The sequence below is a fragment of the Schistocerca gregaria genome, chromosome 1 (assembly GCF_023897955.1).
Source record: "Schistocerca gregaria isolate iqSchGreg1 chromosome 1, iqSchGreg1.2, whole genome shotgun sequence".
Taxonomy (NCBI): Eukaryota; Metazoa; Arthropoda; class Insecta; order Orthoptera; family Acrididae; genus Schistocerca; species Schistocerca gregaria.
This window is the reverse complement of record NC_064920.1, coordinates 221,043,858-221,104,805: the sequence shown is the minus strand read 5'-3', so window position 1 is coordinate 221,104,805 and position 60,948 is coordinate 221,043,858. Positions and strand designations below refer to the sequence as shown.

Here is a 60,948-nt window from a genome sequence, read left to right as displayed (position 1 = left end):
AGTCAGTAAGCTGTTCTTGGCAGTGTTCGGCTGTTAGTTGCGCGCCGTACGCTACACGCCAGACACTTTCGGGATGTACAGCCGCAAGGCGAACAACAACACCGGGGTCACAGATTGCAGGTACTGTAGTGATCCACTGCTTTCCGCTGCAGTGCGGGTAGAGGGCAACGAGCAGCCAGACGCGGGGCAGATTTCGCTGCGCTGCCCGTCAAATGCTCCCTCGGCGTCAAAGCCGTGACGATGCGCTGGGGCTGCCGCTCGTGAAGGAACGGACGAGTGCAGCTCAGGACTCCGGGAGTGCTCGCTGCTGCAGCAACAGGTGTCTCAAACTGTGCGCCTCTTCCCGCAGCGTCACCAACTGCGCACGCAGCACCGCGTTCTCGTGTTCCAGCATCGCCGCCCTCAGAGCTATCTGCAACGAAACACAATATCCACTACAATCAGCTATAGCACTACATATACAGGATGTTACAATTTCTTTGCACCAAACGTCTACGATGGTAGATCACATCATAGGAACAACTTCTCTTAGCGACAAAACATTTGCTGACGCTTACCAATATATAGACGGTCTATACAAGGGCGATGTAGTTGAGGACAATATTATGGAAATGGAAGAGGATGTAGATGAAGATGAAGTGGGAGATATGATACTGCGTGAAGAGTTTGACAAAGCACTGAAAGATCTGAGTCTATACAAGGCCCCGGGAGTAGACAACATTCCGTTAGAACTACTGACGGCCTTGGGAGAGCCAGTCCTGACAAAACTCTACCATCTGGTGAGCAAGATGTATGAGACAGGCGATATTCCCTCAGACTTCAAGAAGAATATAATAATTCCAGTCCCAAAGAAATCAAGTCTTGACAGATGTGAAAATTACCGAACAATCAATTTAATAAGCCACAGCTGCAAAATACTAACGCGGATTCTTTACAGACGAATGGAAAAACTAGTAGAAGCCGACCTCGGGGAAGGTCAGTTTGGATTCCGTAGAAATATTGTAACACGTGAGGCAATACTGACCCTACGACTTATCTTAGAAGCAAGATTAAGGAAAGGCAAACCTACGTTTCTAGCATTTGTAGACTTAGAGAAAGCGTTTGACAATGTTGACTGGAAAAATCTCTTTCAAATTCTGAAGGTGGCAGGGGTAAAATACAGGGAGCGCAAGGTAATTCTGACAGCAAAGGATTTAGAAGAACAGTTAAATGGAATGGACAGTGTCTTGAAAGGAGGGTATAAGATGAACACCAACAAAAGCAAAACGAGGATAATGGAATGTAGTCGAATTAAGTCGGGTGATGCTGAGGGAATTAGATTAGGAAATGAGACACTTAAAGTAGTAAAGGAGTTTTGCCATTAGGGGAGCAAAATAACTGATGATGGTCGAAGTAGAAAGGATATAAAATGTAGACTGGCAATGGCAAGGAAAGCGTTTCTGAAGAAGAGAAATTTGTTAACATTGTGTATAGATTTAAGTGTCAGGAAGTCGTTTCTGAAAGTATTTGTATGGAGTGTAGCCATGTATGGAAGTGAAACATAGACGATAAATAGTTCGGACAAGAAGAGAATAGAAGCTTTCGAAATGTGATGCTACAGAAGAATGCTGAAGATTAGATGGGTAGATCACATAACTAATGCGGAGATTTTGATTAGGACTGGGGAGAAGAGAAGTTTGTGGCCCAACTTGACTAGAAGAAGGGATCGTTTGGTAGGACATGTTCTGAGGCATCAAGGGATCACCAATTTAGTACTGGAGGGCAGCGTGGAGGGTAAAAGTCGTAGAGGGAGACCAAGAGATGAATACACTAAGCAGATTCAGAAGGATGTAGGTTGTTGTAGGTACTGGGTGATGAAGACTCTTGCACAGAATAGAGTAGAATGGAGAGCTGTATCAAACCAGTCTTAGGACTGAAGACCACAACAACAACCAATGACACTACTTTCTTGGGTTTCTTCTTTTGCTACTGCCTATATGCCGCATTGTACGCACGGTCAGCAGTGTAAAGTACGGGTTTGGCATGGTTAAGTTTAAGGGGTGGCCGGACGCCGTTGCTGCTGCCTATATGCCGTATTGTGCACAGGGTCAGCAGTGTAAAGTACGGGTTTGGCATGGTTAAGTTTAAGGGGCAGAGCAGTGTAAAGTACGGGTTTAGCATGGTTAAGTTTAAGGGGCAGAGCAGTGTAAAGTATGGGTTTGGCATGGTTAAGTTTAAGGGGTGGTCGGACGCCGTTCCTGCTGCCTATATGCCACATTGTGCCCAGGGTCAGCAGTGTAAATTATGGGCTTGGCATGGTTAAGTTTAAGGGGTGGACCAGTGTAAAGTACGGGTTTGGCATGGTTAAGTTTAAGGGGTGGTCGGACGCCGTTCCTGCTGCCTATATGCCACATTGTGCACAGGGTCAGCAGTGTAAAGTACGGGTTTGGCATGGTTAAGTTTAAGGGGTCGAGCAGTGTTAAGTATGGGTTTGTCATGGTTAAGTTAAAGGGGTGGCCGGACGCCGTTCCTGCTGCCTATATGCCACATTGTACACAGGGTCAGCAGTGTAAATTACGGGTTTGGCATGGTTAAGTTTAAGGCGTGGAGCAGTGTAAAGTACGGGTTTGGCATGGTTAAGTTAAAGGGGTGGCCGGATGCCGTTCCTGTTGCCTATATGCCGCATTGTGTACAGGGTCCGCAGTGTAAATTACAGGTTTGGCATGGTTAAGTTTAAGGGATGGAGCAGTGTAAAGTACGGGTTTGGCATGGTCAAGTTTAAGGGGTGGCCAGACGCCGTTCCTGCAGCCTATATGCCGCATTGTGCACAGGGTCAGCAGTGTAAAGTACGGGTTTGGCATGGTTAAGTTTAAGGGGCAGAGCAGTGTAAAGTACGGGTTTGGCATGGTTAAGTTTAAGGGGCAGAGCAGTGTAAAGTACGGGTTTGGCATGGTTAAGTTTAAGGGGTGGTCGGACGCCGTTCCTGCTGCCTATATGCCGCATTGTGCACAGGGTCAGCAGTGTAAATTACGGGCTTGGCATGGTTAAGTTTAAGGGGTGGACCAGTGTAAAGTACGGGTTTGGCAGGGTTAAGTTTAAGGGGTGGCCGGACGCCGTTCCTGCTGCCTATATGCCACATTGTGCACAGGGTCAGCAGTGTAAAGTACGGGTTTGGCATGGTTAAGTTTAAGGGGTCGAGCAGTGTTAAGTATGGGTTTGGCATGGTTAAGTTAAAGGGGTGGCCGGACGCCGTTCCTGCTGCCTATATGCCGCACTATACACAGGGTCAGCAGTGTAAATTACGGGTTTGGCATGGTTAAGTTTAAGGGGTGGAGCAGTGTAAAGTACGGGTTTGGCATGGTTAAGTTTCAGGGGTGGCCGGACGCCGTTCCTGCTGCCTATATGCCGCATTGTGTACAGGGTCCGCAGTGTAAATTACGGGTTTGGCATGGTTAAGTTTAAGGGATGGAGCAGTGTAATGTACGGGTTTGGCATGGTTAAGTTTAAGGGGTGGCCGGACGCCGTTCCTGCTGCCTATATGCCGCATTGTGCACAGGGTCAGCAGTGTAAAGTACGGGTTTGGCATGGTTAAGTTTAAGGGGCAGAGCAGTGTAAAGTACGGGTTTGGCATGGTTAAGTTTAAGGGGTGGCCGGACGCCGTTCCTGCTGCCTATATGCCGTATTGTGCACAGGGTCAGCAGTGTAAAGTACGGGTTTGGCATGGTTATGTTTAAGGGGTGGAGCAGTGTAAAGTACGGGTTTGGCATGGTTAAGTTTAAGGGGTGACCGGACGCCGTTCCTGCTGCCTATATGCCGCATTGTGCACAGGGTCAGCAATGTAAAGTACGGGTTTGGCATGGTGAAGTTTAAGGGGTCGAGCTGTGTAAAGTACGGGTTTGGCATGGTTAAGTTTAAGGGGTGGCCGGACGCCGTTCCTGCTGCCTATATGCCGCATTGTGCACAGGGTCAGCAGTGTAAAGTACGGGTTTGGCATGGTTAAGTTTAAGGGGTGGAGCAGTGTAAAGTACGGGTTTGGCATGGTTAAGTTTAACGGGTAGCCGGACGCCGTTCCTGCTGCCTATATGCCGCATTGTGCACAGGGTCAGCAGTGTAAAGTACGGGTTTGGCATGGTTAAGTTTAAGGGATGGAGCAGTGTAAAGTATGGGTTTGGCATGGTTAAATTTAAGGGGTGGCCGGACGCCGTTCTTGCTGCCTATATGCCGCATTGTGTACAGGGTCCGCAGTGTAAATTACGGGTTTGGCATGGTTAAGTTTAAGGGATGGAGCAGTGTAAAGTACGGGTTTGGCATGGTTAAGTTTAAGGGGTGGCCGGACGCCGTTCCTGCTGCCTATATGCCGCATTGTGCACAGGGCCAGCAGTGTAAAGTACGGGTTTGGCATGGATAAGTTTAAGGGGCAGAGCATTGTAAAGTACGGGTTTGGCATGGTTAAGTTTAACGGGTTGTCGGACGCCGTTCCTGATGCCTATATGCCGCATTGTGCACAGGGTCAGCAGTGTAAATTACGGGCTTGGCATGGTTTAGTTTAAGGGGTGGCCGGACGCCGTTCCTGCTGCCTATATGCCGCATTGTGTACAGGGTCCGCAGTGTAAATTACGGGTTTGGCATGGTTAAGTTTAAGGGGTGGAGCAGTGTAAAGTACGGGTTTGGCATGGTTAAGTTTAAGGGGTGGCCGGACTCCGTTCCTGCTGCCTATATGCCGCATTGTGTACAGGGTCCGCAGTGTAAATTACGGGTTTGGCATGGTTAAGTTTAAGGGATGGAGCAGTGTAAAGTACGGGTTTGGCATGGTCAAGTTTAAGGGGTGGCCGGACGCCGTTCCTGCAGCCTATATGCCGCATTGTGCACAGGGTCAGCAGTGTAAAGTACGGGTTTAGCATGGTTAAGTTTAAGGGGCAGAGCAGTGTAAAGTACGGGTTTGGCATGGTTAAGTTTAGGGGCAGAGCAGTGTAAAGTACGGGTTTGGCATGGTTAAGTTTAAGGGGTGGTCGGACGCCGTTCCTGCTGCCTATATGCCGCATTGTGCACAGGGTCAGCAGTGTAAATTACGGGCTTGGCATGGTTAAGTTTAAGGGGTGGACCAGTGTAAAGTACGGGTTTGGCAGGGTTAAGTTTAAGGGGTGGCCGGACGCCGTTCCTGCTGCCTATATGCCACATTGTGCACAGGGTCAGCAGTGTAAAGTACGGGTTTGGCATGGTTAAGTTTAAGGGGTCGAGCAGTGTTAAGTATGGGTTTGGCATGGTTAAGTTAAAGGGGTGGCTGGACGCCGTTCCTGCTGCCAATATGCTGCATTATACACAGGGTCAGCAGTGTAAATTATGGGTTTGGCATGGTTAAGTTTAAGGGGTGGAGCAGTGTAAAGTACGGGTTTGGCATGGTTAAGTTTCAGGGGTGGCCGGACGCCGTTCCTGCTGCCTATATGCCGCATTGTGTACAGGGTCCGCAGTGTAAATTACGGGTTTGGCATGGTTAAGTTTAAGGGATGGAGCAGTGTAATGTACGGGTTTGGCATGGTTAAGTTTAAGGCGTGGCCGGACGCCGTTCCTCCTGCCTATATGCCGCATTGTGCACAGGGTCAGCAGTGTAAAGTACGGGTTTGGCATGGTTAAGTTTAAGGGGCAGAGCAGTGTAAAGTACGGGTTTGGCATGGTTAAGTTTAAGGGGTGGCCGGACGCCGTTCCTGCTGCCTATATGCCGTATTGTGCACAGGGTCAGCAATGTAAAGTACGGGTTTGGCATGGTGAAGTTTAAGGGGTCGAGCAGTGTAAAGTACGGGTTTGGCATGGTTAAGTTTAACGGGTAGCCGGACGCCGTTCCTGCTGCCTATATGCCGCATTGTGCACAGGGTCAGCAGTGTAAAGTACGGGTTTGGCATGGTTAAGTTTAAGGGATGGAGCAGTGTAAAGTATGGGTTTGGCATGGTTAAGTTTAAGGGGTCGCCGGACGCCGTTCCTGCTGCCTATATGCCGCATTGTGTACAGGGTCCGCAGTGTAAATTACGGGTTTGGCATGGTTAAGTTTAAGGGATGGAGCAGTGTAAAGTACGCGTTTGGCATGGTTAAGTTTAAGGGGTGGCCGGACGCCGTTCCTGCTGCCTATATGCCGCATTGTGCATAGGGCCAGCAGTGTAAAGTACGGGTTTGGCATGGTTAAGTTTAAGGGGCAGAGCAGTGTAAAGTACGGGTTTGGCATGGTTAAGTTTAAGGGGTTGTCGGACGCCGTTCCTGCTGCCTATATAAAGCATTGTGCACAGGATCAGCAGTGTAAATTACGGGCTTGGCATGGTTTAGTTTAAGGGGCAGAGCAGTGTAAAGTACGGGTTTGGCATGGTTAAGTTTAAGGGGTGGCCGGACGCCGTTCCTGCTGCCTATAGGCCGCATTGTGCACAGGGTCAGCAGTGTAAAGTACGGGTTTGGCATGGTTAAGTTTAAGGGGCAGAGCAGTGTAAAGTACGGGTTTGGCATGGTTAAGTTTAAGGGGCAGAGCAGTGTAAATTCGGGTGTGGCATGGTTAAGTTTAAGGGGTGGTCGGACGCCGTTCCTGCTGCCTATATGCCGTATTGTGCACAGGGTCAGCAGTGTAAATTACGGGCTTGGCATGGTTAAGTTTAAGGGGTGGACCAGTGTAAAGTACGGGTTTGGCAGGGTTAAGTTTAAGGGGTGGCCGGACGCCGTTCCTGCTGCCTATATGCCACATTGTGCACAGGGTCAGCAGTGTAAAGTACGGGTTTGGCATGGTTAAGTTTAAGGGGTCGAGCAGTGTTAAGTATGGGTTTGGCATGGTTAAGTTAAAGGGGTGGCCGGACGCCGTTCCTGCTGCCTATACGCCGCATTGTACACAGTGTCGGCAGTGTAAATTACGGGTTTGGCATGGTTAAGTTTAAGGGGTGGAGCAGTGTAAAGTACGGGTTTGGCATGGTTAAGTTTAAGGGGTGGCCGGACGCCGTTCCTGCTGCCTATATGCCGCATTGTGTACAGGGTCCGCAGTGTAAATTACGGGTTTGGCATCGTTAAGTTTAAGGGATGGAGCAGTGTAAAGTACGGGTTTGGCATGGTTAAGTTTAAGGGGTGGCCGGACGCCGTTCCTGCTGCCTATATGCCGCATTGCGCACAGGGTCAGCAGTGTAAAGTACGGGTTTGGCATGGTTAAGTTTAAGGGGCAGAGCAGTGTAAAGTACGGGTTTGGCATGGTTAAGTTTAAGGGGTGGCCGGACGCCGTTCCTGCTGCCTATATGCCGTATTGTGCACAGGGTCAGCAGTGTAAAGTACGGGTTTGGCATGGTTATGTTTAAGGGGTGGAGCAGTGTAAAGTACGGGTTTGGCATGGTTAAGTTTAAGGGGTGGCCGGACGCCGTTCCTGCTGCCTATATGCCGCATTGTGCACAGGGTCAGCAATGTAAAGTACGGGTTTGGCATGGTGAAGTTTAAGGGGTCGAGCAGTGTAAAGTACGGGTTTGGCATGGTTAAGTTCAAGGGGTGGCCGGACGCCGTTCCTGCTGCCTATATGCCGCATTGTGCACAGGGTCAGCAGTGTAAAGTACGGGTTTGGCATGGTTAAGTTTAAGGGGTTGTGCAGTGTTAATTATGGGTTTGGCATGGTTAAGTTTAAGGGGTGGCCGGACGCCGTTCCTGCTGCCTATATGCCGCATTGTGCACAGGGTCAGCAGTGTAAAATACGGGTTTGGCATGGTTAAGTTTAAGGAGTCGAGCAGTGTAAAGTACGCGTTTGGCATGATTAAGTTTAAGGGGTGGCCGGACGCCGTTCCTGCTGCCTATATGCCGCATTGTGCATAGGGCCAGCAGTGTAAAGTACGGGTTTGGCATGGTTAAGTTTAAGGGGCAGAGCAGTGTAAAGTACGGGTTTGGCATGGTTAAGTTTAAGGGGTTGTCGGACGCCGTTCCTGCTGCCTATATAAAGCATTGTGCACAGGATCAGCAGTGTAAATTACGGGCTTGGCATGGTTTAGTTTAAGGGGCAGAGCAGTGTAAAGTACGGGTTTGGCATGGTTAAGTTTAAGGGGTGGCCGGACGCCGTTCCTGCTGCCTATAGGCCGCATTGTGCACAGGGTCAGCAGTGTAAAGTACGGGTTTGGCATGGTTAAGTTTAAGGGGCAGAGCAGTGTAAAGTACGGGTTTGGCATGGTTAAGTTTAAGGGGCAGAGCAGTGTAAATTCGGGTTTGGCATGGTTAAGTTTAAGGGGTGGTCGGACGCCGTTCCTGCTGCCTATATGCCGTATTGTGCACAGGGTCAGCAGTGTAAATTACGGGCTTGGCATGGTTAAGTTTAAGGGGTGGACCAGTGTAAAGTACGGGTTTGGCAGGGTTAAGTTTAAGGGGTGGCCGGACGCCGTTCCTGCTGCCTATATGCCACATTGTGCACAGGGTCAGCAGTGTAAAGTACGGGTTTGGCATGGTTAAGTTTAAGGGGTCGAGCAGTGTTAAGTATGGGTTTGGCATGGTTAAGTTAAAGGGGTGGCCGGACGCCGTTCCTGCTGCCTATACGCCGCATTGTACACAGTGTCGGCAGTGTAAATTACGGGTTTGGCATGGTTAAGTTTAAGGGGTGGAGCAGTGTAAAGTACGGGTTTGGCATGGTTAAGTTTAAGGGGTGGCCGGACGCCGTTCCTGCTGCCTATATGCCGCATTGTGTACAGGGTCCGCAGTGTAAGTTACGGGTTTGGCATGGTTAAGTTTAAGGGATGGAGCAGTGTAATGTACGGGTTTGGCATGGTCAAGTTTAAGGGGTGGCCGGACGCCGTTCCTGCAGCCTATATGCCGCATTGTGCACAGGGTCAGCAGTGTAAAGTACGGGTTTGGCATGGTTAAGTTTAAGGGGCAGAGCAGTGTAAAGTACGGGTTTGGCATGGTTAAGTTTAGGGGCAGAGCAGTGTAAAGTACGGGTTTGGCATGGTTAAGTTTAAGGGGTGGTCGGACGCCGTTCCTGCTGCCTATATGCCGCATTGTGCACAGGGTCAGCAGTGTAAATTACGGGCTTGGCATGGTTAAGTTTAAGGGGTGGACCAGTGTAAAGTACGGGTTTGGCAGGGTTAAGTTTAAGGGGTGGCCGGACGCCGTTCCTGCTGCCTATATGCCACATTGTGCACAGGGTCAGCAGTGTAAAGTACGGGTTTGGCATGGTTAATTTTAAGGGGTCGAGCAGTGTTAAGTATGGGTTTGGCATGGTTAAGTTAAAGGGGTGGCTGGACGCCGTTCCTGCTGCCAATATGCCGCATTATACACAGGGTCAGCAGTGTAAATTATGGGTTTGGCATGGTTAAGTTTAAGGGGTGGAGCAGTGTAAAGTACGGGTTTGGCATGGTTAAGTTTCAGGGGTGGCCGGACGCCGTTCCTGCTGCCTATATGCCGCATTGTGTACAGGGTCCGCAGTGTAAATTACGGGTTTGGCATGGTTAAGTTTAAGGGATGGAGCAGTGTAATGTACGGGTTTGGCATGGTTAAGTTTAAGGGGTGGCCGAACGCCGTTCCTGCTGCCTATATGCCGCATTGTGCACAGGGTCACCAGTGTAAAGTACGGGTTTGGCATGGTTAAGTTTAAGGGGCAGAGCAGTGTAAAGTACGGGTTTGGCATGGTTAAGTTTAAGGGGTGGCCGGACGCCGTTCCTGCTGCCTATATGCCGTATTGTGCACAGGGTCAGCAATGTAAAGTACGGGTTTGGCATGGTGAAGTTTAAGGGGTCGAGCAGTGTAAAGTACGGGTTTGGCATGGTTAAGTTTAAGGGGTGGCCGGACGCCATTCCTTCTGCCTATATGCCGCATTGTGCACAGGGTCAGCAGTGTAAAGTACGGGTTTGGCATGGTTAAGTTTAAGGGGTGGAGCAGTGTAAAGTACGGGTTTGGCATGGTTAAGTTTAACGGGTAGCCGGACGCCGTTCCTGCTGCCTATATGCCGCATTGTGCACAGGGTCAGCAGTGTAAAGTACGGGTTTGGCATGGTTAAGTTTAAGGGATGGAGCAGTGTAAAGTATGGGTTTGGCATGGTTAAGTTTAAGGGGTCGCCGGACGCCGTTCCTGCTGCCTATATGCCGCATTGTGTACAGGGTCCGCAGTGTAAATTACGGGTTTGGCATGGTTAAGTTTAAGGGATGGAGCAGTGTAAAGTACGCGTTTGGCATGGTTAAGTTTAAGGGGTGGCCGGACGCCGTTCCTGCTGCCTATATGCCGCATTGTGCATAGGGCCAGCAGTGTAAAGTACGGGTTTGGCATGGTTAAGTTTAAGGGGCAGAGCAGTGTAAAGTACGGGTTTGGCATGGTTAAGTTTAAGGGGTTGTCGGACGCCGTTCCTGCTGCCTATATAAAGCATTGTGCACAGGATCAGCAGTGTAAATTACGGGCTTGGCATGGTTTAGTTTAAGGGGCAGAGCAGTGTAAAGTACGGGTTTGGCATGGTTAAGTTTAAGGGGTGGCCGGACGCCGTTCCTGCTGCCTATAGGCCGCATTGTGCACAGGGTCAGCAGTGTAAAGTACGGGTTTGGCATGGTTAAGTTTAAGGGGTGGACCAGTGTAAAGTACGGGTTTGGCAGGGTTAAGTTTAAGGGGTGGCCGGACGCCGTTCCTGCTGCCTATATGCCGTATTGTGCACAGGGTCAGCAGTGTAAATTACGGGCTTGGCATGGTTAAGTTTAAGGGGTGGACCAGTGTAAAGTACGGGTTTGGCAGGGTTAAGTTTAAGGGGTGGCCGGACGCCGTTCCTGCTGCCTATATGCCACATTGTGCACAGGGTCAGCAGTGTAAAGTACGGGTTTGGCATGGTTAAGTTTAAGGGGTCGAGCAGTGTTAAGTATGGGTTTGGCATGGTTAAGTTAAAGGGGTGGCCGGACGCCGTTCCTGCTGCCTATACGCCGCATTGTACACAGTGTCGGCAGTGTAAATTACGGGTTTGGCATGGTTAAGTTTAAGGGGTGGAGCAGTGTAAAGTACGGGTTTGGCATGGTTAAGTTTAAGGGGTGGCCGGACGCCGTTCCTGCTGCCTATATGCCGCATTGTGTACAGGGTCCGCAGTGTAAATTACGGGTTTGGCATCGTTAAGTTTAAGGGATGGAGCAGTGTAAAGTACGGGTTTGGCATGGTTAAGTTTAAGGGGTGGCCGGACGCCGTTCCTGCTGCCTATAGGCCGCATTGTGCACAGGGTCAGCAGTGTAAAGTACGGGTTTGGCATGGTTAAGTTTAAGGGGCAGAGCAGTGTAAAGTACGGGTTTGGCATGGTTAAGTTTAAGGGGTGGCCGGACGCCGTTCCTGCTGCCTATATGCCGTATTGTGCACAGGGTCAGCAGTGTAAAGTACGGGTTTGGCATGGTTATGTTTAAGGGGTGGAGCAGTGTAAAGTACGGGTTTGGCATGGTTAAGTTTAAGGGGTGGCCGGACGCCGTTCCTGCTGCCTATATGCCGCATTGTGCACAGGGTCAGCAATGTAAAGTACGGGTTTGGCATGGTGAAGTTTAAGGGGTCGAGCAGTGTAAAGTACGGGTTTGGCATGGTTAAGTTCAAGGGGTGGCCGGACGCGGTTCCTGCTGCCTATATGCCGCATTGTGCACAATGTCAGCAGTGTAAAGTACGGGTTTGGCATGGTTAAGTTTAAGGGGTCGTGCAGTGTTAATTATGGGTTTGGCATGGTTAAGTTTAGGGGGTGGCCGGACGCCGTTCCTGCTGCCTATATGCCGCATTGTGCACAGGGTCAGCAGTGTAAAATACGGGTTTGGCATGGTTAAGTTTAAGGGGTCGAGCAGTGTAAAGTACGGGTTTGGCATGGTTAAGTTTAAGGGGTGGCCGGACGCCGTTCCTGCTGCCTATATGCTGCATTGTGCACAGGGTCAGCAGTGTAAAATACGGGTTTGGCATGGTTAAGTTTAAGGGGTCGAGCAGTGTAAAGTACGGGTTTGGCATGGTTAAGTTTAAGGGGTGGCTGGACGCCGTTCCTGCTGCCACCCCCCCCCCCCCTTTCCGGGACGGAGTGAGTGGATCCCAGCTGTCTGCATCTAGTGTAAATCGTGAAATAGTGTGAATGTGTTTCAAATGCCTGCGAGTCGTGTAACTGAGGCGGGGCGTGGAGACCAGCCCGGTATTCACCTAGTAGGATGTGGATAACCGCCTAAAAACCACATACAGGCTGTCCGGCACACCGGCCGTCGTCGTTAATCTGCCGGGCGGATTCGATCCGGGGCCAGCGCGCCTCCCGAGTCCAGGAAGCAGCCCTTTAGCGCTATCGCCTAAGTTACACACAATAACCGGTGTGCCAATAAAGACGATACGTCACCTTAAAAGTTGGCGTTTGGACGCGTGGCAAGGTGAGTGGGATGTGAGTGGTAAGGGACGTAGGCTGCACGACTTCTACATCTACATCTACATACATACTCCGCAATCCACCATACGGTGCGTGGCGGAGGGTACCTCATACCACAACTAGCATCTTCTCTCCCTGTTCCACTCCCAAACAGAACGGGGGAAAAATTACTGCCTATATGCCTCTGTACGAGCCCTAATCTCTCTTATCTTATATTTGTGGTCTTTCCGCGAAATGTAAGTTGGCAGCAATAAAATTGTACTGCAGTCTGCCTCAAATGCTGGTTCTCTAAATTTCCTCAGTAGTGATTCACGGAAAGAATGCCTCCTTTCCTCCAGAGACTCCCACCCGAGTTCCCGAAGCATTTCCGTAACACTCGCGTGATGATCAAACCTACAATAACAAATCTAGCAGCCCGTCTCTGAATTGCTTCTATGTCCTCCCTCAATCCGTCCTGATAGGGATCCAAAACGCTCGAGCAGTACTTAAGAATAGGTTGTATTAGTGTTTTATAAGCTGTCTTCTATACAGATGAACCACATCTTCCCAATATTCTACCAATGAACCGAAGACGACTATCCGCCTTCCCCATAACTGCCATTACATGCTTTTCCCACTTCATATCGCTCTGCAATGTTACGCCCAAATATTTAATTGACGTGACTGTGACAAGCGCTACACTACTAATGGAGTATTCAAACATTACAGGAGTCTTTTTCCTATTCATCTGCATTAATTTACATTTATCTATATTTAGAGTTAGCTGCCAATCTTTACACCAATCACAAATCCTGTCCAAGATCTTGTATCCTCCTACAGTCACTCAACGACGACACCTTCCCGTACACCACAGCATCATCAGCTAACAGCCGCACATTGCCATCCACCCCATCCAAAAGATCATTTATGTAGATAGAAAACAACAGAGGACCTACCACACTTCCCTGGGGCACTCCAGATGATATCCTCACCTCCGATGAACACTCACCATCGAGGACAACGTACTGAGTTCTATTACTTAAGAAGTCTTAGAGCCACTCACATACTTGGGAACCAATCCCACATGCTCGTACCTTAGTTAGGAGTCTGCAGTGGGGCACCGAGTCAAACGCTTTCCGGAAAATCAGCGTAAGGGAGCGGTTGAGAATGAGACATATCGATCCCAGCCGAGGTACGGTACATTTCTTAACCGGACGCGGACCTTATCCCACGCACTTAAACCGCACGAGTCTGAGGCAGACACCTACATGCACATGCGGGGAAGAAAGTCCCCATAACACACTGTCTTTTTCTGCGGGCAATACGCAAACAATAGACATACACTACACTTAGACTACACAGATACAGGCATAGATATATAAACAGCAATAAGAGACGAAGAACAATAGGCACAATTAAACACACTGACAAACAGTATTTCAAATGCAACACATGAAGAGTACATGCGGACACGACATTACAGACATGCCTATGTGCAGCGCAACAACAATCTCCAGAGGATGGACAGTGATACCCACAGTGACACCAAAATAGTGACAATGCGGAGGAACAGGAGGAGGAAGCTGAGATGTGACAGTAAATAAGCAAAAGGTGCTGGCGATCTAGCCAAGAAAACACCAAATGCTGTACACAGATGGGCACCTAAAGTAGTTAATACATAGGATTAGTAATAAATAGGATAACAAACATTATTTCTCTACTAATAACCATGTGTGTGTGTGTGTGTGTGTGTGTGTGTGTGTGTGTGTGTGTGTGCGTGCGTGTGTGACTGGCGGTCAACGGCTCGAGGAAACCATTTCGAGGTATTCACCATCAGTCACATTCGGTGATGGTACTAACAAATGTCTCCTCTATCCTATCTCCTTTTTATATTCATCTTAAAAAACAACAAAATTTTATTTATATTTCAACCTTAAATTATTGATATTTTGAAAAGTATCATTCTTTGTAAATGTTGTAGACAAAACAAAAGAAAAGAAAACTGTAAAAGGTGAAAAACGACAATTGTAAGATGTACGACCTGTTTCAAAGATCAGGTAACAGGTCTATAATTTGGCAACAAATATTAAATAAATACCCTGGCGGGTTTACCAATGACACTACGGATCCTTACGTATTCGCAGGCAGTGGGACTACGAGATTTCACTGCACTAATAGGTTCTATTAACTAAGTGTACTGCGTACTACCCACCGCAGTAAATTAATAGAGTGATTTTCAGCCAGAAAATCATAAGAATGAGTATCTCTAAGCGGAGAAAGATAGACTGCTCAAAAGTATTAGTGAACTTGGATCTGGGCGTCGGCCGTACTCCATTGAGCAATAATTGAGGACTGGGTATGTTATCAAATTATACCTTTACCTATCACTAATTAATTAGTACACAAAAATACGTTACATCCTCTGTTGTTCACATAAAAACCTGAAATGTAGGAAAGGCGTCGAAAACAAAGTGGACACAATCATTCATCCCGGCATCTTGGGTGATTTTCATTGGACTCCAATAACATGTATGCCCTCCGTGAGCGTTTATATCTGCCTGACACCTTTGTGGCGTCTCTGTATAACTCTATGGAGGTCACCCTGAGGTATCTGTTCCCATTCTTCAATGAGAGTTATGAGAGTTCTTAGACAGTATGTAGTGGAAGAGAACGACCACGAAAATGTCTCTCATGCATGTCCCACATACGCACGATGAGACTTAGTTTGGAACTCAGCGCCAGCGATTCCATTACTTCAACCTCCAGGCTTCGCAAGACATCCCTGCTGACGCCCACCACATAGGCCCTGGCATTAGAGGGAATTCACAGCCACCGCTGTATGTAGCAGCCACCACATAGTCCAACAGGATCTGTTCGCTGTACTGCCTGGATGTAAGGCGACTATGGACAACGGCAAGATCTGTATGGCTGTCAAAACTGAATCCTCCCCACAGTGGCATATGAACCTTGGAAATCTGTCGATTTCCTGGACAACATTTGACAGCTACCGCTCACCAAGCCACAACTGAACACACCACCCTGCTTTGGAGGATATGTTAACTCGTCTGTAAATAATCCTTCTTTCCAGTGACGAAGTTGTCAGGGGACTTTGGAATGGCAGAACTTAAGGCGAACTGCGAGGTGTGTCAAGTGGGGTAATCTAATGGGACATCTGGGTCGCACAGTCCTTTCTCGTTGCCTGTTCATTACACAGGACACAGCGACTCCAGTGCCCCTTCTGAGATCGTTCTGCAGTGCTCTGGTGGTATCAGTATGATGCCGCAACCCAGAGATGGTCAGATATCTGCCTTTACGTGGGGTGGCAATGCGTCAACGACCTTGTCCAACTCGCTTTGTGCACCTACCTGTCTCCTTGTAGCGTGTCCACAACCTGTGGATCACACATGGAGACACATTGGCATCTGCAGCACCACGACCGAAAGTCCATCTTTTTTGGATCAAGCAGACCGTTCTTGCAAACTGCACTGCATTAAGATGTCGCTTACATATGCTTGGTTCCAGGGTTCGATTCCCGGCGGGGACAGGGTTTTTATCTGCCTCGTGATGACTGGGTGTTGTGTGGTGTCCTTAGGTTAGTTAGGTTTAAGTAGTTCTAAGTTCTAGGGGACTGATGAACATAGATGTTAAGTCCCATAGTGCTCAGAGCCATTTGAACCACATATGCTTGGTTGAATACAATGTCCACAAAAGACAGCTGCCATCTCTGTACGTCACTAGAAAATTCTGGGACCCCGGTAGTTCCTTCCTTCTCAGGGATCACCTAACTCGGTAATGCACAACACAATAAATGGCGAATTATTGTAATAATTGCCTACACTGAAAGCGAAGACCCCGAGCGATACTATAAGGCCACAGGTAGCGCCTGTCTCAAAACAGATCTGACGTACCACAGGTTAGTAAAAGTGTTTCCCTAATTCTTTTGTACGATGTATTTTAGTACGTAGTCAGGAACTTTAATTTTTGCTACTTATCCCTTTCACAAGGAGCAGATAGCTGGATTACAGGCAATACCCAACAAGTCACATACACGCTGCAAAGTGCATATGCCATGCCAATTCTCAGGGGCATAACAGATATCGCCTATGGCCATCGATAAGAGTCATTGAACATTTTGTCTCCGACAAAACTTGTTCCCCGTGCTATGATCTATCACCCAGAGACATTTGATGCAAAGACTTTGAAACACCACGTATATAAGGTTGTGTCAAATGAAAATGTGAAATATTTCTAACAAAAATATGTTTATTATAAAAATAATTGCACAGCACATATGACTAAAAGATATAAAACTTCTAGACATTTTATTCTCTAGTGTAATATTACTCAGGAACAGACAGGTTGTTGATACACAGGTAATCAAAAATGGTTCAAATGGCTCTGAGCACTATTAGCAGCTGAAGTCATCAGTCCCCTAGAGCTTAGAACTACTTAAATCTAACTAACCTAAGGACATCACACACATCCATGCCCGAGGCAGGATTCGAACCTGCCACCGTAGCGGTCGCGCGGCTCCAGACTGTAGCGCCTAGAACAGCTCGGCCACTCCGGCCGACCACAGGTCATCATATACCACTAATGGTGTCGATGTTCATATGTCACATGCGAACGATTTACACTGAAGCGCCAAAGAAACTGGTATAGGGATGTATATTCCAATACAGAAAAAATGGTTCAAATGGCTCTAAGCAGTATGGGACAGAACATCTGAGGTCATCAATCACCTAGACTTAGAACTACGTAAACCTAACTAACCTAAGAACATCACACACATCCATGCCCGAGGCAGGAATGGAACCTGCGACCATAGCAGCAGCGCGGTTCTGTACTGAAGCGCCTAGAACAGCTCGGCCACAGGGGCCGGCTACCAATACAGAGATACACTCCTGGAAATTGAAATAAGAACACCGTAAATTCATTGTCCCAGGAAGGGGAAAATTTATTGACACATTCCTGGGGTCAGATACATCACATGATTAAACTGACAGAACCACAGGCACATAGACACAGGCAACAGAGCATGCACAATGTCGGCACTAGTACAGTGTATATCCACCTTTCGCAGCAATGCAGGCTGCTATTCTCCCACGGAGACGATCGTAGAGATGCTGGATGTAGTCCTGTGGAACGGCTTGCCATGCCATTTCCACCTGGCGCCTCAGTTGGACCAGCGTTCGTGCTGGACGTGCAGACCGCGTGAGACGACGCTTCATCCAGTCCCAAACATGCTCAATGGGGGACAGATCCGGAGATCTTGCTGGCCAAGGTAGTTGACTTACACCTTCTAGAGCACGTTGGGTGGCACGGGATACATGCGGACGTGCATTGTCCTGTTGGAACAGCAAGTTCCCTTGCCGGTCTAGGAATGGTAGAACGATGGGTACGATGACGGTTTGGATGTACCTTGCACTATTCAGTGTCCCCTCGACGATCACAAAAGGTGTACGGCCAGTGTAGGAGATCGCTCTCCACACTATGATGCCGGGTGTTGGCCCTGTGTGCCTTGGTCGTATGCAGTCCTGATTTTGGGCGCTCACCTGCACGGCGCCAAACACGCATACGACCATCATTGGCACCAAGGCAGAAGCGACTCTCATCGCTGAAGACGACACGTCTCCATTCGTCCCTCCATTCACGCCTGTCGCGACACCACTGGAGGCGGGCTGCACGATGTTGGGGCGTGAGCGGAAGACGGCCTAACGGTGTGCGGGACCGTAGCCCAGCTTCATGGAGACGGTTGCGAATGGTCCTCACCGATACCCCAGGAGCAACAGTGTCCCTAATTTGCTGGGAAGTGGCGTTGCGGTCCCCTGCGGCACTGCGTAGGATCCTACGGTCTTGGCGTGCATCCGTGCGTCGCTGCGGTCCGGTCCCAGGTCGACGGGCACGTGCACCTTCCGCCGACCACTGGCGACAACATCGATGTACTGTGGAGACCTCACGCCCCACGTGTTGAGCAATTCGGCGGTACGTCCACCCGGCCTCCCGCATGCCCACTATACGCCCTCTCTCAAAGTCCTTCAACTGCACATACGGTTCACGTCCACGCTGTCGCGGCATGCTACCAGTGTTAAAGACTGCGATGGAGTTCCGTATGCCACGGCAAACTGGCTGACACTGACGGCGGCGGTGCACAAATGCTGCGCAGCTAGCGCCATTCGACGGCCAACACCGCGGTTCCTGGTGTGTCTGCTGTGCCGTGCGTGTGATCATTGCTTGTACAGCCCTCTCGCAGTGTCCGGAGCAAGTATGGTGGGTCTGACACACCGGTGTCAATGTGTTCTTTTTTCTATTTCCAGGAGTGTACATAAACACGCAAAATATGGCGCAGCGGTCGGCAACGCCTATACAAGACTGCAAGTGTCTGGCGCAGTTGTTATCCCGGTTATTGCTGCTGCAATGGCACGCTACCAAGATTTAAGTGAGTTTGAACGTGGAGCGATGGGACACAGCACCTCCGATGAAATGGAGATTTTCTCGTACGACCATTCCACGAGTGTACCGTGAATATCAGGAATCCGGTAAAACAAATCTCCGTCCTCGCTACGGCCAGAAAAAGATCCTGCAAGAACGGGACCAACGACGACTGAAGAGATACGTTCAACATGACAGAAGTGCAACCCTTCCGCAAACTGCTCCAGATTTCAATGCTAGGCCATCAACAAGTGTCAGCGTGCAAACCATTCAAAAAAACATCATCGATATGGGCTTTCGGAGCTGAAGGCCCATCCGTGTACCTTTGATGGAAACACGAAACAAAGCTTTAAACCTCACGTGTGTCCGTCAACACCGACACTAGACTGTTGAAGACTGGAAACATGTTTCCTGGTCGGAAGAGTCTCGTTTCAAATTGTACTGAGAGGACGGACGTCTACGGTTATGGAGACAATCTCATGTATCCATGGACGCTGCATGTCAGCAGGGGACTGTTCAAGCTGGTGGAAGTTCTGTAAAGGTGTGGAGCGTGTGCAGTTGGAGTGATATGGTACCCCTGATACGTCTAGATACTACTCTGACAAGTGCCAAGTACGTAAGCACCCTGTCTGATCACATGCATCCATTCATTGTGCATTCCGACGGACTTGGACAATTCCAGCAGGAAAATGCGACACCCAACACGTCCATAATTGCTAAAGAGTGGGTCCAGGAAACCTCTTCTGAGTTTAAACACTTGCAAGTTTTTAATATTACAGGAACAATGAAATTCGAACAAAATGTGTTTTGAAAGCTACGTTTTTTTGGGTAAAATGTAACCTTCGATTCGACTAGATGAATGGGGGAAATCACACAAACTGAACTTGAAATTGCCAAGTAGAATCGACTTTCAGTAGCTTATCTTTGAATCAAAGTTATGCTCGTCTACCCAGTTTCATACATTCTCATGCAGCCACGTCATAGGAACTGCAGGATTCGTAGCTCCATGACCGCAAGTTACATCTCATAGAATTTGAGAAAGTTCCAATTCTTGAAAAGAACATCTTCTCCATCTTGAAATTTCACACTTTTGCTTTTTTCTTGATTGATACAATTGGGCCCTTATATGCATAGGCGCGCACGTCGAAGTTACAGCATGGCCGTGTTCTTCTACTACAATAGCTCTTATGTGTAACTTAATGTGGGCTCATGGTGCCTTCGTGGATATTCTTTGTCCACAGAAAAATAATAAACTACTGTTGGATTGTGTTGTGTAGTAAGGACAGGGGGAGATCTCGCGGAAATTAGGAACGGATATCGGGCAGGAATACTGCAACCAAGCTTAAATGTGCTAGGAAACCGCGCGCCAAGGTGTTGGGCCGGGCATTTTTCTATAGCTCGATAAGCTATACGAGGGAGCGACGGAGAAGAGACTGAGGACTGTAGACTCAATAAAATTTCGTATCCACTGCAGTACAGCGCCGATTCGAACGCTACGCCAAGGAAACAGCATAATTTACCGGGAACAGCGTGGCAACCAAGCAAACCCACGTCATAATTTTTTTTTCACGAAGACCGCTACAAGCCACAGATTTTTGTTGAATTGCTTAAATTATTTAATAAAGCAACATGTTTCGAGGTACTAACTTCAAATTCAGTCTCAAACGACAATATAAAAATTATTTAACGAGACCACACGTAAATGTTAATGTTGTTGTTTACAGCCTCGCCATTACTGTAGCCATTCAACGAAAGGAAGAGAAGGATTACCTAATATCAGGGAATATTCACTTCATTTGTTGGCCTGCTGTTCAAATATTTTTAAAAAAATGATTCGCTTTGTTCACATGTTTCCAGTCACGTCAGTTACTATGGTCCCTTGACTTAATTAACAACTGTTTATAAAATTGCAAAGGACACTTAAATCATCCCAATCAATTCTGCTGCGCATAGACACATGAGCGCGGTCAAAACAAAGCTACTTTCAATTTAATTATCGGTGTGTCGATCCTGTTATTATCTGTCACTTGCAAAGTCTTCTGCACACCTTACTGACGCATCTCTGATACTGGTCGACGAAATATATTAAAACATCAGGGACTGTGATAAACTGCTGTTAATAACGACAGTATAATCATTATTTTAAAGAATTACAAACATATTGCTGTTGGAACTCAGATCCTTCCATATTCTTAATAATTATAAATTTTCTGTTTCAGAAGTTGTGACCTGAACTTGGTGGGGAAATGCGAGTTTCACATAGCTTCAATTTCGTTTAGGATCTCGTTTTCCCAGTTTTGGCCACGGCTGAATATTTGCATTTCTTCCAAGACATCCATTTTTAACCCTTCTCTAAAGTGTGCACTACTTTAAGACGATTATCTATTGCGACAGGGTGTCTTGTCTATGCGATTCACTGTAGCTGATCTGTTGACTTTATCTAGTCTGAAACAGGCAATATGCTCTTTAAAACGGGATTTCAAATTTCTGCCAATTTGGCCAATGTAGTAGTTGTGACAACGATAGCATGTCCCTTTATAAATTGGTGATTTGCTCAGTTTCTCGTCTGGTTGTGAGATGAGATGCACCAGTTTCCTCCTTTTCGTTAGTGGTGGCAAAATTGAGTCTGATATCGGTGTTTTTAAACAGCTTGGCTGTGTTGTCTAAATGACCCATAAATAAGGTATTGTTACACACTTAGGATTTGTATGTTGCTGTGCGCGGTGGTCATGTTAGTCCGTTTTTTTTTTCCTAAGTGTTGTGACAGTGCATCCACCTCTTAAGTCATGGTAGTTATTCTTACGTGTCTTATTATGTTCATTTCTTTCTCATAGTTGCAGCACTAAGTGGGAATTTATGTGCTCTGAGTTCTACATGCAGCTCTGAATGCAGCTTGTTTATGTGAGTTGGGGTGTGTGTAGGATCAACAATGACAGTGTCTATGTAGACTGATGTTCAGAGTCTGGTTTGTGTTAGTTATTGTCATAACTAAAACTTTATTTCGATTTCTTTCTGGTGTTGTGCAGAGAGTTCAATTTATTTGAAAGTATTGAAATATCTCGGAAATTGCACATCGAATCCAAACAATTTATAATTAAAATTTGTTTGTATCGGAGGGGGACATCCGGTGATACCAAGCATGACCCCATAGCTCATCTCGTGTTTGTTTGTATGGGGGAGGGAGACGGGGCAACTTTAAGATCTTAAATGGAGACTCCCATTTTAATTGCAAATTCCGATTCTAAGGAAAAAAAACCACAAGTTTTGTCAAATAAAAATGGGTACAAAATCGCATTTCAAAAAGCTTCCCAATGGCACTTGAATTAACCCCCCCCCCCCCCACCACCACCACCACCACCACCACCATCCTGCGAGGATAGTGCAGGCAACTATTTCATAGCTTTTAATGGGGAAACGCATTCTCAGTGTTGTATTCCTCCGACAAAATGAAAAGGGGATTGCTCGACGCGCCATTGTGACCGTGTAGCGAACTACGGCTTATCATAAAAGGCAGTGCAGTGCGGAAAAAAAAGAAAAAACCTCATTGACTCCTTTAAAACTAACTCAGAAACTACGTTTAGCGTTACTCGTGAACAACAACGTAGGCGTTTTAGTTTTGTGTTCACAATGGGTGTTTTATTTATGTGAGTCCCTTTGCCTTTCAGGTATCGGAATGTTTTGTCCCAGTTACAGTAAGTGTTCAAATGTTTGACTTTCAACTTCAATACGCATGTTGATCCATTCTTCAAATAGAACGTTGAGAAAGGGATTTCCCGTTAAAAGTTATCAGACAATTACCTGTCCTACCTTAGTAGCGTGGAGGTGCTGTTTGGTAGCATTTTGAAACCTACGATTTTCAACCCATTTTGATTTTTCGGGGGCCGCTGCGACCGAGCTGTTCTAGGCGCTTCAGTCCGGAACCGCGCTGCTCCTACGGTCGCATGGATATCTGTGATGTCTTTAGGTCAGTTAGATTTAAGTAGTTCTAAGTCTAGGGGACTGATGACCTCAGATGTTAAGTCCCATAGTGCTTAGAACCATTTGAACCATTCTTTGATTTTTCAGATTACAGCACCATCTGTCGTGAAATATATTAGACGAAATTGATGAATTTTCCTGTAGAGTCCGAATCTGAAATAAAAAATAGAGGTTCCCATTTAAAATTTCGAGGTTAACCCCCCCCCCCCTCCCCAACACTCTCACACAGGCAAAGGTTGGGGGGAGTGGGGGGGGGTTAACCTCGAAATTTTAAATGGGAACCTCTATTTTTTATTTCAGATTCGGACTCTACAGGAAAATTCATCAATTTCGTCTAATATATTTCACGACGGATGGTGCTGTAATCTGAAAAATCAAAGAATGGTTCAAATGGTTCTAAGCACTATGGGACTTAACATCTGAGGTCATCAGTCCCCTAGACTTAGAACTACTTAAATCTAACTAACCTAAAGACATCACAGATATCCATGCGACCGTAGGAGCAGCGCGGTTCCGGACTGAAGCGCCCAGAACAGCTCGGTCGCAGCGGCCGGTGAAAATTAAAATGGGTTTGCTATTACTGGATGTCCCCCTTCGAGACCAACAGATTTTAGTTATAAATTATTTGGTACCGGTGTGTACTTTTCGAGATATTTCAGTGAACACCCCATGTAGTGAAGTGGACAGTGGGTATGTTTTTAAAGCCAAATTACACAGAGGTTGCTAAAGCCATTGTATTTACCGTCTCGCTAGGCAAGACTAAGTCTGCGGTTTAGTGGACCCCCACGAAATCGTCGGTAGAAATGCATAGGAATTTTGTACTGCATAAAACGTGCATATTTTGTGATCCCTCACGCCGCCACCATCCCCTCCCTCTTCCCGGACACGTATGTTTGCAGAAGTAGGGGAGAGATAGATAGAGACAGAGAAGAGGGAAACAGAGAGAGGAAGGGGGAGAGGAGAGGAGAGAGAGAGAGAGAGAGAGAGAGAGAGAGAGAGAGAGAGAGAGAGAGAGGCAGTGGCGTACCTGGTCCTCGCGGACCTTGCGCGCGTCGCGCGACTTCTTGGCGGCCTGGTTGTTCCTCTTGCGGCGCTCGAAGTACTTCTCGTCCTTCTGGTCGTCCGGGATGGGCCGCTTCTCGCTGCGGGGCCTGCGGGGTGCGCCGCCCACCCCCACCGCCACCCCGACGCCCACGCCGCCCACCGCGGGGCCCAGCGACCGCGGCAGCAGCGCTGGCCACGGCTTGTCGCCTGCAACACAGCGACACGCTCTGCCATGCTGCGATTCGGAGAACAACACCACTGGCCATTAAAATTGCTACACCACGAAGATGACGTGCTACAGACGCGAAATTTAGCCGACAGGGAGAAGATGCTGTGATATGCAAGTGATTAGCTTTGTAGAGCATTCACACAAGGTTGTAGCCGGTGGCGACACCTACAACGTGCTGACATGAGGAACGTTTCCAACCGATTTCTCATACACAAACAGCAGTTGACCGGTGTTGCCTGGTGGAACGTTGTTCTGATGCCTCGTGTAAGGAGGAGAAATGCGTACCATCACGTTTCCGACTTTGATAAAGGTCGGATTGTAGCCTATCGCGATTGCGGTTTATCGTATCGCGACATTGCTGCTCGCGTAAGTCGAGATCCAATGACTGTTAGCAGAGTATGGAATCGGTGGGTTCAGGAGGGTAACACGGAAAGCCGTGCTGGATCCCAACGGCCTCGTATCACTAGCAGTCGAGATGACAGGCATCTTATCCGCGTGGCTGTAACGGATCGCGCAGCCACGTCTCGATCCCTGAGTCAACAGCTGGGGAAGTCTGCAAGACAACAACTATCTGCATGAACAGTTCGACGACGCCTGGGATTGGGGTACTCAACGACGAACCTGGGTGCACGAATGGCAAAACGTCATTTTTTCTGATGAATCCAGGCTCTGTTTACAGCATCATGCTGGACGCATCCGCATTTGGCGACATCGCGGTGAACGCACATTGGAAGCGTGTATTCGTCATCGCCATACTGGCGTATCACCTGGCGTGATGGTATGGGGTGCCATTGGTTACACGTCTCGGTCACCTCTTGTTCGCATTGACGGCACTTTGAACAGTGGACGTTACACTTTAGATGTTTTACGACCCGTGGCTCTACCATTCATTCGATCCTGCGAAACCCTGCATTTCAGCACGATAATGCACGACCGCATGTTGCAGGTCCTGTACGGGCCTTTATGGATACAGAAAATTTTCGACTGCTGCCCTGGCCAGCACATTCTCCAGATCGCACCAATTGAAAACGTCTGGTCAATGGTGGCAAGGCAACTGGCTCGTCACAATACGCCAGTCACTACTCTTGTTGAACTGTGGTATCGTGTTGAAGCTGCATGGGCAGCTGTACCTGTACACGCCATCCAAGCTCTGTTTGACTCAATGCACAGGCGTATCAAGGCCGGTATTACGGCCAGAGGTCGTTGTTCTGGGTACTGATTTCTCAGGATCTAATCACCCAAATTGCGTGAAAAAGTAATCACATGTCAGTTCTATTATGATATATTTGTCCAATGAATACGCGTTTATCATCTGCTTTTTTCCTTGGTGTAGCAATTTTAATGGCCAGTAGCGTAGCTGTTGAGAATGTTCACAGTCCTAGGTCAAACGAAAGGTGGAATTATTATTGTTATTAATCGTACGGCAATTACACATCACTAAACAAATACATATACAAAGTACGTTAAGATGACAAAAATTGTGGGACAGCGATATGCACATATACAGATCACGGCAGTATCGCTTACACAGGGATATAAGGACAGTGTATTGGAGGAGTTGTCATTTGTCCTCAGATGATTCACGTGAAAAGACTTTCGACGTGATGATGACCGCACGACAGGAATTAAAAAACTTTGAACACGGAAGTTGGAGCTAGACGTATGGTACATTCCATTTCAGAGTTACGGATTTCAGTATTTCGAGATCCACAGTGGCAAGAGTGTGCTGAGAATACCAAATTTCAGGCACTACCTCTCACCATGGAAACGCAACGGCCGACGGCCTTCGCTTAACGACTGAGAGCAGCGGCGTTTGCGTAGAGTTGTCAGACAAGCAACACTGCGTGAAATAACCGCAGAAATCAATGTAGGACGTACGACGAACGTATTCCTTGGGACAGTGCAGCAAAATATGGCGATAATGGGCTATGGCAGCAGAGGGGGGAGTGCCTTTGCTAACAGCGCATCGCCTGCAGCGCCTCTCCTGGGCTCGTGATCATATCGGATAGACGCTAGAGGACTGGAAAACCGTGGCCTGGTCTGATGCGTCCCGATGTCAGTTGCTAAGCGCTGACGATAGGATTCGAGTGAGGCGCAGACGCCGCTAAGGCATACACCCCTGTTGTCAACAAGCTGGTGATAGCTCCATAATGGTGAGTACTGTGTTTACATGGAAAGAACTGGGTCCTCTACATGTTCGACTACTTGGAGACCACTTGCTACAATTCAAGACCTATGTAGGTCGATGTCAACAAAACATTTTCGCATTCCAAGGAGAAAATTGATGATTGGAATTTCGTGAGAAGATTCCGTGGCAACGAAAAACGCCTTTCTTTTAATGATGCCCACCCCAAATCCTGTATCATTTCAGTGACTCTCTCTCCCCTATTTCGCAATGGTACAAAACGTGCTGCCCTTCTTTGAGCTTTTTCGATGTACTCCGTCAGTCCTAGCTGGTAATGATCCCACACCGCGCAGCAGTATTCTAAAAGAGGGCGGACAAGCGTAGTGTAGGCAGTCTCCTTAGTAGATCTGTTACACTTTCTACGTGTCCTGCCAATAAAACGCAGTATTTGTATTTGCTTAGCCTTCCCCCACAACATATTCTATGTTTTCCGTCCAATTTAAGTTGTTCGTAACTGTAATACCTAGATATTTAGTTGAATTTACGGCCTTTAGATTTGACTGGTTTATCGTGTAACCGAAGATAACGAATTCCCTTTAAGCACTCATGTGGATGACTTCACGCTTTTCGCTATTTAGTGTCAACTACCAATGTTCACACCATTCAGATAACTTTTCTAAATGGTTTTTCAATTTCATTTGATCTTCTGATGACTTTTTCAGTCGATAAACGACAGCGTCACCTGCAAACAACTTAAGAGGGCTGTTCAGATTGTCTCCCAAATCGTTTACAAGGGCTATTCGGAAAGTAAGGAGCGGTAGGTCGCGAAGTGAAAACCACAGTGGAAATCAAAACTGTTTTATTTGCAACAGTTAGCTACAACTTCCAGCTACTTATCTCCGTAGTCGCCGATCCGACGTAGACGTTTGTGGTAGCGTTGTACCAACTTTCCAATACCCTCGTTACAGAAGGCAGCCGCCATTGCTTTCTGCCAATTCTCTAAGTTGGCCTACAGGTCTGTGCCAAAATGTTGTCTTCATAGCCAGCGGTTCATGGAGCAGAGTTGAAACTCAGACGGAGACAATTACGGGCTGTCTTGTGGGTAATCAGACATTTCCGATTGAAAAGGATGCAGGAGCATCTTCATTGCTCCTGCAGAATGTGGCTGAGAATTATCTTTAAGAAGAAAACGCACGGCAGTTATGTAATGTTGGCTGCATAGCTTCAGGCGAAATTTCTCACCAGACCCTCGTACTTGGTGCGAGACACTATTGTTCCAGGTAAGTTTATGTGCTCCCTATGTCCCAACGTAACGCAATCGACGGGCATACTAGAGAGAGACTGCCCAACACACCTGTGCAAAAGTTCATCGGATTTTCGCTGTGGTATCCATTTCGCGACCGATCGTTCCTTACTTTACGAATAACCCACGTATAGAGATAAGGAACGGAAAAGGGTTTATAACACTACATTGGGGAACGCCAGAAATCACTTCCGTTTTACTCGACGACTTTGCATCAATTACTACGAACTGTGACCTCTCTGACAGGAAATCACAAATCCAGTCCCATAACTGAGACGTTATACCATAAGTACGCAATTTCAATACAAGCCGCTTGTGTGGTACAATGTCGAAAGCCTTCCGGAAATCCAGGAACACGGAATCGATCTGAAATCCCTTGTCAATAGCACTCAAAACTTCATGCGAATAGATAGCTAGTTGTGTTTCACAAGAACGATGTTTTCTAAACCTATGTCGACTGTGTGTCAATAGACCGTTTTCTTCGCGGTAGTTCATAATGTTCGAACACAATATATGTTTTAAAATCTTGCTACATATCGACGCTAACGATATGGGCCTGTAATTAAGTGGAATACTCCTACTACCTTTCTTGAATATTGGTGTGACCTGTGCTACTTTCCAGCATACTCTGAAAGGAACCTAATTAGTATACAGTCTGGACCAGAAGACTTGCTTTTATTAAGTGATTTAAGTTGCTTCATTATTCCGAGGGTATTTACTTTTATGTTACTCATGTTGGCAGCTGTTATTGATTCGAATTCTGGAATATTTACTTCGTCCTCTTTTATGAAGGCACTTCGGAAGGCTGTGTTTAGTAATTCTGCTTTGGTAGCACTGTATTCGATAGTATCTCCATTGCTATAGCACAGAGAAGGCACTGATTGTTTCTTTCCGGTAACATACTTCACATACGACCAGAATCTCTTTGGATTTTCTGCCTGGTTTCGAGACAAAGTTTCGCTGTGGAAACTGTTATAAGCATCTCGCATTGAAGTCCCCTCTAAATTTCGAGCTTCTGTAAAAGACCGCTAATCTTGAGGATTTTGCGTCTGTTTAAATTTGAGATGTTTGTTTCGTTGTTTCTTCAACAGTGTTCTCGCCCGTTGTGTGTACCAAGGAGGATCAGCTCCGTCCTTTGTTAATTTACTTGGTATAAATCTCTCAATTGCTGCCGATATTATTTCTCTGAATTCGAGCCACATCTGGTCTACACTTACATTATTAATTTGGAAGGAGTGGAGATCATCTCTCAGAAAACGTGAAGTGAATTTTCATCTGATTTTCAGAATAGGCATATTTTTCGTTTATTTTTGGAGGATTTGGGGGTTACAATATTCAGTTTCGCTACGACAACCCTGTGTTCACTAACCCCTGTATCCGTTTTCATGCTCGTTATTAGTTCAGGATTATTTGTTGCTAAGAGGTCAAATGTGTTTTCACAACCATTTACTATTCGCGTGGGCTCATGAACTAACCGCTCGAAATAATTTCCAAACATCTCTTAGAAGAGAGGTTAAGCAAAGGCAAACCTACGTTTATAGCGTTTGTAGACTCAAGGTAGCAGGGGTAAAATACGGGGAATGAAATGTTGGTTCTACCAGATGGCAGTCGAGGGCATGAAAAGGAAGCAATGGTTGAGAAAGGAGTGAGACAGGGTTGTATCCAATCCCCGACGTTATTTAACCTGTGCATTGCGCAAGCTGTAAGGGTAATCAAAGAAAAATTTGGAGAAGGAATAAACTTTGACGTTTGCCGCTGACATTGTAATTTTGTCAGAGACAGCAAAGGACTTTGAAGAGCAGTTGAACCAAATGGACATTGCCTTGAAAGGTTGATACAAGATGAAGAAAATCAAAACAAGGGATAGTGAAATGTAGCCGAATTAAATCAGGTGAAGCTGAGGGAATTAGTTTAGGAAAGGAGACTCTGAAAGTAGTGGATGAATTTTGCTATTTGGGAAGCAAAATAACTGATGATGGTCGAAGTAGGGAGGATATACAATGCAGACTGGTAATGGCAAGAAAGGCGACTCTAAAGAAGAGATATTTTTGAGTGTCGAGTAAAGGTTGAAATGTTAGGAAGTCTTTCCTGAAAGTATTTGTACTGAGCGTAGCCATGTATGGAAGTGAAACATGGACGATAAACGGTTTAGACAAGAAAAGAACAGAAGCTTTTGAAATGTGGTGCTGCAGAAGAATGCTGAAGACTAGGCGGGTAGACCACGTAACTAATGAGGAGGTACTGAATAGAACTGAGGAGAAAAGAAATCTGTGGCACATCCTGGCTAGAAGAAGGGATCGGTTGATAAGGCACATTCTGAGACGAAGTGTTGGAGGGAAGTGTGGGGGGTAAAAATCAAAGAGAGAAACCAAGAAGTGAATACAGAAAACAGGTTCAGAAGGATCTACGTTGCAGTAGTTATTCGGAGATGAGGAGTCTTGCACCAGGATAGAGAAACACGGAGAGCTGCATCAAATCAGTCTTCGGACTGGCGAACATACGTACGTCCATTTCATATAGGATAATGCTGATAAGTCTGTCATGATATTACGAGGTTTTTTTATTGATAGGAACCATCCAATTTTTGGATAAACCTCTCTGCGATGCACAGGCTCCAATGCTGACGTTGTGCAACAATATCTGAATTGTTCCGTCTATGTACTACCGCTACTGTGTAAGGTTTCAGTACGAGTTTGTGCACAGTGCTGTGAGCAATGCTACTGACACACACCAGTCTGAAATGCGAAGATGACGTAACGATTTCCTCTTTCTTCTTTGCAAGGTCACTCCTAACTAATCTAATCCGGCTAAAAATGATACGCCACCTGCCAAAGGGCGAAGAACGCGACGGAGCGTGTATGGTGGTCAAAACCTGCGTCCCCAGTATTGATTTTCCTGTTCAACGCCAAACACAGCTCTGGTGCCGTACGTGAAACGCCATTTGTGCATATCTCCCACACTGTAGTGGATATTTTATGGAATTTTATAGCATAATTTTGTTGGTTTTAGTGCATAAATACATCCATGTTTTGAGTCGTGTTCAGTCTTCCGTACCACCCGTCTGCTTTTAGCCGTGACATTGTGGTGCTTTGGCGAATAACGTCAGAGCTTAAACATTATTTTGGCTGTCCTAGTAAGAGAAATAAACAGTGATTACAATTTCTGTGAACTTGGAATTTTATTATGAATACATCTTCCTCTCGACACTTTTTTTTTTCTTGTAAGAGCGAACCTGCAACGCAATGAAATTAAAACGATTCAGTAAATAATAACACTAATATCACTGAAATAAGAAAGCTGGTAGTTCGACGACTACGGAATTAATACTGATAATGGGAAGTAATGTACTGAGATGTACCAGAATTAGTTGAGTTGGGAGCGGTCAACACAGTTCAGAGTGGTATAATAAACAATATTTTCGATACCTAACCGCTGCGCGCAGTCCGGAACCGTGCGACTGCTACGGTCGCAGGTTCGACTCCTGCCTCGGGCGTGGATGTGTGTGATGTCCTTAGGTTAGTTAGGTTTAAGTAGTTCTAAGTTCTAGGGGACTGATGACCACAGCTGTTAAGTACCATAGTGCTCAGAGCCATTTGAACCATTTTTTTTTAACCTAACCGCTGTTTCTGCTTGCTGTCTTTTTTCGGCTTTCTGTGTTGGATCCGGCCTTTTCAGTTTGCTAATATAGGTCAAGTGACGTTTTCGATATCGTATTTCGTTAATTTCCGCGATTTTTGCTATCTGTATTGATATAGCTTTTTGTAGTTCTATTGCCTTTTGGTTAGCTGTATTGGCATCGGCCTCTTCATTTAACGTAGATTGGTCAAGTGCTGTTTTAGATACCAGCTGTTATTGGTTCCCGCAAATTTTGTGTTTTTTTATTGCGTCTTTGAAACCGACCGTTGAATCGTGTTTCTCAGGTTGTTTCGATGTATTCATTTTTTCGTGATTTTGTGTTTGTTATTTTAGATTTTTAGCTTGCCCCAGCACAAAATCCCTAATTTTCCAGTAGCTCCAATATTTATTATTGAGAATTTACATATTCTGATGTATATGTTTAGCGCCTTGGGAACTGATGATGTCACTGGTCACCATTTTGAAATAATGTCCTTTTGTTTTCTAATTTATTAATGCATTTAGACACTACCCATACAGCCAGCCTAAGAATGATTTCCTAAGAGTAAGTGTATTAACAGGGTGCAATCGTTAAGAGGAAACATGCAATACATGTGCCATTAAACAGCAATTATCAGTTGCATCATCTGTCTTGAAATTATGTCAATGACCTAAGGAAATTGAATCACATTCATTAATATAAAAGGGGAGCAGATAACACAAAGCATTATTACACATCTACTAGACTGCAACGCAAAAAAAAAAAAAAAAAAAAAAAAAAAAAAAAAAAAAAAAAAAAAAAAAGAATTGAAGAAGTAGCTTTTCCTATAGATCTGATATGATCTTCTGCTACAAAACCATATAGGAATTTACACAGTTTTGGGTCGTCTGTCGCTAAAAGAGTCTGAATGACCGTTGGTAATGCACTGCCAGAGGACATCACAGGCTGCATTAGTATCGTGGTTCCTTGATATCTTCTGCCTCAGCTGAAGAAAATGTGATCATCAGCTTCCCCAGTGCTGCATTCACATGAAGAAGAACGATTATGTTGAGGGGGTACGATGATGCCGTAATCTCCAATTATTAGATCGGAGGCATGCCACTGTCACTATATAATTTCTACGGTATTTTCAATTTTGATACCAAGAACATGCTGGCAGATTACGCACAGTTCCAGCATAGCTCTCCCTTTAATTTCCTATGACCGTTGTAAGTTTTAGTTTTAACGTGCTCTGATTGTAGTGCTTATACACTGAAGCACCAAAAAGAAACTGGTATAGGGATGCGTATTCAGATACAGAAATATGTAAACAGGCAGAATACAGCGGTGCGGCCAGCAACGCCAAAATAAGACAAGAAGTGTCTGGCGCATTTTGTTAGATCGGTTACTGCTGCTACAATGTCAGCTTATCAAGATTTAAATAAGTTTGAACGTGGTGTTATAGTCGGCGCACGGGTGATGGGACACAGCATCTCCGAGGTGGTGGTCCCGTATGACCATTTCACGAGTGTAATATAATGAATCCGGTAAAAAACCAAATCTCCGACATAGCTGCTGCCGGTGAAAGATCCTGCAAGAACGAGACCAACGACTGAAGAGAATCGTTCAACGTGAGAGAAGTGCAACCCTTCTACAAATTGCTGCAGATTTAAGTGCTGGGCCATCAACATGAGTCAGCATGCGAACCATTCAACGAAACTTCGTCGATATGGGCTTTCAGAGCTGAAGGCCGCTCGTGTATCCTTGATGTCTTCACAGCATAAAGCTATACGCCACGGCTGGGCCCTTCAACACCCGCAGTGGACTGTTGACGGCTGAAAACATGTTGCCTCGTCGGACGAGTCTCGTTTCAAATTGTATCGAATGGATGGACGTGTACGGGTGTGGAGACAACCTCGTGAATCCATGAACCCTGCATGTCAGCAGGGGACTCTTCAAGCTGGTGGAAGCTCTGTAATGGTGTGGGGCGTGTGCAGTTGGAGAGATATAGGACCCCTGATGCGTCTGTACATGACTCTGACAGGTTACACGTATGCAAGCATCCTATCTGATCACCTGCCTCCATTCATGTCCATTATGCATTCCAGCAGGACAATGCGACTACCCACAAGTCCAGAATGGCTACAGAGTGGCTCATCTGAGTTTAAACACTTCCAGTGGCCACCAAACTCCCCAGACATGAACATTCAAAAATGGTTCAAATGGCTGTGAGCACTATGGGACTCAACTGCTGTGGTCATTAGTCCCCTAGAACTTAGAACTACTTAAACCTAACTAACCTAAGGACATCACACACATCCATGCCCGAGGCAGGATTCGAACCTGCGACCGTAGCAGTCGCACGGTTCCGGACTGCGCGCCTAGAACCGCGAGACCGCCGCGGCCGGCGACATGAACATTATTGGGCATATCTGGGATGCCTTGCAACGTGCTGTTCAGAAGAGATCTCCACCCAGTCGTACTCTTACGGCTTTATAGAGAGTCCTGCAGGATTCATGGTGTCAGTTTTCTCCAGCATTACTTCAGACTTTAGTCGAGTTCATTCCACGTCGTGTTGCGGCGCTTCTGCGTTCTCAAGGGGGCCCTACACGATATTAGGCGAGCGTACAAGTTTCTTTGGCTCTTCAGTGTAGTATGTAGGAGACGGTCAGGTAGCATTTTATCTTATTTCACTAAACGAGTGTACGCAGCTTACTTGCCCAATGTATCTACTTCGTTTCCGTTTATTCTGCAGCGCGCTTTCACACAGAAAATAACGTTGGCCTTATTTAGGAGAGAAAGTTTCTGAATTGTTTCTGTAAAGTCATATTCTAAACATTCATGGTGGTGTCTGTTTGTACTATATCGTGTCTCCCTACCACTTTCGCGCAACGACGCTCTGAACGTGTTTTTTTAGGGAATTGACTAGTTTGAACCTGGGACCTGTTGCTGGTAAGGAGACGCCAGACCACACATGACATGTAGAATTCAGAAGAGTTCAGTGAGACTAGCGATGATATAACCAAATACTAAATGATCTCAGCGTCAGCTCCACTGCACTCCCTGTAAAAGAATCTTAATACTAACTAAATTTAGTGGAAAGGGTTCAAGGCTTTCCTATTTTTAGTTAGCTGGTAAAATAACGTCGAAAAAGCAGTTAAGTATCCCATTGGAAATATTATTCTACTCACAAAACATCGTTTATAAATTGCACTATTGATAAAAGGAAATGTTTTAATACAGGATGGTAAAAACCAACTGCGTTCAACAAAAATGTGAACGAATATTCCCTGAATGGGTTTCCAAGTTCTACAACCGATCGAAGGATGACCCATGCCATATCACATCTATAATCTAGGTTTAATTTAAGTTTCACAAAAGAGAAAACTATCAAAATGGTCTACAGTGACCCTCAATTATCTTTAATTACTTATCTAACTTGTCGTAAATTACAGTGGCTGATGTGGCTTCTCAATAACTATATAACAGAAAAATCATCGCGTTTCAGATTTTTACTTCAAGTGGCAAATGTGAATACCATGAGCTTTAATTGACGATCGACAGTAGTATTGCGCAAAAAGAGGGTGTAACAGATGAGACTTCTGCAGTTCTGAGTGAAGCTTTATGCCCTGTTATGCGGCATCGCGTGTGTTCATTACCTTGTCGGTGTTCGTCAGGGGAGCGGCGACCGGCGCAGCAGCCATCCAGCTCGCCGTCTCGGAACTAACTCTCTCCTAACTTCTCCTTACTACAATGTACCGAAGTTGGTGTAGAAAAACTATCTGGCTGTGTTTTCATCTGACCAATCAGGGTCTCAATGTTAACCTTAAGCTCCGCCTACAAAAATTCTGTCTATACAATGAGAAACGTTATACTTTTCGTAGTGGGACAATGTTTTTAAAGTTTTCAACGTAACAGAGACGCGAAAAAGTCTCACGCTAAAACGTGCATCTGGTGTGGTCCTTTTAGCGTTATCGTAAGATCTATACTGTTCTTCTGGAGGGCTCTATCTTTTAACATGCGCTGGGGGGGTGGTGCTAATGTAGCAGACACGCGAAAAAGTCTCACGCTAAAACTTGCGGGTGGTAGTGGCCCTTTTTGTGTTATCGTAAGATCTATACTGTTTTTCTGGAGGGCTCTAGCTTTTAACATGGGTTGGGGGGTGCTCCTTGACGTAACAGAGACGCGAAAAAGTCTCACGCTAAAACGTGCGGGTTGTGTGGCCCTAGTGGCTAGCTGGCGACGTGGGTGTCAGTCCGTCCCTTATCGTAGGGCCTTCTAGCTTAACACGGTTCTGCTCTCAGGTTCTGTCCTCGCTTCTCCCCTCGGAACTGCGTCAGTCTCACGGTGGGAAGGTACGACATGCATTTAGGCATTCTTGTGTTAGTCTGTGGTATTCCATTTGCTCACTCGTTACTCGTATTACTTTGGTTAATTTAATGTCATGATTTATTCGGAGCTATGTGACATAATACTGGATTTGCTTATCATATCAGGGTTTTCATGGAAGGTGTTGGGTTTGCCTGACACCTTACATATGACCACCCTTCGAACTTAATTTTTTGCACTGAATTTAGGCAATGATTGAATCGTTGTCTAAGTCAGTCAAAAATTTTCTAATTTATCTAAATTTTGTTGCATACTGTTCGGCCACATTATTCAGTTCTATGCTAGTTTGTATTACTAATTTATATTTTTATATTCTTCCTCATTATAATTAAAAATGACAAGAGAAGAATATTTTATTTTATTATTAATTTTTAATTATTTTCTTTCTTTATTTAAGTGTGAAGTGTTTTTTTTTTTTAAGAAGCTTGTTATCGAAAGTGAGGAGTCTTTCACATCGATTTTCTTAGAAATATTGTTTTTATAAATGTAGTAATTAAGTATCTATTCCTAACACATTTTCTAAATAACATGTGCAAGTAAAATGTTTTTGTTGCTAGACACTCATTTCAACATTGTTACACTAACAAATAAGAATTATTTCCAAGAATTGCTTTGACAAAGAAACATACATACACAAGTATTGGGATATTATCCTAACAAATGGTACAGGGGAGAAAATAAGTGGCATATTGTTTCTTTATATACTGTCCATTTCAGAACTAATGACTTACTTTTATCGATAGTCTATTTTTTACTTAAGTCCATAGTCAATGACTGTTATTTTGTAGTTTATTAGCTGTCTGGTGTGCTTGACTTATTTAGTTTTTCACACATTTCTTTTGCACAATTCCTACATCACATAATTTTATTTCACACATTCACACAATCCTATGAATGTTCAAGCATGAGGTTGGCGAATGTTTCTGCACGAAGGTGAAAGACTTGGGCGAGATGGATGTGTGCAAGTATTTGATGTACAGCTTCGTTCGTCGTTCCTTGTTGGCTTTGCAAGTGTGTGTTGCTGTTGTGGAGGTCTCATAATGGAATGGAGCTGTGAGTGCAGAATCTCGTGGTTTACTGGCTTTGTATGCGTGAAAGTCATCGTTATGTGTCACTGAATGCGGTCGTTTGTCGTTGTAATACTTCGCAGACGACTAGTTTACAATAGGATAGGGATTTGGGAAGGAATGTCGTCTATTCTTCACCCATCTTCTTTCTTGGTCTCAATCTTGCGAATCTTCAACTTCTGTTCTTTCTGCTTTTTCTCTGCTTCTTACTTGCTTCTTGGTTCTTCTCTGGGCAGGATATGGAAATATTTATTGATAACTAGTCGCTTTGAAGTTCTCCTCCTAGTAACAGTTTGATAAATTGTTTCAGCGTGTCATTTTTAATTTGTGGAAGTTCTTCTTCAGTTTCGTGCATCAGCGTGCTGTTTAATAGTAGTAGTGTGACTTTTACGCATATTTTTCTGCCAGCGGTGGCTTGCCCAAGCGGTCTTCTCGTCGGGCCGTTTTTTGCTCGCTCCGTTCATTCCGGGCTAGGAGACCCTTCCCGCGTTCGCCGTCCCAACGCCGTCCCGCCGCGTCTCAGCAGGGGTCTGTCACTGTGCGGCTCGGTGTTCCATCCCAGCAGGATTCCCCCTAGCGGGCAAATTTAATGCCCACTTTCGCTACAAGGTCACTCTGTTGGTCTCGCTGTCCTTTCCCTTCTCTCGACGCTCCTGCTTTGAAGGAATCGTGTCTTGCTAATTACGTCCTTTTCTTTCTTGATACTTCTCGCGTTGCAACTTGTGGGTCGTTGCATCTGGTCTTTGATGGAGTTTTTACAATGGTTCTTACAAAAAGTTTTACTTATAATCATCTAACATATGTCTAGTACCTTCTTGTTTTACGCCTTCTTTTAAAAAGCTTTACAAATTTCGGCGCCCTTTCCATGTTACAATTCTAAGATATTTGGAGTCTTAACGTCTACTCAAGAATCCTCAAATTCGTTTTTTATTTTTGTGTAATATCGTGGTGTATAGCATTTTAGTATTTCATGCTGTTACACTATCTATGCTTTATCCCTTCACCTTAATCTATGGTACTATTGGTGTTATTATTGAAACTACTTCCTTTTTCCCACCTTCCTCTCTCTTCATTCTTCTTTCTCCTGACGATCTTATCTGCAACATAATCTTGAAATATTGTGCTGATTATTTACCAGTAATAAAATTAATCTTCAAACTTGTACTGAAAGTGTTTAATACTGCCAGTCTTATCTCGTAAAATACCCTCTAATTCTCTTTCACTGTGTTCCGAAATACCGTGAATTTCTTGTAATTTTTCGTCGATTTCTTTATGGACTTCTAAAATGAGTTGAGGCGATTCCTTCTTTTATGTATACCATTCTAATTCTTCATCCTCTTTATCTTGCGTAATTCTTAATTGTTTGTTTATAACTTGTATTTCTTCTAATTTTAGCTTTTGCTCAAAGAGAAGTGTGACATTCCCGAATGTTACGCTACCTTTCCCAATATCTGTTATCGCTCGTTTCTCATTTAAATAATCTACACCTATAATCAAATCTACAGTTAGTTTAGGTATAATCACGAAGTTGGCTTCGATTTTTTGACCTTGGCACGAAAGAGTTAACCTTGTTTGTCTCGTAACTTCATTGTTTCTAATAGGACCTCTTACTTGAATCTTACATGTTTTCAGAACTGGCAATTCCTCATTGGCATTACACTGGATGAATAAATTTTTTGAGATCGCAGTCAGTTCACTTCCGCTATCAATTACACTATTGACTGAGATATGCTTTACCATGGTCTTCACAATTGGTTGAATTTGAAAGGGTTGGTTCTGTTCTTCTTCTTCTTGCATCAACGAATCCTCCACTGAATCATACATGAGGCTTTTTAGGTATTTCCCTTGTGAATTCGAACTTTCTGAAGGATAATCGTCGACTGCTACTTCTCTCTCTTTTATTTCCTCTTCTCTATTTCTTCCTTCATTTACACTTTCTTCTACATCCTCTACTTTTTCCTTATCCTCGTCTATCTTCTCCTTCTTCGTCGCTACTTCCACATAATCGCATCTAAATGCTCTAATTATCGCTTCATAACTTCCTTCATTGTATACGTTGGGTTGTGTGCCCACTCGTAACTTATTTTCAACGTCTGTCGACTGCGCATTATCCTCATTGAATTCGCTTTCCCTGGTTTCCATCTCAAATAGCTCTGCAATACTCATTACTTCGTCATTTCCTCCTACACTCGTTGTGCATGCCTCTGGTAATTCATCTTCCTCGTCAGTATTCTCCCAATTAATTTCGTCCCAACACGATATTGTTATTTTCTTGTCTTCGTTTTCATCTGGTCCCTGCGGATTTGTTTCTTCCTTCTTCTCTTCTCGTGATAAGATTTTTACTTCTCTGTTCAATGTGCTGCAATTGTCCTGGGTCGGTGCGTCATTCTCTTTGGCATGGACACTTAGCTGTCAATTCGAACGTTTATCGGGGTTTGGTGGTTTTACCTCCACCTCTTCTATCTGTATTCGCTTTTCTTGTTCAGCTTGTTGATAGTGGTTTCTTTGTTGATAATTTGTCGGTCTATTGGTTCTCCAGTACCAGTTCCGGTTGTCGTTATTCCCTCTGTAATAGTTGTTGCCGTTCCTGGGTGAATTATAGTTATTGCCATACTCTCTTCTAAATCCCTAACCGGTTCTTTGTTGAAATCTATTGTCGTTTCTTGGTGCGAAGTTATCACGTGGTTCGTAATTATTGTTTCTTCGTACTGTGTCTTGTGGATTCCACTGCTTTTTGCTTTCGTTTTCACGTGCGCTTCGTCTTTTTCTTGCGTCATCTTCCGAAAATATGAACTCTAGTTCCCTTAGAATACCTTTAAATGCTTCGACGTCATTGCCTCCGCGACCTACTAATGATTGCTGGTATTTCAATGGTAGCTTCATCGCGCATAATTTAATCAACTCTCCGTCACTGTATGGTACATCTAAGCATTGATTTTTCTTTGCCATTATTTCGAAAAATTTCACGGGACTCTTCTCTCCTGAATTTTCAGAATATGGGTTCTGTAATAATTCGTACTTCACTCTGTTCTGTGCTTCGCTGGACCAATATCGTGAGAGAAACTTCTCTCTGAAATCTTCGTACGATCGGCATGTCGCTGCAACATTCTGCATGGTTTCTGCGACTTTTCCTGACATGTGTGCACATATAAAGTCTAATTTGTGTGCAAGCGTCCAGTGTTCTGGTAATCCTACTCGGAATTGATCAATAAAAGTTCGTGGATGTAATGAGTTTCCTTCTCGAAAGTGTTGAAATTTTCTGACTGTGAGGAAATGATCGTTGTCGTACTTCGTCATAGTTCCATATGAAATTCGCAATTCTTCGCCACTTTTGTTTCTGATCATTTCTCCCGTCGTTCTTTCCGGTTGTGGTAGATCCATTGGATATTGTCCACTGTAACTTTCGCCTACACTTGCGTAGTATCGTTGGAGTGGTACGCAATAATTTTCTTCCATCGGTTGTGAACGCGTAGCTGAATGCATTGCACTGTACTCTTCGCGACCTAGCTTTCTATTGTCACGTATGTTACTTTCCGCCAGTGATAAGAATCGCAAATACGTAATATTTTCGTTAATTTCTTGTTTTTTCCGGTGCTGTTACAGATACGCATGTGGTTTCAGACTCTGTGCTTGTTCGATCCTGTTCACTACGCTCTTCAATGGTTTGCAACAACTCTGTTCGCAATTTCTGAAATTGTCGCTTCGTTTGCGCTTCTATTTTGACTATGTGGTTATCATATCTTTTCAGCGCTGCTTTTGTGATACGTTTGTGTAACACACTGTTTTCAACAATTTCACGCACTGTACCTGCTGCTTGTCTAGTAATTACGTTTATCTGTTTCTCTAGTTTCTTGATTTCACCCTGCGTGTTGTTACGTAAAGTTTTGATCTAGTCCTCAGTGCCATTACGCAATGTTTGTACGTCCGCTTGTACCTTGTCAATGTCTCTTCTCAATTGATTGTAACCTGTTATTAAGTTTCCTATCACTTCTCGAGATTCTTTTGCCTCGTCTTCAATATGACTTAGGTGTAACTGAATTTTTTTGTTTTGTTCTTTAATCTCACGCATTTGTCTCGTGGTTTCTGCATTCTGAATTTGAATTTGGTTCGCCATGTCTTTATTTTGCCTTGTCATGATTTCCGTAATTTGTTGTAATAATTCTGCCAGATTGGTGGGTCCTATTGCGTTTCCTTCCGACGTCCTACGCTCTGTGTTTTCGCCCAATTGTTGGTTCGCAACCGATTGCATTGAACAGTGCTGTGACACATTACTGCTCGCATTCCTTGTACTCTGTGAAGAGGGAGCTCTGATTACTTGTAGTATGGGTTCTATGTATTCAAGACGCAAGTTAGAATCCTCATCGACTGTCTCTCTACTTTCCTGCTCCTCTGTCGTATGCTGACCTAGGTTTTCTGTGCCTTGACGTACATTATCCTCGTTATGGTGCGTTATCTGTCCTATTTCTCGCGATACTGCATCATCTGTTGTACTGTCCTCTATTCTCTGTCCATTTTTATGCTGGGTCTCTACCTCAATTCGGTCAAGGTCTCGGTCTGCCATTGCTAATCTTTCCGAATCCCTTATTTTATGTTTTAAAAGCAATTCACGAGCCCTACTTCGCGTCAACATGCGCTCATACGATCTCACGCGTTTCATAAACTTTTTGCACACACGACTTGATAAACCATTCACTTACATGTTGGGTCAGAACCAACTTGTCAAAGATGTATCCACCACCTGTGAGCTTGCATTGGAGAGAAAACTTAATTCTAACAATTTTCAAAATTCATAACTTAATTATGCAATTGTCTCTGCTAGAATTCTCCCTTTTTCTTGAATACTTTTACTATCTATCGCTGCAGCTACTTTTTTCGGCTGTGTATAACTTTCTTAAAAAAAAATTTTTACTACGAAAATTTTTCAGCACGATATTTTTCTGACCTAGTTAGGCATGTGGTCGACCTTCGGTCATGGTATTTTACCATCCTGGCAGGGTCCCCATTTTCTAAACATTCATGGTGGTGTCTGTTTGTACTATATCGTGTCTCCCTACCACATTCGCGCAACGACGCTCTGAGTGTGTTTTTTTAGGGAATTGACTAGTTTGAACCTGGGACCTGTTGCTGGTAAGGAGACGCCAGACCACACATGACATGTAGAATTCAGAAGAGTTCAGTGAGACTAGCGATGATATAACCAAATACTAAATGATCTCAGCGTCAGCTCCACTGCACTCCCTGTAAAAGAATCTTAATACTAACTAAATTTAGTGGAAAGGGTTCAAGGCTTTCCTATTTTTAGTTAGCTGGTAAAATAACGTCGAAAAAGCAGTTAAGTATCCCATTGGAAATATTATTCTACTCACAAAACATCGTTTATAAATTGCACTATTGATAAAAGGAAATGTTTTAATACAGGATGGTAAAAACCAACTGCGTTCAACAAAAATGTGAACGAATATTCCCTGAATGGGTTTCCAAGTTCTACAACCGATCGACACTAGTATTACGCAAAAAGGGGGTGTAACAGATGAGACTTCTGCAGTTCTGAGTGAAGCTTTATGCCCTGTTATGCGGCATCGCGTGTGTTCATTACCTTGTCGGTGTTCGTCAGGGGAGCGGCGACCGGCGCAGCAGCCATCCAGCTCGCCGTCTCGGAACTCACTCTCTCCTAACTTCTCCTTACTACAATTTACCGAAGTTGGTGTAGAAAAACTATCTGGCTGTGTTTTCATCTGACCAATCAGGGTCTCAATGTTAACCTTAAGCTCCGCCTACAAAAATTCTGTCTATACAATGAGAAACGTTATACTTTTCGTAGTGGGACAATGTTTTTAAAGTTTTCAACGTAACAGAGACGCGAAAAAGTCTCACGCTAAAACGTGCATCTGGTGTGGTCCTTTTAGCGTTATCGTAAGATCTATACTGTTCTTCTGGAGGGCTCTACCTTTTAACATGGGCTGGGGGGTGGTCCTATTGTAACAGACACGCGAAAAAGTCTCACGCTAAAACTTGCGGGTGGTGAGCCCTAGTGGTTAGCTGGCGACGTGGGTGTCCAGTCCGTCCCTTGTCGTAGGGCCTTCTAGCTTAACACGGTTCTGCTCTCGGCTTCTGTTGTCGTTTCTCCCCTCGGAACTGCGTCGGTCTCACGGTGGGAAGGTACGACATGCATTTAGGCATTCTTGTGTTAGTCTGTGGTATTCCGTTTGCTCACTCGTTACTCGTATTACTTTGGTTAATTTAATGTCATGATTTATTCGGAGCTATGTGACATACTACTGGATTTGCTTATCATGTCAGGGTTTTCATGGAAGGTGTTGGATTTGCCTGACACAGTATACGAGATAATTTTTCATGTTGCATTTCGCAGATTGTAACAATGTCATCGGCTAAAGTCGATTGATGATATCGAACATTCAGTTCATCCCACATTTGGGTTATCCACCTTCTACTTGTAACGTAATGCTGCCATGACATGTAACTGGAAAAAGAAGTTAAACTAAAAGCTGTTCATAGCAAAGCACTGACTGATTCAAGAGACCAGTGACAGTAGTTGTAGCCAGACAATTCACGGGGCTACCATACACTATGTTTATTTCGTAAGCTCCTCAGCCAGCACCTGGCATCAGAGATTAAACAACTGTAGTACCATCATAATCGAAACACAAGCTCTTACTTATGTAGTAGTCTATGGACATATTCGGAAGGCAATAGGTGAAGTCAAAGAGAAACCAAGAGCTAGAGGTGGAATTAAAGTCCGTGATAAGGAAATAGACATGTCGAGATTTGCAGATGATAACACAGTGTTAAGTGTGGAATAATCATAAGCGATGCTGGCCTAGATGGAAACCACGATCAGCTCTTCCTATAACATCAAGATCAATAAAGCTAAAACAAAAGCCTTAGTGATGAGTAGACAAAACTCTGTTGCTCCATGCTCACTTGACAATGGGCATCTGGAGACCGTCGACTCTTTCACCTACCTAGGAAGTAAAATTACGTCAGAAAGAAGATCAAAGAAGGCTGTTGTAAGAAGAGTCTACTAGGCAAAGGTTAATAGTAACAAGAGAAGGAACCTTTTTACCTCCAGCTGCACAGACAAACATCTCTGGAAAGAAAGATGCATAAGGTGTTCGTTGCGTCCAGCTCTTCTCAAATCGTGACACGCAGCTTGTCTAGCCGCGATATCTCTGTGGTGTAATTTGTGGGCTACCTGATTGTGGTACACATTTTTCTTTAGTTTAAGTGTCAAACTTTCTAATCGATTATTTTAGTACGTCTAACTTGTTGGTTAAATGATTACAGAAGCCTCCCTGCGCGTGATTCATCGATAGCGTTTCCAGTTCTTTGGAACTTATTGGTTACTACGTAGCAATATGTTTGCTCTTGTTGCTGCTTCTTTTTGAAATTTCCAGGTGAAAACCTGTTACGCGTCCAGATAGGAAAAATCTCGCAGTCGCACATTAACAACAGCCAGACGTTTTTTATTTCATAAGAATTCTTATTTATTATCGTGAAAAAATAATGGGCTCGCATTACCACAGAAATGGATTGACACTTTATGACCACCCTTTAGTATTACGAAAAAAATTCGCAAACTACTTCACCGTCCGCCTCCGGAAGAAGCCGCCCTGCACTCAGCGCACAATTAAATGTCCTGTTGCGAAGCTAAAGCACTTCTTTCGGACACCCTAATAACGTTTGCTCAAAAATTAACGTTTGTGGCCAATTTTCCCGTCATCAACCACCAAAAGCAATGCTCCTATCTTCTTCCCTGTTATGCTTCTCTACTTCGATCTCTATGTGAGTCACTCCAATTTCTTCGATCTTCAGTAGTTATGTGTTATCACGTTACGGGTTCTCTCCTTCTTCCTCTCCCCTGACTCATGACCTTTGCTGCTAGCGCTAATAATAAACACTATTTCCCCACGATTTCTGTTTATTGTTGTACATATTATGAACGAATATTAACTGTGAATGTGTGTTTTTTAACTTGTACTATTGTGCTGTTTAATTTATAAATGTAGTATAAGATGCTTGTGGTAATATATTTAATGTAAAATATGTAGAATTCTCCGGTGAGATTAGGAAAGGGTTTGATAGCCCCTATGTTGCCACATTAAATAAATCAAGAAATAATAACTACACTACTGGCCATTAAAAATGCTACACCACAAAGATGACGTGCTACAGACGCGAAATTTAACCGACACGAAGAAGATGCTGTGATATGCAAATGTTTAGCTTTTCAGAGCATTCACACCAGGTTGGCGCCGGTGGCGACACCTACAACATGCTGACATGAGGAAAGTTTACAACCGATTTCTCATACACAAACAGTAGTTGACCGGCGTCGCCCGGTGAAACGTTGTTGAGATATCACGTGTAAAGAGGAGAAATGCGTGTCCAACTCTGTTAAAGATAGGATTGTAGCCTATCGCGATTGCGGTTTATCGTATCGCGACATTGCTGCTCGCGTTGGTCGAGATCCAATGAGTGCTAGCAGAATATGGAATTGGTTGGTTCAGGACGGAAATACGGAACGCCATGCTGGATCCCAACCTCCTCGTATCACTAGCAGTCGAGGTGACAGGCATCTTATTATCATGGCTGTAACGGATCGTGCAGCCACGTCCCGATCCCTGAGTCAACAGATGGGGACGTTTGCACGACAACAACCATCCGTATGAACAGTTCGACGACGTTTGCAGCAGCATGGACTATCAGCTCGGAGACCATGGCTGCGGTTACCCTTCACGCTGCATCACACACAGGAGCGCCTGTGATGGTGTACTCAACAACGAACCTGGGTGCACGAATGGCAAAACGTCATTTTTTCGGATGAATCCAGGTTCTGTTTACAGCATCATGCTGGACGCATCCATGTTTGGCGACATCGCGGTGAACGCACATTGGAAGCGTGTATTCGTCATCGCCATACTGGCGTATCACCTGGCGTGATGGTATGGGGTGCCATTGGTTACACGTCTCGGTCACCTCTTGTTAGTATTGACGGCAATTTGAACAGTGGACGTTACATTTCAGATGTGTTACGACCCGTGGCTCTACCATTCATTCGATCCCTGCGAAACCCTACATTTCAGCAAGATAATGCACGTCCGCATGTTTCAGGTCCTGTACGGGCCTTTGTGGATACAGGAAATATTCGACTGCTGCCCTGCCCAGCACATTCTTCAAATCTCTCACCAATTGAAAACGTCTGGTCAATGGTGGCAGAGCAACTGGCTCGTCACAATACGCCAGTCACTACTTCTGATGAACTGTGGCACCGTGTTGAAGCTGCGTGGGCAGCTGTACCTGTACACGCCATCCAAGTTCTGTTTGACTCAATGCCCAGGCGTATGAAGGCCGTTATTAGGGCCAGAGGTGGTTGTTCTGGGCGCAAATTTCTCAGGATCTATGCACCCAAATTGTGTGAAAATGTAACCACATGTCAGTTGTAGTATAATATATCTGTCCAATGAATACCCGTTTATCATCTGCATTTCTTCTTGGTGTAGCAATTTTAATGTCCAGTAGTGTAAGTAAAACTAATGACGCTGAGTAAAAGTAATGTAACGTGAACACAGGTGAATGGGAACAAACCTGTGGCAGGCGCGTGGTCGCGCAGCAGAGGCAGCGGGATGGGCAGCAGAGGGAAGGCCGACCCCAGCGGGGGCGGAAGGAGGGCGGCGGCGGCGGCTGCGGCGGCGGCGGAGGCGGTCGGGGGCAGCAGAGCGCCGGGGAAAGACGCCTGCGACGCCACGTCCCCTGCAAAGATACATCTCCTATAGGCGCTGTTCCTGCTTACGCACTGTAGGACCCGTTCATGTTGGACTTACACAATAGTTTATTTAGACCCTGCATAACTTCTCTATCAACTGAATAGTGGCGACATCCATTGGCAGGTGCCTTCCGGAATACTATTGAGTTTGTCTTCATCTACATCTGCATCTACATCGATACTCTACAAATCACAATTATGTGCTTGGCAGAGGGTTTTTCGAACCACCTTCAAAATTCTCTATTATTCGAATCTCGTATAGCGCGCGGAAAGAATGAACACCTATACCTTTCCGTACAAGCTCTGATTTCCATTATTTTATCTTGGTGATCGTTCCTCCTCATGTAGGTCGGCGTCAACAAAATATTTTCGCATTCGCAGGAGAATATTGGTGATTGCAATTTCGTGAGAAGATTCAGTCGCAACGAAAAACGCCTTTCTTTTAATGATGCCCATCCCAAATCCTGTATCATTTCTGTGACACTCTCACCCATATTTCGCGATAATAAAAAACGTGCTGCCTTTCTTTTAACTCTTTCGATGTACTCCGTCAGTCCTATCTGGTAATGATCCCACACCGCGCAGAAGTATTCTAAAAGAGGACGAACAAGCGTAGTGTAGGCAGTCTCCTTAGTAGACCTGCTACATTTTCTAAGTGTCCTGCCGATAAAACGCAGCCTCTCGGGATTAGTCGAGAGGTCTAAGGCGCTGCAGTCGTGGACTGTGTGGCTGGTCCCGGCGGAGGTTCGAGTCCTCCCTCGGGCATAGGTGTGTGTGTTTGTCCTTAGGATAATTTAGTTTAAGTAGTGTGTAAGCTTAGGGACTGATGACCTTAGCAGTTACGTCCCATAAGATTTCACACACATTTTTTGAATAAAACGCAGTGTTTGGTTAGCCTTCCCCACAACATTTTCTTTGTGTTCCTTCCAATTCAAGTTGTTCGTAATTGTAATACCTAGATATTCTTTGTAGTATTTTCGGTAAACGATTCTTTATTACAATGGCGTCGCCGGAGGTTTGAGTCCTCCTTCGGGCATAGGTGTGTGTATGTGTTGTTCTAAGCATAAGTAAGTTTAAGTTAGTTTGAGTAGTGCGTAAGTCTAGGGACCGATGACCTCAGCAGTTTCGTCCCTTAGAAATTCACACACATTTGAACCTTACAGTGGCGTAATATTGTGCAGCATTGGTTGCTTCAATAGATACAGTATGAGAAAGCAAGCAATATTTCGTTCCACGATGGAAAGTAATCGAATAAAACAGAAATAATATCCGGCGTTCCCCAAGGAAGTGTTGTAAGCCCTTTATTGTTCCTGATCTACATTAACGACATAAGAGACAATCTGACTAGCCTTCTTAGATTGTTTGCAGATGACGCTGTCACTTACCGTTATGTAAAGTCATCAGATAACCAAAAGAATTGGAAAATGATTTAGATAAGATATCTGTATAGTACGAACAGTTGCGGTTGACTCCGAATAAAGAAAAGTGTGAAGTTATCCACACGAGTACCAAACGAAATCCGCTACGTTTCGATTATGCGATAAGTCACACAAATCTGAAGGCTGTAAATTCAACTAAATACTTATGGATTACAATTGCAAATAACCTAAATTGGAACGATCACATAGATAATGTTGTAGGTAGAGCAGACCAAAGACTGCGATTCATTGGCAGAACACTTAGAAGGTGCAAAAGGTCTACTAAAGAGACTGCTTATACCACGTTTATCCGCCCTATTCTGGAGTACTGCTGTGCGGTATGGAATCCGCATCAGGTGGGACTGACGGATGACATCGAAAAAGTGCAAATTATCGCGAAAAAGGGGAGATAGTGCCACAGACATGATACGTGAATTGGAATGACAATCATAAAAAGGTGTTTTCCGTTGCGACGGGCTCTTCTCATAAAATTTCAATCACCAGTTTTCTCCTCAGACTGCAAAAACATTCTGTTGACACCCATCTACATAGGGAGAAATGATCATCATGATAAAATTAGAGAAATCAGGACGCGTACAGGAAAATTTAAGTGCTCTTTTTTTTCTCGCGCACCGTTCGAGAGTGGAACGGTACAGAGACAGCTTGAAGGTGGTTGATTGAATCCTCTGTCAGGCACTTTATTGTGAATAGTAGAGTAATCACGTAGATGTAGACTTGAAAAGTGATTTCAAACTCACAAAAGAAAATTGCGAACGCATTATTCCATATTAAGGCAAGGAATTTACAGGCTGAAGCTTAGGACTGGTATCGTTACCTAGCAGATGCGGATAGTTTTCTTTTTGAGAGGATTAATTTGTATCTGATCATTTTGATATGAATGATAAGGTTAATTATATACCTACTTCGTAAAAATACTTTGATCCTAAGATCTAAAGCTAGATAAGTGCTCCACAGAACTCTTCCAAGAAATGTAATTCTTCCATTCGCCTTCTATGATATTGATTTCACATGATCGACCCATTACATATTGTTTCTTAGTACTTCCCCTAAATACTTACACGATGGGACGTGCTCAAGATGTGCACCACTAATCTTGTAATCAGACACTACACCATTCTTTCCCTGTGTTATAAGCACTAACCTACTACCGTAGTCAGGTTTAACACCTGTGATGCGAGCAACCAGCATCCCATCAGTGCTTCGAAGATGCCTAACGCGCAGGCGACAGTTTTCTGAGATACAGACGGCCATGCTCTGCTCCTCCACCAGGAGGCTAACCAAGTGTCACAAGAGACTCTTCCGCAAAACATGTGACGGTGATAAAAAAAAAGGGCCGGCTGCATCCTGGCGCCTACTGGTATTTTGCACAGTGCATGGAATAGACAAGACCAGTTCTTTCTGTGTGAGTTTTCCTGGGCTAGGCCAATATTCTGCATGGATTCAGCACTCAAGATTTTCATTCAAGAGCTGCCTCCATGATGCAGCTACCGTTCACGTCTCATTTCGCGAGTCCGGAGTCTGTCAGCAATGGAGTTAGAGTTGGCCTCTTCGCCGAAGAAGACGGGAAGTTGTGAGTTAACGAGGTTTGAGGCCTTATTTAAATATATGGCCGAAAGAGTCGCCCTTCAGGAATAGTGAAACGAACTCTGTCGTCTAGGACCGCGTGCCACAACGGACGCAGATTCACCATGCGATGGGGAAAGTCACCGTCGTCTATTGTCCATTGAGGCCTAGGCGCTGTAGTGCGCGAGTGAGACAGACGAGAACCTAAGTCATAGGGTAACCCAGTAGAAGGCGTTTGTGGCCAAGGAGATGTAGCAGTGTTACATATGGCGGATCTAAGATCTGCCATAAAGGGAAACGTTTATGAAAACTATTTAATTACGTAGAAGCAGGGAATGAAGCCACAGTAATTTTAACCTGCTAACCTACATACAGGGTGTTTCAAAAATGACCGGTATATTTGAAACGGCAATAAAAACTAAACGAGCACCGATAGAAATACACCGTTTGTTGCAATATGCTTGGGACAACAGTACATTTTCAAGCGGACTAACTTTCGAAATTACAGTAGTTACAATTTTCAACAGATGGTGCTGCGGTCTGGGAAACTCTATAGTACGATATTTTCCACGTATCCACCATGCGTAGCAATAATATGGCGTAGTCTCTGAATGAAATTACCCGAAACCTTTGACAACGTGCCTGGCGGAATGGCTTCACATGCAGATGAGATGTACTGCTTCAGCTGTTCAATTGTTTCTGGATTCTGGCGGTACACCTGGTCTTTCAAGTGTCCCCACAGAAAGAAGTCACAGGGGTTCTGTCATTCAGGAAATTAAAGACGTCGGCCGTGCGATGTACCGCTGTTGGATCGCCTGCTGCACTAGCTGCACATTGCCCTCTGTGGTTGCCGTACGCAGTCGCCCTACCTTTCCAGCACGTTCATCCGTCACGTTCCCAGTCCGTTGAAATTTTTCAAACAGATCCTTTGTTGTATCGCCTTTCGGTCCTTTGGTTACATTAAACCTCCGTTGAAAACTTCGTCTTGTTGCAACAACGCTGTGTTCTAGGCGGTGGAATTCCAACACCAGAAAAATCCTCTGTTCTAAGGAATAAACCATGTTGTCCACAGCACACTTGCACGTTGTGAACAGCACACGCTTACAGCAGAAAGACGACGTCCAGAATGGCGCACCCACAGACTGCGTTGTCTTCTATATCTTTCACATCACTTGCAGCGCCATCTGTTGTTGAAAATTGTAACTACTGTAATTTCGAAAGTTTGTCCGCCTGAAAATGTACTGTTGTCCCAAGCTTATTGCATCAAACGGTGTATTTCTATAGCTGCCCGTTTAGTTTTTATTGCCGTTTCAAATATACCGGTCATTTTTGAAACACCCTGTAAATTTTCATGGTGATCACAATAAAACTTGAATATTGATCATACTTGTAATAGTTTAGGATTTACTGTTAAAGTGAAACGAACAAGTTTTGTAACAAAGACCTGAATACTAAAACCTGAACGCCTTGGTCGATCTTAAAGAGCGATATATCATATAGGAGCGCATCATTAAAATGAAAAACGTTGTAAATATCAACTCTGTAACTTTATGTGTTTAATAGATATCGTAAATTTAAATTGTCAGTATTTTCAGTTAAACGTCAGATCATCATTTCCTCCACACAAAACACATTGAACTATGACAGCATGACACCTTATTGAATCATTAAGTAATAGAATATTTGTTGTAAAGTTTAGTGCATAATAATTACTTTTCTTCTTTATTTATTTATCAGAAAGCGCATTGGTGCAAGGCTACTGGCCGTGCCATTTAAATCTATGATGGAAATTGTATTGGTTTTATACACTCCTGGAAATTGAAATAAGAACACCGTGAATTCATTGTCCCAGGAAGGGGAAACTTTATTGACACATTCCTGGGGTCAGATACATCACATGATCACACTGACAGAACCACAGGCACATAGACACAGGCAACGGAGCATGCACAATGTCGGCACCAGTACAGTGTATATCCACCTTTCGCAGCAATGCAGGCTGCTATTCTCCCATGGAGGCGATCGTAGAGATGCTGGATGTAGTCCTGTGGAACGGCTTGCCATGCCATTTCCACCTGGCGCTTCAGTTGGACCAGCGTTCGTGCTGGACGTGCAGACAGCGTGAGACGACGCTTCATCCAGTCCCAAACATGCTCAATGGGGGACAGATCCGGAGATCTTGCTGGCCAGGGTAGTTGACTTACACCTTCTAGAGCACGTTGGGTGGCACGGGATACATGCGGACGTGCATTGTGCTGTTGGAACAGCAAGTTCCCTTGCCGGCCTAGGAATGGTAGAACGATGGGTTCGATGACGGTTTGGATGTACCGTGCACTATTCAGCGTCCCCTCGACGATCACCAGAGGTGTACGGCCAGTGAAGGAGATCGCTCCCCACACCATGATGCCGGGTGTTGGCCCTGTGTGCCTCGGTCGTATGCAGTCCTGATTGTGGCGCTCACCTGCACGGCGCCAAACACGCATACGACCATCATTGGCACCAAGGCAGAAGCGACTCTCATCGCTGAAGACGACACGTCTCCATTCGTCCCTCCATTCACGCCTGTCGCGACACCACTGGAGGCGGGCTGCACGATGTTGGGGCGTGAGCGGAAGACGGCCTAACAGTGTGCGGGACCGTAGCCCAGCTTCATGGAGACGGTTGCGAATGGTCCTCGCCGATACCCCAGGAGCAACAGTGTCCCTAATTTGCTGGGAAGTGGCAGTGCGGTCCCCTACGGCACTGCGTAGGATCCTACGGTCTTGGCGTGCATCCGTGCGTCGCTGCGGTCCGGTCCCAGGTCGACGGGCACGTGCACCTTCCGCCGACCACTGGCGACAACATCGAAGTACTGTGGAGACCTCACGCCCCACGTGTTGAGCAATTCGGCGGTACGTCCACCTGGCCTCCCGCATGCCTACTATACACCCTCGCTCAAAGTTCGTCAACTTCACATACGGTTCACGTCCACGCTGTAGCGGCATGCTACCAGTGTTAAAGACTGCGATGGAGCTCCGTATGCCACAACTAACTGGCTGACCCTGACGGCGGCGGTGCACAAATGCTGCGCAGCTAGCGCCATTCGATAGCCAACACCGCGGTTCCTGGTTTGTCCGCTGTGCCGTGCGTGTGATCATTGCTTGTACAGCCCTCTCGCAGTGTCCGGAGCAAGTATGGTGGGTCTGACACACCGGTGTCAATGTGTTCTTTTTTCCATTTCCAGGAGTGTATAAAAGAATTTAACGTTTATTATGTAATGGATATTATTGTTACTTTATTGAGAACTGAAAGTGGTCAAGCTTTGATTATTTAAACATGTTGAAATGTAAAATAATGTAGAATAAGCTGTAGTCAATCAGATGGACGGCTTCAGGAAAGGGAACTGCGCTAGTCAGTTCAGCGAGGATATTAGGCGGGCGGGAAACGTGGCCGGGGACGGGCAGAGGGACAGCACTGGCGCAAAAGAGGACAGTTCAATTCTGGTCTGGACACCACAGGGTACAGTGCTGGTGGAGAAGCGAAAGCGGACAGTCGGGCTTTAGGTAGCTAAGAAGCGAAACGCATTCGAAAATTTCGCGTTGTGTGGTATCGAGGGACTTAAGTCTCTGAGCGGTGAGCAGCCACGCGCCTGTTGTGGACTCTTAACTTTTCACAAAGATAACGAGGCGGGCTATTGAACTTGTGTTTCGCGATGAGATTGTGACTGATCGAACTGCACCAAGTGGATATGCGCTCGAGTGTAACAGTAACTCTAAATACGACCACTTTCGCTGTTAGTTTGCTTTCTGAATAAAAATTATTCGAACCAAATCGCAACTGTGTGGCCTATATTATTTATGGGTCATTAATTTAGTTCCCGATAGTATTGTTACTGTTATTATATGTTATATTAACATTGTATTTTGCAAACTTGCAATCAGACAGGCAATTTAACCAAAGGGTCACAAGTGTCTCATTTAGGGAGTGTAATGCGACACATGCAGTTGAAAACCTAGACGAGTTTGAAGTTTTCAACGGAGGTTTAATGTAACCAAAGGACCGAAAGGCGATACAACAAAGGATCTGTTTGAAAAATTTCAACGGACTGGGAACGTGACGGATGAACGTGCTGGAAAGGTAGGGCGACTGCATACGGCAACCACAGAGGGCAACGCGCAGCTAGTGCAGCAGGTGATCCAACAGCGGTACATCGCACGGCCGACGTCTTTAATTTCCTGAATGACAGAACCCCTGTGACTTCTTTCTGTGGGGACACTTGAAAGACCAGGTGTACCGCCATACTTAGACAATTTTGCTCCCCACAAGCCTTTGACTTTTCTACAATGTGCGTTTAATGAACTTAGTGGCAAACTAACCGGCCTGCAGCCATCGAAGTATTATTGTTCTGTTTCAATATGTGTCTTATATTAAGTTTTGTTTCAATCCACGTCGGAGTAGAATTGCTACTAATATTTGACAAATAAACTTCTTCAATCATTTCTACCTGGATATTTTTGGTGCCGCCATTGGCAGACAGATCACTTACATTTATCCATATTTAAGGAGAGCTGATGTTCATTACACCAAGTGTAAAATATTGCCCAAGTCTTTCTGCAGTTACTTCCGATCGTCAAACGAGGATACTTTCCTGCAGAGTGGATAATCTGTGAACAATCTTACAGTGTTCCTTATCCTATATTACCGATTATTTATATACATTTAAACCATTCGATTTCCTATTACGCTTCATTGGGGCACATCTCATGTTATTTTAGTTTCTGTGGAGGATTCTCTGCTAGTATAACACATCTGGTTCTGTTAATGAAATATTTCTCTGGTTATCAAAGGGATGCGCCCGGACTTCGTTCATCACGTATTTGAGAATAAGATTATTTAGTAACTGCCGGCTGCGGTGGCCGAGCGGTTCTAGGTGCTTCAGTCCGGAACCGCACGACTGCTACGGTCGCAGGTTCGAATCCTGCCTGGGGCATGGATGTGTGCGATGTCCTTAGGTTAGTTAGGTTTAAGTAGTTCTAAGTTCTAGGGGACTGATGACCTCAGATGTTAAGTCCCATAGTGCTCAGAGTCATTTCAACCATTTGAATCATTTAGTAGCTTGTAGCAAACTTTAGACATACTTTCAAACTTTCATGAAACTTTTTCTCGCTGACAAACCCCACAAAATGATGAAAGGGAAATGTTTATAGCTTGCTACATTTTCTTTGTTCATGCAGTAAAACAGCCGCATCAGCCATGGAACTTTTACTTACTGCTGACTGTATTCGGGACAAATTTCGTAGACGGTATCGACATACAAAAATAGATGTACTACAAAAATTGTATCATTGTACGACACATACTTCAGGATATATGACGTCATGAAAATTGAGGTCGTGCAAAACTACCGCATCGTCTGCCACGTTTAAATTTCTTAATTGTTGCTGCTACCTCTTTTCGCAACACATTTTATATACATAAAGTAACCATACATGCTTCTGAAAGTACCTACAAGTTCATATCACTGTACGATAGAGAGTTCAGGAGATATGAAATCATACACATTGAGATGCGTGAAATCAAACCTGCAGGGTGAAATTCGATAAAGATATGGATGAAATATGTGTACAAATACGCATGAAATATATTAAACTATGTCAAATATATGTGAAATGTACGTATTCAGGCAAAGTCGGATCAACAACGCTCCTCCTAGACCCCTGAATCGATTTCAACCAAACTTGGTACACATGTACTTACTATCTGGAAAGGAATACTGCGAGGTTAAGAACCAGCAACCTCCTATAGTGGAGCGGGTGATAACGTAGACAGAGAATGGGGGATAAAGAGATGGGCAGACAACTAGGGAAAAAGAGGACATGGATACAGATATGATGGAGGAGGAGATAGATAGACAGAGAAGACAGTGGAGATGATCAGAGACAGGGAGGAGGAGGGGGAGAGAGGAGGAGTTAGACAGAAGGACGGACGAGGAGGAGAAAAAGGGAGTGAAGCAGAGGTAGAGGAGGCAGGAGGAGATGGAGGATGGTGAGTAGATGAACAGAGGGGGAAGAAACTAATGAACAGAGGGTAGAGCAGCGGATGGACAAAGAGAGTGGGGAGGAGCAGATGGTGAGATGAAGGAAAGAGAAGGAGATGGATAGAGAGAGAGGGAAGAGGGGGTGGGCTAATGGTATTGGAATAAATGTATACCTGGGCAAAGCTGGGTACTCAGCTTGATGGTCTGTAATTCGCACATCGATCTTTACACTTCTTGCGGGCAGGATTTACTTGTGCTCCTTTGCTGTCATAATGGTCTATTCCCTGTTTAAGAACCGCCAGATAACTACGAGCTACAATAGAAGCGTGTTCAATATAAAATCTAACTGGAATTCCGTCAGAGGTTGTTGCTTTGTCCGCTTTAACTAGTCTTAATTATTTTTTAATTGCGAGAGTGCTAATATCGATAACGCTCATTTGTGAGTCTACGCGGAGGAAGATAGTATTCTCTTGCGTAAGTGAGAAATTTAAAATTTCTGCTTTCTGTCTGCTGCCTTCAGTTTCCACACCAGGCTGGTTCACGAGGGATTCAATGGAAGGTTTGGATCCGTTCACAGACTTTACGCATTACCAGGACTTCTCGAGATTTTCTTATGAATCTGTTTGCTCTATTTGTTAAGCAGCGGTAAAATAAGGTAGATTCGTCGACGATGGACACATCTTTCGCTTCATATTGTTAAAGTACTGAAGGTAATGTAGACTGCGACCAATCTCTAATCAACCATTGTATCCTTCGTTCGAGCTAACGAAAAAAAGCCAGCGAATCTAGATGACTTTGTGACTGCAGAAAATAGCTATATTTGTTCATCCGAGAAGCTCAATCTTTACGTGTTAAAACGGTTTTCCGTGTTAGAATAAAAGTGTATGAGACCAAAATTTCTTTGACATTACAACATCTCAATGTACAATTTCATCAACTTAGGTCGCAGAAATAAAATAGTCATCAACACAAAAACTGGACTGAACTGCAAATTGCTTCTACAGTCACGATCGTATTGTTGTGGTGTGCCTTTGCCATACTCTGATCTGTGAGTCGATTTGCACAGTCAGTTATTAAACAGTTTAACGTGGATTATGAACCCCGATGCATGTTTTCTTTTCTTTTTTTTCGTTTCTTTTCTTTGTACAAACGTTAAGCGTTATCAGATAGAGACTCCAAGCTAACTGACAGTCGGTGACTGAGCCCCGAATGTGTCGAGTTGGAAGTCTCGCACTTAACCCGCGAAATAACTAACGCACTCTTTCTGTTTATGTCGTTAAAATGAACCAGGCACTGGAAGAGTAGTTTTTCAAGACAAATCAAACTGAAGAACAACACAACTTATCTCCCTTGACGGAGTGTGTGTGTGTGTGTGTGTGTGTGTGTGTGTGTGTGTGTGTGTGTTGTGTGTGTGTGTGTGTGGGTAGGTGGGTGGGTGGGTGGGTGGGTGAGTAGGTGGGTGTAAGGTAGGGCTCCCAAATTTCGTCAGTTAGTAGATCAAGACCTGTATAATTACTGGAAGCTTGTGGAAAAGGCTGAAAATTGGTGCACGAGGTCTTTTCAAAAAATTCTGGAACATTCGTAATTCCCGCAAATGGAGAGTTGGAGCGAAATACAGTTGGCATCCCTACACCCACCTGTGTTCAATGTGTAACTGCTGGAAGTTTAATTGTTGTTTGTCCGTTTGTTATTGTTTAGTGTTGTATTGAGTAGAACGTTGTGTTGCACAGTTTGCGAATTCCGATATGGCAGAGTCAGAAGAGCAAAGTGTCTTCATTAAATTTTGAGTGAAACCCAAGAAAACCCTTTCAGAGATACATCCAATGATGCAGAAGCCTCCGGTGATGAGTGCTTAAGCCGTACTCGGTGTTACGAATGGTTCACACGGTTTTGAAATGGTCGGACGGAAGTTATAATATGACCCTCGATTAGAACGCCCTTCGAAGCTCGACGCTCATGTTAGGAACGTCAACGAAATTGTGCGTTCCAAATGAAGAGTGAACGTCCGAGAGATTGTATAAAAATATAACATTTCAGTTCGATCATTTCATGAAATCCTGACAGAATCTTGGAATGCATCGTGCTGACGTCATGTTCGTTCCATCGTCCATGAGTCAAGACCAGAAAGACTTACGCCTCATAATCTGTGGATAGCTTTTCGATCGCACAAATGAGAACGAGCTGATAAAAACAATCATATCTGAAGATGAGGCGTGGGTCTACGCTTACGATGTTGAGTCCAAGGTTCAATTTTCACGATGTGTCGGGAAAGGTTCTCCAAGACCAAAAATAAACTCGTGAGGTCAGGTCAAATGTCCAAGCCACGCTGATAGTTTCCTTCGACTTTAAAGGATTAGTTAATCATGAATTCGTGCCACAGGCATAAACTGTTAATCGGTGGTACTATTGGGAATTGTTGCGACGCCTGCGAGAAAATGTGAGAAGGATACGTCCTGAAATGTGGCGAAACAATTCACGGCTCTTACATCACGATAATGCAGTCGCACATTCATCCTTATTGGTGCGTCACTATCCCACAAAAAACGAAATCACTGTGCTGCCTCGTCCTCCGTACCCTCCAAAGTTGAAAACCCCGTTGAAAGGAAGAAGATTTGCAACAATAGACGAGGTAAAAGAAAATTCGCAGACAGCGCTTCGCACGATCCAGCAAGAGGCGTATCAAGACTGCTTCCGGAAGTGGAAACGACGTTGGGAGCTGTGTATCAATTGTGGAGGTTCGAAGGAGACCATGCACAATAAGCAAAAGGTAAACGGAGAAAAATTTTTTGGACGAAGTTCCGGAATTTTTTGAACAGTCCTCGTATATTTATTACCGAATTTGTACTACTCTTGTAAGAAATCTAAATTAAGCTGTTATAACATATTTTACCCATTACGGGACGAACATTAATAGTGCAAAAACAGAAATACGGAAACGGTATTCGTGATTTCATTCCCCACAAAAATTATCGAAAGTGTGATTAATTTAAACGTATTTTACCATTTTAACATTATTCCGTGAATGAACAATGTTTTCAAGTTATCCTGTGTCTTCACAGGCGGATTTGTCTGAGTAGATACAGAAGCAAACAAGGAATCCATATTTCTCTGCTTTCATGTTCTCATCTGGAAAAAGTAAAATAATCTTTATGAACAGAAAAGAGAACGTAATTTTTGTAAAAGTTCCAAATTTCGTCTCGTGGACGGAAAAAAGAAATGCAAAGGAGACGCAATTACGAACTGCATCGTATTTATTATAATGGCCGCTACGTTAAAATACTTTAAGCATTAGACTTTAGCGCTTAAATGCCAGAAACTGCGGCACATGGCGAAAATACAGCCCATCATTTTGAATACAATTCAGTGCTCACACTAAGAACAACAAGCTGTTAACTTGAGTGCTGAACTACCTCAACTCAGCGTAAAAAATGAATTTCCTGGCACACGGCAGCTAAACGTGCTGCACATAACGCTCTTTCAAGACAATGCAAACAGGTCTCGAATGCGCAAGCGCAGCTACAGATCAGTCACCAACTGTGAAAACCGAGAATTCCTAGTAGAACGAAATTAGGAGCGGGTAGGGAATTACGGCCTCTGTCATTGTTGTATTGAATTTTATCAAGAGATCAGCTACAGATCAGTCACCAATGTGAAAACCGGGAATTCCTAGTAGAACGAAATTAGGAGCAGGTAGGGAATTACGGCCTCTGTCATTGTTGTATTGAATTTTATCAAGAGATCAAAATAACTGTCAACCGAACAGATCCTTCAGACTGGACCTATGTTTTTAGCAGGTATCTAAAAATTCGAGATTAAATTATTCATTCAATTTCGTGTCGGTAATTTCTGTTGTATAACATAACCTTACTTCTGCAATGGATTTTATAGTGTCCAACAATCGGTTCTGCTGCAAGTTTTAAAGATGTTGAGATTGACATTTAAGGTGCCCGTTTAAACAACAAGCCGGATGTTTTCGTGGGAAACTACCCTAATGACCAGCTGACTCATAATTTATTCTACAGGACCATTCTGACTGGTATAAACTGGGAAGGATCCTGTCTTATCTGAAGTTTATTGTCTTTAGTCCAACCTGTCTCCAAGTACGAAAGGGATACTGGATAATAAAAGCTTTGAGATTGATCATTAGGCGCGTCTGGAGAGTTAAGTTAATAAGACAATTACCAGCGAAAAACAATGCTAAGTGTCAGGATGTGGTGCAGCTCACTTTTTTTAGTCTTTCAGGAGTAAAGAATGCAAATATAATTTCCATACTCATTTGGGGAGCAAAATAACTGATGCTGGTCGAAGTAGAGGGGATATAAAATGTAGACTGGCAATAGCAAGAAAAGCGTTTCTGAAGAAGAGAAGTTTGTTAACATCGAGTATAGATTTAAGTGTCAGGAAGTCATTTCTGAAAGTATTTGTATGGAGTGTAGCCATGTATGGAAGTGAATCATGGACGATAAATAGTTTGGACAAGACGAGAATAGAAGCTTTCGAAATGTGGAGCTACAGAAGAATGCTGAAGATTGGATGGGTAGATCACATAACTAATGAGGAAGTATTGAATCGGATTGGGGAGAAGAGACGTTTGTGGCATAACTTGACCAGAAGAAGGGATCGGTTGGTAGGACATGTTCTGAGGCATCAAGGGATCACCAATTTAGTATTGGAGGGCAGTGTGGAGGGTAAAAATCGTAGAGGGAGACCAAGAGATGACTACACTAAGCAGATTCAGAAGGATGTAGGTTGTTGTAGGTACTGGGAGATGAAGAAGCTTGCACAGGATAGAGTAGCATGGAGAGCTGCATCAAACCAGTTTCAGGACTGAAGACCACAACAACAACAACTCAGAAGCATTGTAAAGTTAGAATCTCCATAAACATTTATGGTATATGCTTTTAAATTAACAAGACAATATTTAATTATTTCCGGTTACTGTGCGCGAGGAAAGGGTATTTCAAATAAATCATACTGTAGCAAAGGGACTTTTCGTGGTCAGTGTAAGATACCATTTTATAACTTGATCAATTTATCGCAACAATGACGTTTGCTAAGTCAAACTTCGTACACATTTGTGCCCTTATGTGCTTGAGAAATAACTGTCTGGATTTCAGTGGATTAAAAATGATGTACTCTGTAACTTGATAGGTAGACAGCATCTGATACTAATTGTACACAGCAGGTGTAGAAGCAGAATTTCCAGAGCAAAAATTGGCTTAAAAATGAAGATATATTAATCTAAAATTTAACAGCCTACAGATCATTAAAAAGTTTCTGAAAGAATGTGAAGTGTGGTATCATACGGCTGTTATACCTGGACTCCGTTTAGTGAGGAAAGGAAAAGACTGAATTCTTTCGAGCTGTGGCTGTGCAGGCATATTCTGCAAATAAAGTGGTCTGATAAAATCACGAAAGACAAAGTCCTTAGAAGAGTGGGAAAGAAGAGCAGTTTATGGAATTCTACTATGTAGGGAAAAGATCAGGTTACTGTTCATCTATTGACAGTACAGACATATAAGGAGCCGAGAGGTTCTAGGCGCTTCAGTCTGGAAACGCGCGACCGCTACGGTCGCAGGTTCGAATCCTGCCTCGGGCATGGCTGTGTGTGTTATCCTTAGGTTTAAGTTCTAGGGGACTGATGACCTCATAGCCATTTCAACCATTTTTTGACACATAAGGGAGCACGATGGAAGTATGTGGACAA

The 60,948-nt window shown here is 44.6% G+C and overlaps 1 protein-coding gene across 1 annotated transcript; it reads right to left on the bottom strand.

Moving 5' to 3' along the window:
• Positions 1-283: 283 nt before the first annotated feature.
• On the bottom strand, positions 284-46,270 carry LOC126339797 (CCAAT/enhancer-binding protein alpha). The gene is made up of 4 exons (XM_050001666.1): positions 46,255-46,270; positions 46,046-46,210; positions 23,715-23,938; positions 284-412 (listed from the first exon to the last, which is right to left on the bottom strand). The coding sequence occupies exons 1-4, from the start codon at positions 46,268-46,270 to the stop codon at positions 284-286; spliced, it is 534 nt and encodes a 177-aa protein (XP_049857623.1).
• Between the last annotated feature and the right edge of the window lie 14,678 nt (positions 46,271-60,948).

What these genes read in the sequence shown, in the direction of transcription:
- LOC126339797 (XM_050001666.1), bottom strand. An exon ending in CGACCACGCGCCTGCCACAG is followed by an intron (nt 23,939 to 46,045) that starts GTTTGTTCCCAT and finishes GCTGTGTTGCAG; the next exon opens with GCGACAAGCCGTGGCCAGCG. An exon ending in GCAAGGTCCGCGAGGACCAG is followed by an intron (nt 413 to 23,714) that starts GTACGCCACTGC and finishes GTTTCGTTGCAG; the next exon opens with ATAGCTCTGAGGGCGGCGAT.